This window comes from Globicephala melas, chromosome 6, assembly GCF_963455315.2.
Source record: "Globicephala melas chromosome 6, mGloMel1.2, whole genome shotgun sequence".
NCBI classification, from domain to species: Eukaryota; Metazoa; Chordata; class Mammalia; order Artiodactyla; family Delphinidae; genus Globicephala; species Globicephala melas.
Window position 1 is genome coordinate 35,649,775 of NC_083319.1, and position 70,333 is coordinate 35,720,107.

General features: G+C 47.0%; 2 protein-coding genes, 1 non-coding gene and 1 pseudogene across 15 annotated transcripts; 1 reads left to right on the forward strand and 3 right to left on the reverse strand.

The window, feature by feature from the left end:
* The first annotated feature begins 942 nt into the window (after positions 1 to 942).
* On the forward strand, positions 943 to 27,192 carry ZBTB5 (zinc finger and BTB domain containing 5). 8 transcript variants are annotated; one of them, XM_060300739.1, is made up of 4 exons: positions 1,294 to 1,475; positions 1,615 to 1,781; positions 3,025 to 3,057; positions 22,628 to 27,192. In XM_060300739.1, the coding sequence occupies exons 2-4, from the start codon at positions 1,774 to 1,776 to the stop codon at positions 24,660 to 24,662; spliced, it is 2,076 nt and encodes a 691-aa protein (XP_060156722.1). In that variant the 5' UTR covers positions 1,294 to 1,475; positions 1,615 to 1,773; the 3' UTR covers positions 24,663 to 27,192. The 8 variants fall into 8 exon arrangements, 7 of the variants coding, with proteins under 7 accessions (XP_030740126.1, XP_060156722.1, XP_060156723.1 ...); XR_009564288.1 differs by lacking the exon at positions 1,294 to 1,475 and having other exon boundaries at positions 1,484 to 1,781; positions 22,628 to 25,693; positions 26,357 to 27,192; XM_060300740.1 differs by lacking the exon at positions 1,294 to 1,475 and having other exon boundaries at positions 1,484 to 1,781; positions 22,628 to 24,687; positions 25,575 to 27,192.
* On the reverse strand, positions 9,717 to 9,823 carry LOC115838716 (U6 spliceosomal RNA). The gene has a single exon (XR_004033734.1). It is a non-coding gene; the product is annotated as a U6 spliceosomal RNA (small nuclear RNA).
* GRHPR (glyoxylate and hydroxypyruvate reductase) lies at positions 10,261 to 37,255 on the reverse strand. Of its 6 annotated transcripts, none has more exons than XM_060300744.2 (10): positions 37,118 to 37,255; positions 35,268 to 35,398; positions 34,795 to 34,867; positions 34,126 to 34,242; positions 32,942 to 33,030; positions 31,729 to 31,833; positions 30,820 to 30,955; positions 29,410 to 29,540; positions 27,287 to 27,489; positions 10,261 to 10,405 (listed from the first exon to the last, which is right to left on the reverse strand). In XM_060300744.2, the coding sequence occupies exons 1-10, from the start codon at positions 37,198 to 37,200 to the stop codon at positions 10,385 to 10,387; spliced, it is 1,089 nt and encodes a 362-aa protein (XP_060156727.1). In that variant the 5' UTR covers positions 37,201 to 37,255; the 3' UTR covers positions 10,261 to 10,384. The 6 variants fall into 6 exon arrangements, 5 of the variants coding, with proteins under 5 accessions (XP_060156727.1, XP_060156729.1, XP_060156726.1 ...); XR_009564289.2 differs by lacking the exon at positions 10,261 to 10,405 and adding an exon at positions 27,616 to 27,722 and having other exon boundaries at positions 27,438 to 27,489; XM_060300746.2 differs by lacking the exons at positions 10,261 to 10,405; positions 27,287 to 27,489 and adding an exon at positions 18,523 to 23,828.
* Positions 37,256 to 49,439: 12,184 nt separating this feature from the next.
* Positions 49,440 to 49,935, reverse strand: LOC132597400 (large ribosomal subunit protein uL23-like; annotated as a pseudogene).
* Positions 49,936 to 70,333: the final 20,398 nt, after the last annotated feature.

A 70,333-nucleotide genomic window follows, 5' to 3' on the forward strand; every position in this document is an offset into this window, starting at 1 on the left:
GGGGCCGGTGTACCTAAGGGTTCGGGCTCTCCGTCCGAGCGTGCACCTGCGAGCCCGGGAGCCGCACGGACCTTGCTCTTTTCTGACATTGTCCCACCGAAGTCCGCAACTCTTCCACGTTTCCCATTCTGTTCATTGGGAGACTGGTTCAGGAGACTGCAGGCTTATTTGACCTGCGGCACGGAATGCGGAGCGAAGTGCCAGACTTCTCAGTCCCCAGCCCTTGGAGACGCCGCCACCGGGACTGGACGTGGCGCGGTGTCGGACCCAACTGCCGTCATATGGATGGCATTTTCGGTTCAGCGTCTTTAGCCTGGATTTTGGCTTAATTCAACCTAAACAGCGTCTTGGAATTTTATTTTTTTCCAAAGCCTACGAGGTCCCGCGAAGGGAATTCGCGTTGGAGAGGGAGCCCGGTGTCACCGAAGAGGGAGCCGGGCGCCGTGAGTGTTGGGAAATCCTTCAGGTCCAGCCAGCGGTGGGACACTACCTCGCGGGCTCGCCTCACACCTGGCTCAGACCTCAGGCAGTCGTAGTTGTGACTGGTGGAATGAGGCGGAAAACCCGGGGGCCTCCACCACAGCGGGTCTGGATGGGTTCGGCACACAGTCACTTTTCTGTAGTCCAATCCTAGAGTCGCTTAGTGATAAATCCCGCTTTAAAAGGCGTTTGATAACAGTTTTACGTGTTGTAAGGCATACGGTGATTGGCTGCAGGGCTCACGGATTCGCTCGGTAGTAAACACAGCGAGGCTCCTGGGACCGCGGATTGGTCAGTGTTCCCGGGGCCGAATAAATTCCGCCGGATTCCGCGCGCTGGCTGGCGGCACATCTACCCTGGTCCCGCCGCTTCCGCTTCTGATTGGCTGTAGCGCGGCCGGAGGGGAGGAGAAAAGCCGCGGAGTAGGCGATCTCGTGTTGCGTCACTTCCGTTTACTGTGGGCCGCTGCCGTGGTAGTCTCAGAGTGCGGCGGCGAACGGGCTGAAGCAGCCGGAGGACGAGAGGCGGGGTGGGCGGAAGGGGGAGGAAATCCCATCACTGGGGCGCCAGCCTGGACGTTCCCGCCTCCTCCGACACTGTCGGGTCCGATCGGAGAAGGGTCACCGCCTCCTCCAGCGAGAAGGGGGGCGGAGTCCGGCTCAGGTGAGGCAACCCTGTCAGCGCGAGCCGTGGTGGCGCGCGCGGGCGCGCTCACGTGGAGACAGTTGGGCTCTGGGGGAGCTGGATGGGCGGCGCGAGCAGGGTCTAGTCCAGGCGTCGGGGCGCGCGCAGACGCGTACCGGTTCCCCTCCATCCCCCCACCCCCGCCTACCTTGTCAGTCTTTCTGAGGTGGTATTGTTACCCTCGGAACGGAGGGGCCAGGCGGGTGGAAGGCGTGTTCTTCTGCGCAGGCGTCCCCCGTGTCCTGACGCCAGGCTGTAGGTCCAGCCGGTGGGGCGGGGCTCTTGCCCCCTCGGATCTGCGGGCTTGCGACGTTGGTTACTGGGATCGGGTGGGGAAGGCTTGGGACCAACAGCCTGGCGGGGTGAATAGAGGATCTGCGGGATGGGGTCGGGTGGCTCTCTCGCCCCCATCCTGGGTCTGTTTGAGCGACGAGGTTTCATTTACACCAGAGCAAGGCCGAGGCGGCCTGGAATCGGGAACCGGAGGCTGACCCTTGGAGGGGTGGAGCCAGTGTTTTGGAATGCCCCTACTTATCAGAGGACTACAGTGTTTATAGGCTATTATTGAATGGCCTCTGCTTCCAGGCTTCGTGCTAGGAGCTGTGGGGGATGCAGTGGTAAGAACAGCCTTCTGCCCTCCTCCCCTTGTTTGGAGGACATGCAGATTTATACTTAAATACTAACCTTAGGCAGTGAGTTAAGGGGGGGTCGAAGGTTAGTTTTTCTTCTCTTCCAAAAAAGGTCGTTTGTTATTAAGTCAGTGTGCATTCTGGCATCGTGGAGGGTACTGTGGAAGCTAATTTCTGAATAGGACACAAATCCTAAATATTTAGTTTGGAGGAAAAATTTTAGGTAAAGGCGCAGTGAAATCTTGAGTACTAAGTAGTATGGTTGGGTTCTGGTTAATTTTAATGAATTGAAGTAAGAAACCCTTCACCTTCAAGAACTGAAGCAGAAATATTTCCGAAATATGTTCATACACTTTTCAGTTGTAGTAGGTAGAAGATATTACATACACTAGGATCTTTCTTTAGAGATTGAAGAGAATGCTGTGCCTTAGACATCACTGATGATTTGTTATCCTTGTAGGGGCTGTTGTGCCTTAGATAATTTAAAAAAGGTGGGCTAGGTGCCTCACCGTTTTCTGGAGAAAGTGCATTCAGTGTTGTGATTTTGGTGGTGAGGTTGATAAGCTAAAAGATTAGCGGCGGGGGAAAAAGACCAGGTGGGGAGAGGAGAGAGAATTTTAGAGAAAAGCCCCTAAACCAAGGGAAGGCCTCCTACTATTACTTTAGTCCCCTCTGGAAATCCCAGAAAACTTGGGAAGACTGGCCTCACCACCACTGTCAGGTTGGTGACCTGCCAGGTAAGACTAACTCGTTGAGGACCTGTTCGGGCTCTTGCGTTTTGCTAAGTAAATGAACCAGGACTTTTTAAAGAGTCCTGAAGTCAGCATGTTTTCTTGATTTGCTTTTTCTCTCCTAAAAGTTGTGTCAAAGCATGGTATAGTTAGCTGGGGATACTGGCAAGCTGTATTCTTCCTATTTGAGGTGTCTAGCAAAATTCTGAAAGAGATAAGATTTGGAAGAAAAGCATCTTAGAGTGGGGTGTTTTCCTAAGCTTAGGGGTCAGTGCTCTCAAAAGAGACTTTGTCGTAAGGCTATCACAAGTAGTTGAAGTTATTAAAAAAAAAAATCAGTTGGATACAAAATGCATGTAAATGTTTAGTATTTAAAGTATTGAGCATGAATTATGTTGAATTGGAGTTCTTTAGCGTGGGTAAGACTTAAAAATAGCTTGTGTACAGTGAGAAATGACAAAGTTTGCTGTAGTGCTGACAGAATCTTGAATCTGCCTCAGTTTCTCCTTGGAAAGGGAAAAGAAAAACCCAAGGTATTGATTCCATTTTAGTCTTCAACTTTTATTTTTTTAATATAAATTTGTTGTAAACGAATACTTTTCCTGTTTGTCAGTTTTAAGCATATGAGTTCTCTTTGACTGTACTTAACATTTCTCAAATATGGATGTTGTCTAGTAGAGCCAGATTTTGTTAGTGTAGCAGGTGGGATGGAATGTAACACCACACGGCACCTTTTGTCTAAGTATGAGGTGAACTCATGCTAAAAGGCCAGCTGTTTCTGAGTGAACTATTGTTCTTACAGTTGTTTTCATCATTGTCATTACTGAATAGTGGCTTTTAATCTCCAGATTCCAATTTTGGGAGGTGCTTTTCATTTGATTAATTATACATCTGTTTACTAAAAGCTTTGATTTATCTTTCTGACAGCTCAGATTAGGAATTGTGTTGGAGTACTGACATTTTATTGTAATATAGATAGATTACTGCCTTAGTATCTAAGATTATTTTATCTGTACATAATTTTCCTTGTGATATTCTAACATACTTGAATGATATGTTTAAGGTTCCAGTATTTCCTTGATTCTAAACCACATTTTGTTCACATTTTAATCTTGAGGACAGGATGCCATAAGTAAGCATTATACCATAGCTTAACTGGCATTGTTTTTCCCCCCAATGTTACATGAGATAATGTTGCACTTGATAATCACTGGCATCTTAGATTTAATGAAACTTGGTGCAATTAAAAGACTTTTGTATCCAACTAATTCGTTGTTAATTGTAAGCAATTAATTTTCCAAATCTGCACTCTGAAGAAAGTTTGCTATTGAAAGGAATCCTATTGGAAGTAATATTTTTTCCTTATTCAGAGGGGAATTAACGAACTGTTTTGTTTCTTTGACAAATTTTAAAGGATGATTGACTGCTGGGTCTGCTTTTTGGAAACTGTACTTGGTGTTTTGTGACTTTGTATACTTGATAACAGTTTACAAATGCTTTATTTCCAGCTTAAGTTTAAAATGATTAGGGTTAATTGTTCCCCCCTTTCTTCCATACATGATATTGTTAACTTGGTGTAATTGATTTTTCAGTACATCTAAATTAGTTATAATTTAAAATATACTCAGCTGTCTTCCTCTAAAAATATAAGACCTTCAATTTTAAAGGTCTTTGAAATACAAGTCCTTCTGTTTTAGTCTACAGAGAGGATTTGAGGAAGGAGGACAGGGAGAAGAAAACCCACTGTTCTGGGGTTCAGTTTTGAGAGGAATGTACAGATGGTACAAAAATCTAAACACATGTAGTAACATACACTGTATTTTATTTTGAGTAGAATGTCAAAAGCAACTTAGCAGGTGAAGTATCAGTCACTTAGCAGGTGAAGTATCAGTCACTATTGATTTGATAAATTATTCAGAAGTGAAGGAATATACTACTTTGAAGGTAAACTAGGTATAAGAAATGAATTAAATCCATTTTTCATCTTCTCTCCTGGAAAGGCACCATCAATAATTGTGTCTCCAATGCTTCAGCATGGCTTTCTTCTTGATAGAAGTTTAGTTTTTTTCCGTAAGAAATACGTATCTTGATCTGTCAGGGGTGCAAGGCAATAAAAGCTATTTTTAAAAATTGCTGAAAAGGTTGTGTGTGGTGGAGGCAACTGGGATGTGTGTCAGGCAGCATTTTCTAAATAATAGAGGGAAAATATATTTAGACTTTTAAAACAGATGTTAAAATATAGTCTCAAATATATAAACAGCTAAAAGAAGCCATTGATGGATGGTTTCTATAGATTTTTGGGTACCTTTGTGAAGTTTGTATGCTCTTTAGAGTGTTAAGTGGCTACAGGTGTTCTTTTATCTGGACAATCAGCTGGCTGGCTAGTCATTTTAAGTTTTAGGAAAATGTAGTACCCGAGACAGGGAAATTTCTAGAACAGTTACAGTGCAAGTGTAAAGTTCTAAATAGGATAAAGCAGTGAAGTTTGTCATAAATTATTATTATTATTTTTTTGTGTGTGGTACGCGGGCCTCTCACTGTTGTGGCCTCTCCCGTTGCGGAGCACAGGCTCCAGACGCGCAGGCTCAGCGGCCATGGCTCACGGGCCTAGCCGCTCTGCGGCACGTGGGATCTTCCCGGACCGGGGCACGAACCCGTGTCCCCTGCATCAGCAGGCGGACTCTCAACCACTGCACCACCAGGGAAGCCCCTGTCATAAATTATTTTGAAGTTGAAGTGCAATGCTGTCAGACTCTCATGTAACTGACTGTCTTGAGCATGCCCATCTATCAGACAGCATTCTGCCGGTGGGCCACCACCTTGGCTGACCACCTCCCTGACAGGTTTGGGCAGACCAAGATCTTCCCCTTATTACAGGTGATCCTGCCACCAGGAATGCATTCTGTCACCCAGCCCCTCTTCTCCCCAAGGCTCTGCTCCCTGATTCTTGTTTGGCACCAGCCTCATGGAAGGCAGGGTTGGGAGGAGCCAGTGGTAAGGAGCAGTGGGAGGAGAAGGCAAAGCTTATCTTGCATCCTGCTGACCTTCTAAACTAGGGTCTGTTATCACTGGTGAAGACTTGGCAGTGTGGGCTGTGGTGGTGGAGGCGGTGGCGTGTAGCATTGGTAATAAGGGAGGATTTGAGGAAGAAAAGAGACGAAAAGCCCCTCCTGCCAGCTCTTCCAGAATCCTTGCTCTAATTTTCACTCCCTTAGCTGTTATTTTACACACCTGTCTTTTCACTCAGTTCCAATCCTTGACCCTGACCCTGCTTTTCAGCTTCATCCCCTCACTCCCTCCAATTGCCTGATCCTTATTCCTAGCCTTTGCTCACACTAGTAATTGCTTACTGTCTCTCCTCTGAATATCCTGTCATCAGCCACTGGGCCCATGTCTTCCTGGGGGCTACTCCCATTACTGCAAAGTGAAGTTTTGTGGATGGACCTAGGATCATATCTCTTATCCTTCACTTGCTGTACTAGTTGGGTGATGTTGGCCCTAGGCATGGGGAAGACAGTCACTGCTTGATCATCATCCATAAGAGAGAATATATGTAAAATACCTACAGGACCTCGCTCTTAGTAGGCATTCAACCCTTTCATCCAACTAATCGAAGTATAGTGGTAAGTGTGGTGCAGTGTTACTTATACTGCACAGGTGCTTTGACCTGTTTGCTAACATAGTAACAGGTTAAAGGCATACTTTGTGAGTGGTCTTGGAAGGTAATATTGCTGAGAAAATGCTAAGTGATTTATTTTGCAAACTTGAGTAGCACAGTATATGTATAAATCAAAGGCTGCCTTTACGCTGAAGTCCCATTTATCCTATATTTTTAAAGAATGAGATTGCAGGGAATTCCCTGGCGATCCAGTTTTTAGGACTCCATGCTTTCACTGCCGAGGGCCCACGTTCAGTCCCTGGTTGGGAAACTAAGATCCTGCAAGCCACACAGTGCGGCCAAAAACAAACAAAAAACAACCACCCCCCGAAACCGAAACAAAACAAAAAAAGAGATTCCACATACATGCGCTTTCTATATATGTAAAAATTTAGGGCTAATAGCCCCAGTACGTGCTGCTGGGCCCCTTTTCTCCCTTAGTGCATCAGCTGTCTCTTTTTGCAGCTTAATTAATTAATTAAAAAAATAATTATTAAAAAAAGACTATGTGAGGGCTTGAGGTACTTCCCTATGAGGAAATCTTTCATACATAGGCTTTGACCTTTATTTTGGATATTCTGAGACTTTTTCTTTCTGGCTTTTGGCTGATTGTAGGGATAGTTGTGACTCTCAGAAAAATGACTGTTGGGTAATATGGTGTTACATTTCACCTAAATACAAAATTCATTCAAGATAATTTACGGAGTTGTATATCAGGCACTTTTGAAGAGAGAGAGAAATTATAGTCCCTGGAGTCAACAAGAAGTTTTAGTAGAAGCATTTTGACTTTGCACTAGAATATAAGTAGGTCACTAATAACTTTTCTTATTCAAGCTGAATTATGAAGTTTTAGGTCAGCTAATCCCTAGGAATTTTTTTAAAGAAATTTATGTATTTATTTATTTTTGGCTGTGTTGGGTCTTCATTGCTGTGCACGGGCTTCCTCTAGTTGCGGCAAGCAGGCTTCTCATTGCTGTGGCTTCTCTTGTTGTGGAGCATGGGCTCTAGGCGCATGAGCTTCAGTAGTTGTGGCACACGGGCTCAGCAGTTGTGGCTCGTGGGCTCTAGAGCACAGGCTCAGTAGCTGTGGCACACAGGCTTAGTTGCTCCACGGCATATGGGATCTTCCTGGACCAGGGCTCAAACCTGTGTCCCCTGCATTGACAGGAGGATTCTTAGCCACTGCAACACCAGGGAAGTCCAGCCCTAGGAATTTTGAACTGGGAAACAAGCTGGTAAAGTGGGAGAGCTGGAGGGTAGGGTGAGATGGTAAGGGCTTCTGGCATTAGCTTGACATCCCCAGTCATGCTCACTTTTAGTCATTGATGGATTTCCTTTTTTTTTTAAAGATTTATTATTTATTTATTTTATTTATTTTTGGCTGTGTCGGGTCTTAGTTGCGGCACGCAGGATCTTTTGTTGTGGCACGTGGGCTTCTCTCTAGTTGTGGCGTGCAGGTTTTCTTTCTCTAGTTGGGGCGTGCAGGCTCCAGGGCACCGTGGGCTCTGTAGTTCTGGTGCGCAGGTTCCAGGTCATGTGGCCTCTCTAGTTGAGGTGCTCGAGCTCAGTAGTTGTGGCTCGTGGGCTTAGTTGCCCCGCAGCATGTGGGATCTTAGCTCCCTGACCAGGGATCAAACCCACGTTACCTGCATTGTAAGGCAGATTCTTTACCGCTGGACCACCAGGGAAGTCCTGATTTCCTTTTTAATACACTTAATCTGTCCAATTTCTGAGCTGCCCTGACACAGCAGAACCAGAGAGACTATAAAATTAGTCATGCTGACAGATGTGGTAGCTGGGGTTAACCTTGGGCGCCTGTGTGCCTATGTAGTCCCACTTAGTTGATCAGACCAGAATATGGATGAATGTTCTAGGACTCCAGGACTTGTAACCCCATCAAAAATCCTAGCCTGCTTGACTGGGACCTTGCCTAGTTTTGTTCTCTTACATTTATTTTCACTTACGTCATCTCTACAAGTGGAGGCAAAGTTCTGTTTAGTTATTTTTCTGCTAGGGTTTTATCTAGATTAGGGATATTGAACGTTAAGAGTTCTTAGAATGTTAAGATGCTTCTTGCAGGTGTAGCCTTGCAGGTCCTGCCTGGCAGACCAGCGGCAAATCACTTGATATGTTGTAGATGATGTTTGAGTATGGGTGTACATTTCTTTATGAACTAAGTATATTATTGAAAAGCATGTGGGTAGGTCAATATATAAGTCAAACAGTTTAAAATGTGCTATTAACTGGCTTGTTCCCCTAGAACACAAATGAACTTTTTTATTAGTCTAAGTAAAGCACTATTAGGAAAGTAAGTCTATTGAGAAAAGTCAACTCTTGATTATTCATGTTAATGTAATAAGGAGTGGTATAAGTGTATTTTCTTAATTATATTTAGTTTGCAAATTTCTAAAACTCTGTTCCTGTATAAAAAATATTGTAGTGTACACTTGCTTTGGGTCAAAGTTACAAATTGATAGATTACTTGCTGTATATCCTCCTGCCATATAGGCTCATAGTCACATTTTGAAATCTTTTAAAGAGACCTGGGGCTTCCCTGGTGGCTAAGTGGTTAAGAATCTGCCTGCCAATGCAAGGGACACGGCTTTGAGCCCTGGTCCAGGAAGATCCCACATGCCGCAGAGCAACTAAGCCCATGTGCCACAACTACTGAGCCTGTGCTCTAGAGCCCATGAGCCACAACTGCTGAAGCCCGTGTGCCTAGAGCCCGTGCTCTGCAACAAGAGAAGCCACCACAATGAGAAGCCCGCGCCCCGCAACGAAGAGTAGCCCCCACCCACTGCAACTAGAGAAATCCCGCGTGCAGCAACGAAAACCCAACGCAGCCAAAAATAAATAAATAAAAATTTTTTAAAATTATTAAAAAAAGAAAAAGAGACCTGAAGCTTTTTCCCTTGGTTTGAAGGCTTCAAACAGGCAGCTTTTGGTAAAACACTTACCTTCTCAGCATGAACTCTTTTATAGCTTTTAGACTGGATCTCTGAGTTTGCTAGAGATGCTTGTGAGTTTTGAATAACCATGATCTTGATTCATGATTCCCTTCCATCACAGTGGAGAGTAACACATTTCATACCTCTCAAACTAACTGAATTTTAAAAATACACTTTCTAGATCCAAAACTGTTTCAAGATAGCCATGTTGTTTAGATTTTTTTAAGATTGCGATTTGAACTTCACTGTGTGACAGAGATCCAGCATGAACCAGGTTAAAGTAAAAGGGGAATTTGTTGGCTCATGAAATAGAAAGTCCTAGGGTCATGCTAACTACAGTCATGGCTGGATCCCATGGTCTTGATGTCATCAGGACATTGTCTTTGGTATTGCTTCCTTCTTTGTTGGCTTCATTCTCAGATAGGCAAAAATTGCCACCATCAGCGTTAGACTTACATCTCTCTCACAGCTTGCAATCTGGGTGAAGAGAATATCTATTCTATTCTATTCTCGCTCTCTCTTTTGAAACAGTCAATCCATCATTTCTCTCCTGTAACACTGGCACTGATAAGGATCCCAGTGAGTGAGAAATACGGAACATTTCATGAATTTGCTTGTCATCCTTGCTCAGGGGCCATGCTAATCTTCTCTTTATGGTTCAAATTTTAGCACTTGTGGTGCAGAAGGGAGCAAGAGATTCTTTGTTGATGGTATCAGCAAAAGTCCCCAGGGCAGACTCTAATTGCTGTGGCTTGGCTCACATATCCATCTCTGAAACAATCATTGTAATCAAGGGAAGTGGTTAAGAAATTAGCCAGGCCTCTCTAGATCATTTGGAGGAACCAAAGATCATCGGGAACTCAGAGGTTTGGAGGCAGTCTGATCTTTTCCAGCTGGACTAAGAATGGGTAGAAAGTGATTTACCCCAAGGACATTAGTAGACAGACCAAAAGAAAAAAAAAGGTGTCCCTTGGAGATAGTATTTGAATATTGATTTGTGGGGTGATGTTAACAAGTTTTACATTGTTTCAGTTATTTATTGCTATGTAACAAATCACTCGAAAGCTTAATGGCTTAAAACCACAAAAAGCATTTTATTATTATCTCTAAGAGTTCTAGGGGTTGACTGGGCTCAGCTAGCTGATTCTCTCTTGGGGTCTGTTACGTAGTCAGATTGTGTGTGGGGCTGAAGTTAACTTGAAGTCATGTCTGGAGGCAGGTGTTGACTGTCAACTAGATTTCAGCTGCGCTTCCTCACAGAATGGTTGTTGGGTTCTAAGAGGAAGCCAAAAAGACCAGGTGAAAGCGGTGTCACTTTTTATGACCTAGCTCACAAGTAGTCACATAGTGTAACTTTTGCCATAGTCATAGACTTGCCTGGCTTCAAGGGGAGTCGACGTAGACGCCCACCTCTTCATGAGAGGAGTGTCGATGTCAGACCGTAAGAAAACATGCAGTATGGGAGACCTTCATGTGGCTAGCCAACTTGGAAAATGCAATCTGCTATACACGTTGACTTATTTCAAGTGACCAGTTTTTATAAAGAACATGAAATATAAATTAGGCTATGCCAGTTCTTGGGTTGTCCTTATATTGACCAGTTTCTTTGTTGCCTAATATATCATATAGTATCACCAAAAAATTCTCCAGCATTCTTTCTCTCTTCCTAATAGCACTCTGATTTCTTTGTTGTGAATTATCTCCATCCCCTTCATGTATAATCTTGTTAGGTGGATAAATCAGCAATCAGCCTTCCATCACAGAAGGAAAAATAGATCCTTCCTCTTTCTTCCCCAGCACAATCACAGGTAGGGGTGGGTGGGTCCCTAAGTTCAGCTATATTAGAAGCTCTCCCTGGAACTTTGAATCTTGAGCATGTGATGTCCATAACTGAGGGAACTGTTGGAGCCCATTTATTGCAGGGGCAGTAGCCCAAGGAGACTCTTCCTACTGTACCAGTGTGATTGTGGATTTTGCTTCCTAGCCCTTCCAAGCTCCTGCTGTCTGGTTCTTCAGCCTCCCAAGTCTTTGAGCTCTCAGATGGCTTTCACTCAAGTAAACCAGAGTTGAGTGCTGTTGGTTGTGTACAAGGCCTTAACTGACAGACCATCATAACTACAGTTAGCTGTATTTTAATACCCAAATTAATTAAATTTCTTTAGTTATCCCAGAAAACTCAATTAAGAAATTATGTTATGGTAAATTATTTTGTTAATGACTTGTTAAAACAGTGATTACTAACTTTTACTACAATGGGGCCTCTTAATGCTAAGTGGCCTCTTAGAATCAAAGAAAGGAATTGGGATTTCTCATTGACCTAATAATAGTTTGGGGACAGCAGTGGGAGATTGGGGATAAAACATATTAAGTATATTTACAAAAATATCCTTTACAACAGACAGTGTCATCTGTTTATCCATATGGTTACATAGCACTTTATTCTTTAGTATCACCAAGTATACATAGCAGATACTGTCTGTGCCCTGACCAGATCCCCTTGGTCCTTTTTACTGCTTCTGTGCACCAGTTATGCAACTTTGAGTGAATCTTTGCTTCTAACGGCTTGTGTCTGTGACTCGTTTGAGGACTGTCTTTGAGTGACTGGCTTCACTTTGTGCATAGGCCCAGAGAGCTTGAAGTGCTCCATCTCCCTGGAGAGGTTCTTAGCTGTTGACTGACTAACGCAAGGGCTATGAAAGACCAGTTCCCTTGCCTTGAGACGGCTCAAACTCAGTTACTTATACTCCAGAGTTCCCCTGCTGGACCAGGCTAAAGCTGGGATTTTGCCCCAGATTGCTCCCTTGCTTGGCCGCTGCTGCTTCTCTCTACTGCTTCCCATTCCCAGTTTCTCCTGGGAGCACTTCCTTGATAAGTCAGATGTACTTGAATCCTCTTAGGTAGGGTTTCCCACAAGCAGACCCTAAGACAGTATGACACTAAGCCTTTTTCATATTCATAGTCTTTGGAATCACTTTGAGGCATCACAGTAATGCCCTGCTGTTTCCATTTCATTCTTGGAATACTGACTTGTGGCACTTTGGGATGGCCAGAACATATATTAACAATCACATTAGTGAGTCAGCTGCATTTCTCGTTTCATTTAACTCATGGCTCTATTTTTACTTTAATTGAGTTATGCATGCGTTACTGGATTTTTTTTTTTTTTTTTTTTTTTTTTTTGGCTGTGTTGGGTCTTAGTTGCAGCACGTAGGATCTTTTGTTGCGGCATGCGTGCTTCTCTCTAGTTGTGGCGTGCAGGTTTTGTCTCTCTAGTTGTGGTGCACAGGCTCCAGGGCACGTGGGCTCTGTAGTTAGTGGCACACAGGCTCTCTCGTTGAGGTGCGCGGGCTCAGTAGTGGTGGCGCGAGGGTTTAGTTGCCCCACGCATGTGGGATCTTAATTCCCTGACCAGAGATTGAACCCTCATCGGCTGCATTGTAAGGCGGATTCTTTACCACTGGACCACCAGGGAAGTCACTTGTTACTGTATATTAAATAGCTTCTCTTAAAAGTCAGTCAGTACACTGACAGCAGTAGGTTGCCCTTCACTATATATAACTTATCCTCACCAGTCCATTCAGAAAGATTGGTCAATATTTATTTATTTTCCCTGCCACGCCATGTGGCATGCGTGATCCTAGTTCCCCCACCAGGGATCAAACCCATGCCCCCTGCATTGGGAGCACCGAGTCTTAACCACTGGACCACCAGAGAAGTCCCAATATTTACAGTATTTAATTGCATTGCCTGGCATGTGATATAATAGCTATTTATCAATATTTAAAATTGCATAATAGGAAGCTTTCTATCCTAAAATGGTTTAAATAATATAGGAATTATCTTTTCCATAGCATTCAATAGATATTTCCTGTAAAACTGCTTGGTGCTCGTGCCTCTTCAGGGGAGAAGTAATTCTTTGGCAGCTCTTTCTAATTGTGTGCATGGCGGTGGGGACCAGTTATGGTCTGTTCAGGCTCTCTTTTTAGATTTTTAAAAAGAAATTTTACCAAAGATATATATGTAGTTTGCTAAGTACACATCACTTAAGGAATCAAATAGTTCCACAGATTTTTTTTTTTTTTTTTTAGTTCCACAGATTTTTAAGATGAATACTAGGCCCTGACCTCCCTGCTCCCCATTTCTCTTCCTCAAGACTCCCACTTTCAACTCTTTTTTTTTTTTTTTTTTTTGCGGTACGCGGGCCTCTCACTGTTGTGGCCTCTCCCGTTGTGGAGCACAGGCTCCGGACGCATAGGCTCAGTGGCCATGGCTCACGGGCCCAGCTGCTCCGCGGCATGTGGGACCTTCCCGGACCGGGACACGAACCCGTGTCCCCTGCATCGGCAGGCGGACTCTCAACCACTGCGCCACCAGGGAAGCCCCCACTTTCAACTCTTAACTAATTCCTTTGATATTTATATACATATGTAAAAAGCCATGCTTGGAGCTTCTTAATTTTTCAGTTTAGGCATTATCTATTGACTTCCCCTTGGTTAGAGATAAGAATTTTGTTTTTTATGAGTTTGTTAATTTCTCCTTATGATTCTACTGGTTTTGCTCTGTGCATTTCAATGCACACTCCACATTCCTCCATCCCCCAGTATAGTTAGAATTTTCATTAGATCAGCTATTCTCAAAGTATAGTCCAAGGACCTATAGGGACCTCTGAGAGTTTTTCAAGGAGTCTATGAGGTCAAAGCTATTTTCATATTCATATAAAGACTTATTTGCTTTTTTCACTTAATCCTTTCACGAGTGTACACTCGTGTATGATATTGCAAAATCCTGAATGCAGAAGCAAATATGAGAATCCAGCTATCTTCTGTTAATGCAAAAATGTAAAACAGTGCCACTCTTCTCATTATTTTTTTTCGGGGGAAGTATAGTTATTTTTCATAAAAGTTAACATGTAATTGTTTATTTTTATTTTATTTTATTTTATTTTTGCGCTACACGGGCCTCTCACTATTGGGGCCTCTCCCGTCACGGAGCACAGGCTCCGGACGCGCAGGCTCAGCGGCCATGGCTCATGGGCCCAGCCGCTCCGCGGCATGTGGGACCTTTCCGGACCGGGGCACAAACCTGTGTCCCCTGCATCGGCAGGCGGACTCTCAACCACTGCGCCACCAGGGAAGCCCTGTTTTTATTTTATTTTTTAAAAATTTATTTTTGGCTGCGTTGGGTCTTTTTTAAAAATTAATTGATTGATTATTTATTTTTGGCTGCGTTGGGTCTTTGTTGCTGCACGCAGGCTTTCTCTAGTTGCGTTGAGTGGGGGCTACTCTTGTTGCGGTGTGTGGGCTTCTCATCGTGGTGGCTTCTCTTGTTGCAGAGCACGGGCTCTAGGCGTGCGGGCTCAGCAATGTGGTGCACGGGCTTAGTTGTTCCATGGCATGTTGCATCTTCTCAGACCAGGGCTCAAACCCATGTCACCTGCATTGGCAGGCAGATTCTTAACCACTGCGCCACCAGGGAAGTCCCTGTCATTGTTTATTTTTATTTAAAAATTAATTAACAAGTGTTTTTAAATGTTCTGTTTTAAATTCCCTAGAGCTTTTAAAAATTTACCCTAGTTCCTCATCACAGCCTATGGAAGGGCTCAATAAATGCTAGTTGAAGATGTCTGCACTGCCAGTGCACGTGTACTACAATACTAGATCTTTGGCCTTCTGTTATTTTGGTTCTCTCTTTCACTTTAGGGATGATCACCTCTTGCCCAAAAAAGCTATGCATTTCCAAAGCCATTTATCCATCACATACATGGGGAGGGGCTCTAACTGTCAGAGGAATGTTACAGTGGCTGTTTGTCACTGGCAGCTGTCCAGCCTTTTGAACACCCCCACCTTTCCATTTGGAGAGCCTGCAAATTGTGTGTCCCATTTCCCAAGGTAGAATCATCATTACAGGGCAGATGTGAGAACTAGGTTCCCTTGGTTGTAGGTACCTGAGTGGGGTCTGGATGCAGATGTGAGCAATATGGAACAATACTGAGCATTTAGAACTACTCTGTCCAATCCAGTAGACATTAAATTAATTAAAATTAAATAAAATTAAAAGTTCATTTCCTCAGTCACACTAGCCACATTTCAAGTGCTCAGTAAACACATGTGACTAGTGGACAGCATAGCAACTATGCTGTTGATTTCTGTCATTGTAGGAAGTTGTATTGGACTGTGCTGGTGTAGAAGGTGCAATGGCAGCTCTCTTCTGGGCAGCTAATCCAGAGCAGGATCCATGGAAAGTAGAGGTAGTAGTGGCAGTAATGATTTCCACAATGTGCTTGGGTGCTCTGGGGCATTCCTGTATCACTCTCCCACCCTCCTGGAGGTTTTGTGAGCTTCCTAACATCTTTTTACCATAAATCCCTTTCTCCTTAAATCAGTTGAGCGGACTGATTGTATCCAGTTAAGGGCTCTGACTTACCCTGAAGTGTTTTCTGACACTTTGGATATATTGGAAGGAGCAGTTGAATAATCTAATTGGCCAGTTTTATGGCTAAAATTAGCTTTTATATTAGTGGATTTGATTTCTATTGCTAATCTAAATGATCATAAATTGATTAAATGATATTAAGATGAAAGAATATTGCCGTTAAGGAGAAATTAGTTTGGAGTTATGTCTAAACAGATAATTCAACACAGTTACTAACTTAGAGAATAAGTGTTTCTCCCGGTTTTGATGATCATCTCTAATGTCACCATTTAGTTTCACAACTTCCAGGCCCCCTTAAGAAGAAAGGAATCCTTAGCCTTTGTACTGCCCTGATGAAGGCCTGACAATAAGGCATAGCGGGACATTCCAGGCATCCCTACAGTGTTTGGAGAAGAGCCTGGAGAACTTGAGTTGATCTCAAGGACTGTGTCAGGGCATCTAGTGTAGGGCTGACAATCTCTAGGATGACAGGAAGTTATATGAACTGTTTACCTATTTTGCAACATTATTTAAACCTCTGTTTTCGTTGGGGTCATGTTTAGCTACCTCAGTAGTCTCTTCTCATAGGTTTCTGGGCCCTGGGAATCTCCTCAAAATGGTGCTTTTGAGACCACAATTTCCTTGCTACTTATGCCCTTTCTATAGAAAGGGGGATTGAATATTAGGAGTTTGACATTTTAGTGAATGACCTTTTGTGGAAAAGAGTGGTGGTTTCTCTTATACTCAAGATAACTGACATTACAAAAAATAAGGAGGCTGTTTTTCCTCAGATGATCATATTTCTGCTGCTTGTTGAAGAAGAAGGACATTGGACATTGCCCATTTAATGCTCCATTAAAATACCATTTATTTGGGAAGTTAGTCTTTTATGTTCCCCTCTTCTGTTAAGTCAGAATAGTAAGCCCTACCTGACAAGGTTGTTTTGGAGATTAGAGATAATATAAATAAAAAGTACTTAACACAATGACTAGCACATAGAAGACTCTCTAACAGTAGTCACCATTGTTTTATTATTACTACTACTGTCAGCACTGCAACAGTTCTACAACATTGGTTCCAGTCTCCACAGTAGGAGAGAAAGCAATAAACTCAGTGCCTGGTGCTGCTTGCTTTAACCTAACAAGGCTCCAGTTGACATGGTCTCTTAGTTCTCAGAGTGACTCTGAGGCTGGTACAGCTTCCTGAGACAACTCCTTGTTTTATTTCTTTTGTTTCTTGAACCAGAATGTTTCTTCCCTGTTACTGCTATAAAATAATTGCCTCCTTGGAACTTGACATTTACTACTATACGTGTTTACTTTCCAAGTCAGGAGCTATAGACTTGTGAGCAATTGCAAAATGCAAAATGCAATAATTGCATTTTGTCTAATCTCCCCAAAGCCTTGAGCTCTGTGGTCCCTGGTTGATTGGGTGGGGTCAGGGGCGCATGTGCTGCTGCTTGCCATTGTTGGCCCTTCACTCCTAGCAGGGAATCTTGATAAAGCAAGAAGGGGGCAGCAGGAAAGTACGTGTTTTAGTGATGTATTTTGTTGTTGGAAACTCTTCAAAAGCTGAAAAAACACAGGAGGTAAAAGAATAGGCCAACACGTGGCCCCTGCTTTGAGGCATTTTACCATCCATTTGTAACTTTCCAGGTACAGCAAAGGCCTGTGCTTAATACTCTCAGTTGGCACTGTAGACCTTTGGTTTTTATGGATTTAGAGTTTGTCATTTTTGTTATTTCCCAGGGATCTTGAAGGAGTGTGTTCTGTGGTCACTTGTCATTTCACTCAGTCATGACTTGGCCTGCTCTGTAGGGCTGGGCCACTAAAGCAAGTGGGCAAGCCTGGTGTGCAGCTTGGCATCCATGTGGCCTTCTGCTTGCAGTAATCCTTGTGAAGTGCCATAATGGTACTTGTGAATTTGGAGATGTGCAAAGATCTCAGGGTGTATGCCTTTAGAATGTCAAGGATCTACCATGTTTTGTTTTGTTTTTTTGCGGTACACAGGCCTCTCACTGTTGTGGCCTCTCCCGTTGCGGACCACAGGCTCCAGACGCACAGGCTTAGCGGCCATGGCTCACGGGCCCAGCTGCTCCGCGGCATGTGGGATCTTCCCAGACCGGGACACGAACCCGTGTCCCCTGCATCGGCAGGCGGACTCTCAACCACTGCGCCACCAGGGAAGCCCTACCATGTTTTTTAAAATTTCATTTAATATTGGGAATTCCCTGGCGGTCCAGTGGTTAGGACTTTGTGCTTTTACTGCTGAGGGCGTGGGTTGAATCCCTGGTCAGGGAACTAAGATCCCACAAGCCATGTGGTGTGGCCAAAAAAAAAAAAAAAAACCCAAAAAAAATTATTTTTATAAAAGTTAAATATATGTATGTATTTATATTTTAGAAGCCACATAGTTCCATTAGGTTTAGAGCTAAAAAATAGCAGTCTTCTGTCCCCCGTTTTTCCCCTCCAAATTCCCCCTCCTTAGAGGCAGCCACTTTCACTTGTTTTAGTTGTTTCGTCTGCTACTGCTTTCTGTATTTCCAAACAGCGTTCTTATATTACTATTTCTTGGGGTAGTATTTCAGACAGCATTTCTTGACTAATAGGGAAGGTGAGAATTTAACCTTCTTACACCACTTCTCCTCTGCCTCCCCCACACACATGTATTGGCCTTCCCTTACCCTTCCAGTATCTCAAATTTGGCTCTGTGTTCACATTATTAGGACTCTGTAAACAAAACACATAGGGTACGGCAACTAAACAACCATGTATTCTTCCTGGAGTTAATAACTGTCCCATTTAAAATTCTTCTTGGGCTTCCCTGGTGGCACAGTGGTTGAGAGTCTGCCTGCCAATGCAGGGGACATGGGTTCGTGCCCCGGTCCGGGAAGATCCCACATGCCGCGGAGCGGCTAGGCCCGTGAGCCATGGCCACTGAGCCTGCGCGTCCGGAGCCTATGTGCTGCAACGGGAGAGGCCAAAACAGTGAGAGGCCCGCGTACCGCAAAAAAATAAAATAAAATAAAATAAAATTCTTGTTTTTTTATGACCTATCTTCACATTTTCATGGAACTGTTAACTTCTTAGCACTCTCAACTGTGTCATGTGATCTCTCCATTCCTTTTTTCCCTTGGGGAACTCCTTGGAGTCCCTCATATTCCTGCTCCAGTCTGCTCCCCAGTCCTGCTGCCTAGCTCTCACTTCGGGCTTCAGCATCATCTTTCAAATTCTCTTTGCCTGTTTTCTAGGATGCATCTGCAATTCCTATATTCTTCATCTTCCTTTTCTTGGTTTATTCCCAGCTTCCTGAAGCACAAGGTTTAATAGCTTCCTGAGAAGGGATATGTGGGAGGTAGACTTTTGGGTTCTTGCTTGTCTGGAAAATGCCGTAGTCTCCCCTTACAATTGATGTTTGGCTGGGTATGGTCTAAGTTGGAAGTAATTTTCTCGGAGAATTTTAAAGAACCTTTTACCTTCCAGTATTGCTTTCGAGAAGTCTAATGCCAGTTTTATTCCTGATTCTTTGTTAACTCTTCTTTGTTAACTCCCCCCACTTAAAACTTTCCAGATCTTTATCCCAGGTGTTTTAAAATGTCACTGTAATGAGCCAGGTGTGGGATTTGTTCATTCATATTGCTGAGCACTTGGTGGACCTTTTTAGTGTGAATAAGTAACTTCTTCAGTTCTGAGAATTATTCTTTGTTGTTTATCATTCTCCCCATTTTCTGTCTTTTCTCTTTTTGTATTCAGACTTTGGGCTTCATTAGTTAATTCTTTTTTTCTCTTGTTCATTCACTTTTATTTCTCCTTTGCCTTGTCTGTGACATTTCCTCAGCCATATTATTATCTTCCAACCCTTCTAGTAACTTAAAATTTTTTTTGCAATTTTAAACTTCAATACTTTTTTTTGTTTCTGGAATATTTCTTTTCAAAAAAAATTAAAAACATTCTCTTCCTGTTTCATGGATATCGTATCTTAGCTGTCTGAGGATGTTAATTATAGGTGTTTTTCGCCCTTAGTTCTGTTTCTTCCAGATGCCTTTTTGTTTGTTTGTTTAGGGCTCTTTCATGTTGCCAAAATCTTGGCTGTCTGTGCACCGATGCTGTACAGAAATACTGAGACAGTTATGGAGGAGAAAGAAAGAGTGCCTTTATTTCTTTGCCAGGCGAAGAGGGAACACAGTAGGCTAGCACCTCAAGAACTGTGCTCCCCTCCCTGGGGAATAGGGAGAGGTCTTATAGTCGGGGCTCATAGTCAGGGGTATGCAATAAGGACGAAGGCAGTAACAGTCTTGCATTCTTCTTCTGCAGAGTTTCAAAAGGATGAGATTGCTGACAAGATTAGGATGTGTGCAGGGTCTCAGATGGTCTCCTAATCTTCTCCGGTCCCTTTAATCTTGCCTCAGGTGGTTTCTTACCTGCTCCTCCCTTGATTAGCAACTGTTCCGAATCTGCCCTTTGGAACTCAGGGAAGGTCATGGAGGCTGGAGTTTTGCCTACAAGAAGTGGGGGACAAAAAAGCCTCCGTGCCTGGGATCCCCATAGGGCCGCACTCGGTTTCAATGTTAGGGATTTTTCCCCTCCAGTTTGTGGTGCTTCTTCCTGACTGATTGGAAGCTGAGTGAATGGGCCTTGAGGACTGGTGGGCTTCACTGTAGGGAAGTTTGATGGGGACCCAAGTGGTCTGTTGGAGGGATTCCCTGGGTATTTGAACCCTGGGCTGCTAGTCTTCTATTGGTGGGTGGGGTGGGTGGAATGTCTTACCTTCTAGTGCGGACTTTAACTTCATGCTCCAGCTGTGGGTTGTAGCAGCTCGTCCCAGCCTCGTGTCCTGAGTACAGAGTTTCTCTGGTTCAGCCACCAGAGCCCAGCAGGAGACTGCTGGCTTCTTTCCCGAAGAGGCTTTCCACACCCCCTCCACCAGCCCGTCAGAGGCAGGCGCCCTTTCTTTGTCTCCTGTAGCACCTTGTACTTCCTACCACAGCACTTGCAATACTTTATTGTATTTGAATGTTGATTAGTCTGTCACCCCTGAGGGCAGAGATGGATCTGTCTTGTTGATCATTTTATCTCTAGTGCCAGGCACGACTGTCTATCTGCATGTGTTTGTATCCTGGGGTGTAACCATTAGATTCTGCCTCCCTCCCTCCCAGAGGACCAGAGGTTCCTTCGCTGGAGAGGATAAAACAGGGTTTTAAACTTTGTGGCTCCTTCAGCTTCTACAGTCTGTGGGCAGAAGGCACAGAGCAGCGCCACTTTGGGGGTTATTGACCCTGTTTTCTAACCATACAATGAGAGTGTGTCATGAGCACTAGTCAAGGAGTTAGACTTTGAATCAGCAGTCCTGTAGTTCCTAGGAAGTGTAGCAGTTTCTTAGGAGAGGACAAGCAAGTTCTTGTTTCTGATGAGTCCAAGAGATGAAAATGTAGATATGTAATGATTCCAAACTCAGCTTTGGAAAGTGATCCACCCATAGTCCATGCGGTCTCTTCTTTATTCCCTTTTTTAATTTTAACATTTATAAAAAATTTCAAATGTACAAAAAATAAGCTTTTGAAGCAAATGCTAGACATCATGTCATTTCATCTGTAAGTATTTCAGTATGTTATCTCTTTAAAAACTACTCTTGAAAAAAAAATCAGAATGCCGTTATCACACCTAAGGGGGAGAAAAACCTAGTAATTCTGTAGTATCATCAAAGATACATGTGATGTTCTAAGCAGTCGGTTGGGTTGGCTGTATAGAAGCCCTACAGGTGAAAATGGAGTCTGAGCAGATGGTTTTGGAGCTTGTTCATCTCGTTTTTCTTCTTTTTTTTTTTGAAGTTTAATTTATTGAGCTTTATTGCGGTCTATGTACATACCATAAAATTCCTTGTTTTAAGTGTACAGTTCAAATATTTTTAGAGAATTTGGTGTGTAATCATCATACCCCAATTTTAGAACATTTCCATCATGCCCCCAGAAGTCCCTCTTCCCACTTGCAGTCCTGCCCCAAGCCCAACCCCGGTCCCAGAAAACCACTAATCTACTCTCTGTCTCTACAGCTTTACCTTTTCTGTGCCACAGGTGTGGAACGTCCATTAGATTATTTTTTTATCGAATAGACTTCCAGCCAGTCCCCTTGTCTTGACATCATCTTCACTCCACTTCCCCTGGCACCTTGGCAGCCAGTTCTGAGCCTCTGGGTGGGTGGGGGTTTATATATGTCAGGTTGTTTTAGCCACTGCCAGTTTAGGATTCAGCTTTCTGGGCATGCTAAGTCAGTCAGCATGTATTCGTTAACCTGCTCACCAGCTTCCAAAATGCTATTGATATTTCTTTCCCATTCTTTTTTCCCTTGTGGGTTTTTACCTTTAAAACAATAACAAAACCAAAAAACTTTAAGGGTGGAGAGGGTAAATGCATGAGTGCAATCTACTACCATCTATAACTGGAAATCTTCCCCACTAATATTGATATGCCCTTTTTATTTATTTAAGGTTGCTAAAAGACTGTTTATAATTTCTCGGAGTTTATTTATTGTCCTCAGGGAGTGCAGAACTCTGACTTCTCAGGTATAGATAGATGTTGCATCACCCACACACTGGTCTTTTCTAACATGGACCCTAAGTGTTAAAAGTGGGTCATGTAAGGGTGAAGGGGAGGCTGTAAACAGCCCGTAGCTGATCTGTGTGTGTGTGCAGGCTTCCAGGGCTGTTGGCCGAATCAGCATTTGCTCCTTATTGGACAGGTGTTTAGTCTGCGTGCCCACCATCAGAAACATCACGAGCTTTGAAAGGTCCAAGCTTGGTCATTCATGCCTCCCTCTTTTTTTTTAAGATTTTTTTTTTTTTGATGTGGACCATTTTTTGTGTTTATGGAATTAGTTACATTGCTTCTGTTTTTTGTTTTGGTTTTTTGGATGCGAGGCATGTGGGATCTTAGCTCCCCAACCAGGGATCGAACCCGCACCCGCTGCATTGGAAGGCGAAGTCTTAACCACTGGACCGCCAGGGAAGTCCCCATGCCTCTCTTGTCGTCACACCCTCTGTGCCCTTTGACTTAAGCTCTTCTGCGTCTTAACACTTTCTTTTTTTTAATAGGATCATGGATTTTCCTGGCCACTTTGAACAGATCTTCCAGCAGCTGAACTACCAGAGACTTCACGGCCAGCTCTGTGATTGTGTCATTGTAGTGGGGAACAGACATTTCAAAGCCCACCGCTCGGTACTAGCAGCATGCAGTACACATTTCCGAGCCCTGTTCTCTGTGGCAGAGGGAGATCAGACCATGAACATGATCCAGTTGGATAGCGAGGTAGTGACAGCGGAGGCCTTTGCCGCACTGATTGACATGATGTATACCTCCACCCTCATGCTGGGGGAGAGCAATGTTATGGATGTCTTATTGGCAGCCTCTCACCTGCACTTGAACTCTGTTGTTAAGGCATGTAAACATTACCTAACGACAAGGACGCTGCCCATGTCTCCCCCCACCGAGCGCGTTCAGGAGCAGAGTGCCCGCATGCAGCGCTCCTTTATGCTGCAGCAGCTGGGACTGAGCATCGTGAGCTCAGCCCTCAATTCCAGCCAGAGTGGTGAGGAGCAGCCGGCCCCCATGAGCTCCTCGATGCGCAGTAACCTGGACCAGCGGACACCCTTCCCCATGAGACGCCTGCATAAGCGCAAGCAGTCTGCAGAGGAGCGGGCCAGACAGCGGCTCCGACCCACCCTGGATGAGTCTGCCATCTCCGACGTTACGCCAGAGAATGGGCCGGGGGTTCATTCTCGGGAGGAGTTCTTTTCACCAGATTCTCTGAAGATCGTGGATAACCCTAAAGCTGACGGGATGACCGACACCCAGGATGACAGCGCCATCATATTTGACCGGCCCTTTGGTGCTCAAGAAGATGCCCAGGTGCCCAGCCAGTCCGACAACAGCACCGGCAACGTGACCCAGCTCTCCATGGCCTCCCGCGCCACTCAGGTCGAGGCTAGTTTTGAGCAGGAAGCCACACCTGAGAAAAGTGGTTTTCAGTGCGAAAACCCTGAGGCTGGCCTTGGTGAGAAGGAGCACATGAGAGTGGTGGTTAAATCTGAGCCCTTGAGCTCTCCTGAGCCTCAGGATGAAGTGAGCGACGTGACCTCCCAAGCGGAAGGCAGCGAATCGGTGGAGGTGGAGGGAGTGGTGGTCAGTGCCGAGAAGATAGACCTCAGCCCCGAGAGCAGCGACCGGAGTTTTTCAGATCCCCAGTCTAGCACTGACCGGGTAGGAGACATCCATATTTTGGAAGTCACAAATAACCTAGAACATAAATCCACTTTTAGCATTTCAAATTTTCTTAACAAGAGCAGAGGAAGTAACTTTAGTGCAAATCAGAACAATGACGATAATATCCCAAACACCACTAGTGACTGCAGGCTGGAGGGGGAGGCCCCTTATTTGTTGAGTCCAGAGGCTGGGCCTGCAGGCGGGCCCTCCTCAGCCCCTGGCTCTCACATGGAGAACCCGTTCAGCGAACCCACAGATGCTCACTTCGTCAGGCCTATGCAGGAAGTGATGGGCCTGCCATGTGTGCAGACCTCAGGCTACCAAGGAGGAGAACAGTTTGGGATGGATTTTTCCAGGTCTGGTCTGGGGTTGCATTCCTCCTTCTCCAGGGTAATGATGAGCTCCCCTAGAGGTGGAGCCAGTAACTTTCCATACTACCGCCGCATAGCTCCCAAAATGCCAGTGGTAACGTCAGTCAGGAGCTCACAGATCCCAGAGAACTCTGCCAGTTCCCAGCTAATGATGAACGCGGCCACATCCTCATTTGAAAATGGCCACCCTTCGCAGCCCGGCCCCCCGCAGTTGACGAGGGCATCTGCTGACGTCCTGTCAAAGTGCAAGAAGGCCTTATCGGAGCACAACGTCTTAGTCGTAGAGGGGGCTCGCAAGTATGCCTGCAAAATCTGCTGCAAGACTTTCCTGACCTTGACAGATTGCAAGAAGCACATCCGTGTTCACACAGGTGAAAAACCCTACGCCTGCCTCAAGTGCGGCAAGAGGTTCAGTCAGTCCAGCCACCTGTACAAACACTCGAAGACCACCTGCCTGCGCTGGCAGAGCAGCAACCTTCCCAGCACTTTGCTCTAACCCGACCTCTTGAGATAATGCTGAGGCCAGTATCAGGACCTAAACTACAGTCTCTTTTGTTTGGTGGTTAATGCCGTTGGGTTTGAGGCTTCAGGCTGCGAATGGCTCATGCAAATTTCGATGACTAATAAATGGAGAATTAATAGGTGTAGTGCTTGTACTGCTACATTTCTGAGTGAAATGTACGCTTTCAGAGAAGGGATCCAATCCCTGAAACCAAGTTCTTCCTTAGGGTTGAGTAATGCAGTCAGAAAGTAGTTTGGAATCGATGTCATTAAAAGTGGCACATTTGACAATTAAAAATTGAAGTGCAAAAGTTTTTTTTAGCAATTTTTGTAAAACTCTGAAGCATTTAAATTTCCTATATACCTTCTGATGAGATTATATACCTGTACAGTGATGCAAGATAAACTTAAGTGTAACCAGTGGCAACTTTGTGCCTGTCTGAAAGGAAGGCCCTTGAGGACATACCTGTCTGCCAAAAATGCTTTAAAGTTTATCATGAGCTAGTCCTAGGCTTCAGAAAATACTGTACTTTTTATTTTTGTCTGATTTGCAGTCACAGACACTGCACTTTCATGGTGCTGACACTGGGTCCAGAGCGAGCATTCTCTGGACTATTAGGTGTATATATACTTTTGAAAACATCACTGTTTGTTACATAGATGGTTTAACAATTTTTCCTGGCTTTAAAAACAAAGTTGTAAAAGGAGTATGTACTTATAGGGAGCAACAAGTAAGGTATTGTTTCTGTATGTGCTGTTTTAGCAGTATTTTAACCAACTTGTATTACATATGTTACAGTTCCATGTTTGGAAGTCAGAAAAGAGTTAGTGTTTGTCTTTGTTCTGATGGTGTGGAGTCCTGTTTAGTGAGATCTTTTATGGCGCATTTACCCTTTGTTCCGTGCAGATTTCGGGGGCTGGTGCAGCCTGACACATCTCACCCAACGACAAACCCGTTGTCTGCTTCACTTCTTCACATTCATGCCACATATGGCATCTTTCCCGGGCCTAGATTACTGTTTTCAGGTAAAAACTAACCAAAAGTGAAATCAACCCCCCTCCATCGTGGGTTTTATTACTGTTCTATACTATTGTTTTAAAGTACAGACCCTGAACTTTTGTTGTTGCCCCAACCCAATACTGAATGTTTGAAATCCAAATGCAGCAGTATTCATGGGTAAATATAAATGGGTTGGGCAGCCCAGAGCATAGAAGTCACCAAGCAGCATCTGAGACAGTTTGAGGAGACATCTGGGTGACTGCCCTGGGCCTCCCTGGACCCCACTGCTTCTCTTCCCCAGCCCCACCTGTGGTCTTCTGACCCTGTGCCATCGGGGCTCTTGGTAGCAGCTGTCAGGCTGAGCCCTGGCTCATGAGCTTCCAGGGGAAAAGCACAGGTTAATGTGTCTCTATAGAGCTCATGAAGTCAGTTTAATTCATGCATGAACATGAGTTTTTATACAGCTTTTTTAGACACAAGCCATTGTGCATAATTGAGTGAAATCCTTCAGTTCTTACCTTTGTTTAGAAAGAAAGGTAATCAGCGAGTGTTTTCTCCTCTTAATCTAGTGTACGCAGTTACACATCTGTCTGTGGATAAACTTACAATGTTCATTGCTTAGCATCTCCTATGAACTGATTCCCAGGGAGGAAAACCAAAAGGGAAACCTCTGATTCCTCTCCTTTCAGATGTGGGGGAGACGGCTGGAGGCTGTGGGATCACCTGTGAGGTTCAGCTGTGTGTGGCGAATTGTTAGCAGTCATGCTCTGACTTGATGTGAGGAGGCTCCACATCCACCCCTCTGTGGGGACCAGTGACTCGTGAGATTAACCCTGGGAGGCAGGTGGGTCAGCATGGAGAACGAGAGAGACCCTGCCTGGCTTGGGAAGAGGAATCGGTGGCACCCGGAGAGCAGTGGCAGCCCTCCTCCCCTTCCACCTTGAGGAGGAGGTGCCAGGAAGCCGCCCCCTCACCTGAGCTCCAGCTTAAGTGGACTTGCTTCGGGGCCTATCTCTGACACAGTGGCTGGAGCCCCGCCTCTCCACTGCTAAGTGGAATCTGGAATCTCTCATCTACCTCTTAGTCAATCAGTTCCTACATGTGAGAAGCAAGCCTGTGAGCCAGGTCCTCGTACATGCTGTAGCACTTAAAAAATAATTCAGAGGTTCCCTGGAAAACCAGTCCCAGGGTTCCCACAAATTGGTAGTTTCTACCTGAATTTTAACTGGTATTGGGTACCTGGATTTGATTGGTTAGCCTTAATTACAGCTTGGCATAATCATTTCTGGTGACCAAATCATAAGGTTCTATCAGGGCACCTGTGTCAGTGGTGCTATGCTGGTCAAAATTTGAGACTTTGAAATAAAAAATTTGTCGTATTCATGCCTCTAACTAATTGTGTTCTTTTTCTTCGCCTTAGGTTTTTAAGGTTGAAATAAAAAAATGAAGTAGTATTGCTTTCTCTGCTAACCCTGCTGTGACCAGTACTTTTTTTAAAACCAAACTTCCTAGAAGATTCTCTCATGCTGTGGTTAATAACAGTTACTGGTCATCAGTCCCTCGTGCTTTCCCTGAGCTTTGTCTCTGAGCTGTGGACAAGGGTGATGTGTTGTTCTCACCGCAGTTTTACTCCTAGTGGGCCTGCCAAATCTTGCGCTTTCTGCCGCTCCCTTACGTGCCTCCCAGGCTGAAGACTCCACTCTCCAGTATGGCTCAGCTGCGGGGAAGAACTGGAGCCCAGGTCCCTCAGCAGGAGCAGGGCTTTGGCAGTGCTGGTGGCCTGGCCTTAGGAGGACTGAGGTGATTAGAAAAGGGCATTCACCTGGGGAGTGAGGAGATGGACACGAGGGACAAAATATGAAGGTGCTGAAACTAATTTTAAAATAAAAATTAAGAAACCCACCTACCTTGATTAGTCTTGACCAAAAAATAAGTATTGTGACCATACCTAGTTCTTTTTGCCATGTGTGTGTAATTTGTCTGATGGTCTAGGGAGCAGGTCCAGTTGCCACGGTCACCACTGGGCTGTGGTTGTTCTGTCCTCAGTGAGGGACCCTTGAAGGCATTTTAGCAGAGGATGAGGGGTAAGGTGGTTTGGACAGGGTCTAATAATTAAAATGCGTGGGGATGGGGGTGGGAAGCAGAACCTGCGGTCACTAGAGGCCCTGATTTAGAAAATGTAAGCAGATGCTCTTGTCCTCAGTGTCTCCCAGTTACACGCCCAGGCGGTCTCTCAGAGAATTATTTAATAGAATTATACACTTTGGGCTCAGATGCTTCCAACCACAAAAGTGGGAGCACATTCATGAGCACCAGTCTTCCCTCCATAGAATCAGTACACATCAGACTTTTTTCTTTGGCTCCCATCCTGTGGGTCCAATCAAGCCTGGGCGCATCTGACAGAATCCCGGGGCCGTTTGCCTCTTAGCCTCAGTGTCTCCCGTGTGGCTACAGCTTGAGTTCACTGGGCATCGGCTCCCCTCTCAGGCCAGCCAGCAAGTTGTTAGCTGCCAACAAGGACATGGTGTTTCGGGTTCTATGGGTGGCACTGCCAATGTGGGGCAGGATCACTGGAAAGGAGAGGAAGAAAGGGAAATGAGGAGGGTGATTCAGGAGCCTTAACTCGGGCCCTTTTTTCATGGCTAGGATGTGCCAATAAAAAGATTTGCCTTCCCTCCTCTCACTAAGCACTCTATTTCCCCAGGGCTACCGAAACCCAGACGCAAGGGTGACAAGAATTACATATCCTGAACACAAGAATGTCAGGGCTAGAAGGAGTCTTGGAGCCTGTCTAGACGCAGCCCTTCAAATATCAGATGGTGAAACTAGGTGACGCCCTGGGCTTCTGATCTCCCGAAATAACTAGATGAAAGGCTGGACAGCGCAGCTGCTTCTGGCCCCACTGCAGAACAAGTGAGGTCACTCGTCCCTAAAGCACACCTTTCAAAAGCAGTACCCAGGGCACCGAGCTGAAGGCCCAGGGCTTGGGGGGATGGGAGATTTCCCAGCTCCGGGCAACAGCCTGGCCATCACAGCCAATGTTCCTCTCAGATGGGCACGGGGGCGGGGATGGTAGAGCTTCCAAGGGCTCCAATAATGGGAGCATTCACTGTGGGGAAGGCAGCTACGGCCCTTCTCTTTGGTTTTCCCTTCCAGAATGTAAGTAAAGGACAGGGACTGGCCCAGACAACCTGGGGCCCCTTCCACTCGGTTATATATTAGTCTGGAGGCAGAAACCACGTCAGCTAGCTGAACAGAGAGACCGTAATATAAAGAACTGTTAACGGTAACTGAGGAGTCTAAAGAGGAATGCTAAGTAAGTGGTTCTCACAGTGCTCCCCGGCCAAGGGGCAGCAGCAGCGTGCCAGACATTAGGAGCATATTCTCAGGCCTCATCCCTGAGGCAGAAGCATGGGGCGAGGGCACCGTGTGTTTGATCAGTCCCTCCAGGTGACCGATGAACAAAAAAGTTTGAGAACCACTGCACTAAGGTGTCACGGGATGAGATGCCAGACGCATCTACCTCCCTGGGGGCTAGGGGACAGGGAAAAGGGTATGACTTAAAACTTAGCCTGAGAAAGGGCGTTTGGAGCTGCAACTCCCACCCCTACAGCTGTGGCTTGTGTCTCTGGGGGCACAGTGCTTAACCCGAGTGTTGGGAGAACTGCAAGCCGGCTTCACAAGCCGTGGCGGGAAGGAACCGGGGCCGGGTGAAGTGTTGCTGGTAAAGCGCAGTTCTTACCGCAGTTTTTCAGGGTCAGGAGAGGGTGGTTTGTAGGCAGTGGTTCTGGGGTTGTCACGTCCAGTCCAGCAGCTGCAATCTGACCACTGGCCAGGGCCTGGTACAGGTCGTCCTGGTCCACCACTTCTCCCCTGAGAATGACAGTGATGTGGGTGCCCCAAAGCTCCCTCTACCCAGGTCGCCTTTAGGGCAGAACCACCCAGAGAATGAATTTTCCCATCAACCTGGCACTTGGCACTAACTTTCAAAGCAGTAAGCCTTATAGTATACTTATTTATAGTTTGTACAGTAATACAGAGAACCCCAGCCTGCCACTTTCGAGCTGTGTGACCTTGGGCAAGTGTCTCAAATTCTCTGTGCCTCAGGGTCCTCCTCTGTATGATAGGGAGAATACTACCTAACTCCCAGGAGTGCTAGGAGGATCAAAGCTTACTTACACGCACCACTACATGAACGGGACCCAGAGCCTGCATGTGTGTTGGGATCCCGACCACCGGCTGACAAGCACTGCAGCAAGTGTCAGGCACCTGCCCAACTGCAGGCAGAGACCTGAGGATACACCCAACTACATCCATCCAAGTGAGCAGACATCCTTCCCATCAATGAACCATTGGAGTAGAGATCTGGTTTGCTAAAGACTTCACATTGTGCACTCAACGATACTCGTGCAGCAATAACCCAGTGCCCTGAAGTACTGGGTACGTGACGGAAGCAACGACACTGTTGGCATCAGTGCGAGCCCTGTGTTCCTGCATGTTCACTCCACCCCAAAGGCACCCCCTTTGCAGCTAAACGTCAGTAACTACAGGCACCTCTGGGGTGGATGAGCCCTTGGGAGTCCCCTCCCATTGCCCATCTTTGCCTCCAAATTGATTTAAGTGGGTTCAAAGGGCACTAGCTAAGAAGGGGTTGGAGTGGCAGAGAGGGAAGGTCTGCCCCCATAACATGCTCAGTGGCCTAAAGGCACCCTGGGGACATTTTGAGGACCCAAGACAACCTGGGTTTTGGGTCTGTCTGCCCAGAAGCATGAGGGTTCAAGCTGTCATTGACTCACACAGACAGACCCAGGCTCAGCACCATGAAGGTCGGCCTCCAAAGGGCTGTAAAGAACATTAAGGCCACCCCTTTGTGGTTAGAGGTACAGGGTTACCTGGTAACTTGCTGCCACGGTGCCTTCACTTCCTGAGCAAGGCCAAGGGTACTGCTGGGAACCAGACAGGCCAGGCCCTGCTCTGAGCACCTGGGACATGCTCTGGGGCCTTTACTGTATTTCTGAGTTGTCTGGTTGATTGGTTTATCAAGGGCAGTAAGCTCAGCCTGAGTCTCACTGACAGCCCATGGGGAAGAAAAACCTCAGGTCACAGCAACAGGGACAGCCCCTCTCTAGGCTTGCCTGGTGACCCAGGATACCTGCTGATGTTGACAAACACGGCCGTTTTCTTCATCTGCTGGAAGAAGTCCTTGTTGCAGAGCCCCCTGGTTGCAGGTGTTAAGGAGCAGGCCACGACGATGAAATCAGACTCAGCGGCCAGCTGCTGGGTGGACACTGGGGGAGGGCAGGGCTCCATCAGATGCTGTGTCCCAGGTTAGGGACAGCAAGAGGGTGGGAACCTTGACCATTCCTCCCTCCGCCCATAATGGAAACTCCCAAGATGCTTCCTGAAGGTCTTGTCTCTACCTGGAGAACTCTAATAACCACACAAAGTCAACAGACACTCGTGGGATCCTGGTGTGTTACATCATTCAGCCAGCCCCCTGCTCTAAAGGTGGGGAAACTGAGGCCAGAGAGGGACAGGCGCTTATTCAAGGTCACACAATGGGATCTGGACCACTCTGGCTTTCACCACCTTCAAGGCCCAATGTGCCAAGGGGGTGGAGTGGCTGAAATCCAGCCTGCCCTCTGCTCAACACGCTGTGCGCCTGCCAGGGAGCTGGATCCACCCGGACACAAGGCTGGCGGGTAAGCGCTCACCAGTTTATTAAGGCAACTGCGTGAAAGTTCCCAGCAATTCCTTATATGTGTCACCATCCCTGCTGCTCTGTTTGTACATGGACAATGGTGATAAAAGACCCTGCAAGACAGGAGACCTGGAGTCCCTCTGGCATTGAGGGTACTCACTGTGTGGCCTGGGTGAGGCCCTTTGCTCCCTGAATGGGCCTCTGCGTGCAGGGGCAGGGAGGTCAGACAACACCTAAGGCACACCGCAGACACCATGGAGCTCCTGCAGCCTGCCCCAAAGTGCTGCCGTTACAGCAAACACGGAGAACCATCCAGCCCAGCACAGGTGGGGTTCCTGTGGAAATCGAGGTTTTACTTACCAAACTCTGCCTGGAATTCCTCTGCTTCCTGAGGCCTGGGCTGGCGCCCTGTGTAAAGCAATCTCTGGACACCGAATGGTTTCAGACACCGAGCAATGGCCTGGCCTGGAGGCAAGGAGTCAGAGTCAGCGCTTGTTCCCAGTCCCTCAGAGGGCAGGGCAGCGCCCAGCAGCTCCAGAGAGCGGGAGCCCCTGGGGGAAGGGTGGGCGTGGGGAGGCCCTTCCCAACATCAACCACTCCTGCCACACTGTACCCAGCCCCCTGCCAGCCCACACTGCCCTCAGGGGTCCGTCTGATAGTCCTTCAGGGATCTGAAGGCAGCACCACAGCTCCTGTGTGGCTGTGACTGACTTGTGCCGTCCTCACACGGTGCTGGCCATCTTGAGGGCCATCTGCTAGCCTTCCCTGAGCACTGGATCTGGCAGCCCAGCAGAGGTCTGAGCACACGGTCCCCTTCCTCCTTCTGGACCCTCTGCTTCTGGTGGTGCACCCACAGACCCCACCCGACTTTCTGGTGGCGCTGCCCAACTGCCAACTCACCCCGACCCTGACCCTTTGCACACACACTGCTGCCGGGACAGGCTTGGGCAGCTGGATTTTCAGACGCAGAGCACGTCCCAAAGCTGCTGGCTTCTTCCAAGCAGCCCTCTAGTGTGGGAGGCAGGGCTGCTAGCTGGTCGGACAATTTATGCAGCCCTCCCGTCCTCACCCTCACCTCTGCACCAGGCAGGGTGCCAGAGAGCCACCGGCCTATGCCAGGCTTCTCCAGCGCTGGGGGCCACTGGAAGAAAAGTAGCTCTGCCCCGCCTCAGAATCACAGGTAAGCTCTGTCCGCTGGGAATTAAGGCTTTAGGAGTCAGATGCCTTCCAGAACCCAGGCCTGGGGCAGCATGGGCTCTCCCACAGTAAACCCCTCCTAAAAGTCCCGACCCTGCAGCCGTCATCGCTTTCATCTGTCCTGTATGCAGCTATAATCATAAAGAACCCTGGCTCTTACAACTTGCTTCTATCACCTAATGAGTTCTTACGGAACTCCTTATTTTATTTTTTGGCCTGTGTTTTACGATGCTGTGTCTTCTCGCTAGAGGTGTCCCTACTGCACCCAGGTACGGTGACTCTTTCCAAAGGATTGTCAGCATCTGGACACGGGTGCCAGAGACTCAAACCAAGACGTGAGAGCCAGGGTGCCAATCTGGGTAGATGGGAGCCTCACCTATGCGCCCCAGCCCGATGATGCCAACGGTGCTCTGTGTGAGGCCGTAGCCACACATCCACAGGGGCTTCCACGAGGTCCAGCCGCCGCTGCAGGGAGAGAGAGGGACGGGTTAGAGGCTCTGGTCTCAGGCAAAGACGAGGGCCGCTACGCAGACCCCGTGGTGCAAGGGACAGGCCCAGCCCTCCAGTCAAGGATTGAGAGGAGCATGCGTTACCCCTACAGCCACTGGGTGTTGCCGATAAGCAGCGTGACTGACTCTTCCTTTAAACCCACTGGGGACACAGAGTCCGAAGGCTGGAAGGGGCCTTACAGGTTCTCCCCCCATTTTGCAGATGGGAAAACTGAGACAAGAAAGGGCAATCTATGTGAGGTCACACAGCCAGGGAAGAGCAGCAGGTTGCAAACCCAGGATGTAGGATTCCAAAAACAGTATTCTCAGTGCTCCAGGGAAGCCACAGGCCCACCCCTGTTGCCTTGGGTGGACAGGGGAATAGAGCCTGTCTTGAGTCACCTCCAATGAAGGGACCAACTCCCTCGACAGAAGGGTGAGAGTGTCTAGTCAGCCCCATGCAGCCTCTGTCCCTGCCACATCCCCACCTCAAATCCCCTCTCCCAGTACACATTCTCTGAGAGCCTGCATCTGCACACCTCCTGGCCTTTGCTCAAGCCAGTCCCCGCATCTGGAGTACCTTTCCCAACTCTGGATGTACAGACCCACATCTCTGATCTGAAACCCTCAGGCCAGAATTTTTAAATTTTCAGATTTTAGGAAGGTGTTAAGGTACATATGCTGTATTCTACCTAACACCCTCAACAGCATCTGGGGTGGCACCCGTATCAAGCACATTGGTGTATCTGCAGCGAAATGAAACAACCTTCAGTTTCCAGAGCCTTTTGGATTCCCACATGATGGTGCACAGGGCCCTCTAAGGGCTCAGGAGGACGCCCACCGGCTACCACTTCCACACAGCCTTCCCTGATCCACAGTCCTCCCCCACAATTTCCCTTCACACCCTGTTTATTTCAGCTCTGCTGTGCATTTTAGTATTGTGCCTGAGTCTGTCCCCCCTCATTAGTTGGGGCACAGCCGGGGACAGGATCACCTCTGGTCCAGGGTGACACTGGGTGCTCAAGTACTAGCTGCTGAGCAGAGTCGACTTCCCTGCCAAGTGTTCACTCACTTCTTCACCTCCTCGATGGCCTCAGGCAACCGGCGACAGGTGGTGAGCAGCAGGGAGACGGCGAGTTCGGCCGTGGCATCTGTCAGGACATCTGGGGTGTAGCCCACACGGATCCCACTACGAATCAAAGATTTGGCGGTAACGCTGGCCTCAAGCACCTTCACCAATTTCTACTGCTGGGACATTGCCGTGATACAGCTTTGTTCCCTCTTTGCGCTGCCTGTCAGGAAGCTCAGAGCTGTAAGTGAGCACTCAGGAATGGCCAGCCCTCATTCCCATCTTGATTATCTCCCATTTTGAGAAGGATATAAGATGGAAGATCGGGGTCCAAAGTCTGGAGCCAGTAACTACTTAACTTTTCTGAACTTCCTCATCTAAAGAGGGAAATAATAATACTTGCCTTTTCTACTTGAAGGGGTTGTTGTGGGGGTCAAAAAAAAGAATGAATGTGAAAGGGTGTCACCTGGACATTGTTACCCACTGCTTCTGACTGCTCGGCCTTACCTTAACTGATGTGTGCACACATGAGCAGATTTTATCATCAGGTACCTTATGTTTTCACTGAATGGTCAAAGAATATGAAGAAATAAATACTCAGCTCCTCTTTTTCCCTCTCTGGTAGTCACCCCTCACTCCAGGCCCTGCTTCCAGAGCCCAAGCCGCATTTACCGCTTCTTGATTTCATCCAAAGCCAAGTGGTCGACACCCACGGACATTGTGCTGATGACTTTGAGATTGGCTCCTGTTGGGCAGAAAAAGCATTGTTTGTATCTTTTCTCGTGGGATTCAAGGCCCTCCTACATACTACAGACAGGTCCAGAAAAGGCAGGGCCCTGCTCAAGGTCATAAAGCAAGGCTGAGCAGAGCTGGACGAGGGCCCCAGGCCCTGGCTCTCCTCCACACCATGGTCTTTGCCCTCCTAAGGCCTCCCTCTGGGGACTCACCACCAGGAGAGAGGGGCAAAGTGTGTGCCATATGGAACTGCACACAACTGCTCCCTCTGGCCCAGGTCTGCAGTGAATGCCCTCAGAGCTCAGAGAGGTCACTGAAGACCTGCTCGGGAACCAGCAGCAGTAGGCTGATATGTCCACCAGGGCCAAGACACCCTTGGAACCCTCCCCGGGCCTGCCCAGTGCACACACCTGCGGCATCCAGGAGCTTCTTGTCTATGCGGTCAGAGAGGAGGCAGAGCAGGCCATGGGCCCCGGCCACGCCCCGTTCCAGGTCCTTGCTGGGGATGGGCTCATCGGAATCCCACTGCTCCACCTCACAGCTGAAGGCAAAGGAAAGACCGCTCAGAAGTGCGGGAGCCCCGCAGGTGTCCCCAGGCCCCCAAAGCCCCTCCAGCCCCCTGCAGACCCCTCTCAGAGTGGGAAACATTGTCTTCTGCTTGCTCTGGCCTCAAGCTGCCTGGGGCTGGCTGAGGCGAGTCAAGGTGAGGCGTGGGTGGCCTCAGAACTGTCCTGAGGGTGAAGGGCTGTCACAGACCACAGCTCTCTGACAAGGACTGAAAGGGGCCTAAAGTGAAAGGAGAAAGTCACGGGGACGGCTCTCAGCTCAACACAAGGAAGCGCTTTCTTACCCCTACAGGAGGCCTCACAGGTAGTGAGCTCCCGGGCCTGGGCTGCCTATTGTTGGGGAGGCCAGTGGGGGGAAGTCAGATGGGGCTTGATTTTCCTGTCCAGTTGCACATCCTCTCCTATGAGTCCATGAAATGAAAAACTCTTGTTCTTGACTTTGTACTTGGACAAGATCAAAGCAGTTCAACATGGAGGAGTTTCAGGGGGCACTTCCATGGTGGCTGGTGGGCACGGGGCATGTTTCCCCGTGGTGCTGCCCAACCTCCCAGCCCTTGACATTTAATTCTGTGCAGCCAACACGTACGGAGCATCTACATGCGCAAGACACAGAGCTGCGGGCACTTCCCAGAATTCCCCGCTGCGGCACCTCCACGCCTAAGCCCCAGGCACAGGCTTCCTTTCACCCTCCTTTGATGGTGGCACAGCGCTATAGCAGTGTGAGCTGCTGCCACTAGTGCCCTTGTTGTTTTTGCCCTCCCCTCTTCCCCCCTCAATGCTTGGTACATGGCAAGTCCTCAGCAAAGGTTTTATTGCATTGAATGAAATGAACAAATCTCATTTTCCCCTTGCACTGGTCTCGGAGGCTGGGTTCCACCTTCTCCCTGCCTGATATGGGCAGTGCAAACCTGCATAATGCAGGGCTCAGACTGCAGCTGACAGAGCAAAAGTTCACATCCCAGCTGTGCCACACACAGTCATTGGGGAAGGCACTTAACCTGACCCAGTTTTCTCTGTAAAGTGGGAATTACTGTACCGACTTCACAGTACTGAAGGATTAAGAGTTTACGTATATGAAGCACCTGGCAAGGCTGACCTGCAGGGTTCAATTTAAGAAATGCTACCCGAGGCCCCCTGCCAACTGTCCAAAAGGACCAGGTAATCCAGTGACTGCTAAGGTCCCTGACCTGGCCAAGTGACCACAGAGGGTAAAAGATTAACAGCCTGTCCCTTGTGTCATGGGCCGTCTTCCCTCTCCCCAGGGCCATGGCTGGGGAGGGCTCCAGCCCTTTCCCCCACCCACACTGCAAGGGCCAGGGGAGCTGCGGGTCCCAGCGTCACTGCAACGGGCCTGGAGAAAGCTGGGCCCCAGACAACTTTCTCTAAGCTTCCCCAAACTCCAAGACCGTCCTGGCCAGGCACAGGTTGGAAAGTTCGGCCAAGGCCCAAGCGCAGGATCCCGGATCTGACGCCACGGACCGCGCCGTCCGCCCCACCAAAAATAACTAACTGGGCCTCGGGAGGCCTACCCCGACCCGCCCGGAGACGCTGAGTCAGCCAGCGTACTGGGTGCCCGAGGTCCCGGAGCGGCGCCTGGGGCTCTGCAGCCCCTTCCCGCGACGCCACCCGCAGAACTCGCGCCCGGAGGGCGGGGACTCGGCGCGCGGAGCGGTGCCGGGACGCGGGGCTCTTACTCTGCGGCCCGGGCGAGCGCGGCGCTGCCCTCGGTGGGGATCCTGCGCGTCACAAACACCTTCATAAGTCGCACAGGCCTCATTCACCTTCCAGACGCCGGATACTGAGCCGGACCCCGCGGGCGGAAGCAGTCTGGGAAGGGGGCGTGTCCTCGGGAAGGCCGGGCCCGGAGCAGGAGGGGCGGGGGGGCGGGGGCAGAGTGGGGGCGTGTGGGGTTGCAGCTGTGCAGTGAGCGAGTGGCACTGACGGTGTGTCTGTGTGGGGGTAACTGGGGCTCCGCGTGTACGCCTTGTGCCTGTGTGTGTGTGTGTGTGTGTGATATCAAGCCTTAATGAAACTGAGACTGGTTCTGGGGCTGGTGCCAGGCTCGTATCCTTGGCCTGCTACCTCTGAGTACACACTGCCCCAGAGCATCAGGACCGGCAGGCGTGACTTGGGGGTTGCATTGGGTAAAAGGGCATCCAGGAGAGAGTCCTGTGTGAATGTGTGTGGATGCCTATAAAGGTGCCTACTGCGCTGGGGGAGGGGGCTGCAGTCAAGGACCATCCCCATTCCCAGGGCCTGAGTGCATTGACCATCTTCTCTAGGTCTGTCTCTTCATGGTCACACTGTTCCAGGCAGGGGTCTTTGGTCACACAGACTGAGGTCTGAGCCTGGCCTATTGTGCATACAGAGGAGCCTGGATGAGGGCGGTATGAATCCCAGAATGACCTCTTTAATACTTGGTGCAGTTCCCCATAGGAAGCCCACAGTTGTGAGAGGGAGTTTGATTGGTTGTGGGCCACCCAGTTTGCTGAACACTTGCTGACCGGCTGGAGGCAGGTCATGCATAGGGCCAGGGCCAAGATGCTGGAGACATGTGGGGTCATGGTCAGACCCCGGGTTTGCAGTCAGGTGGACTGGGTCTGAATCCCAGCTCTGCCACTTAACAAGCTGTGTGATCTTGGTCAGTTCACATCCTCTTCCTAAGCCTCAGTTTCTTCAGCTACAAGATGGGGTTATTAGAACTTACGTTTAAGGGTTGTTGTGATTATTAAGCAAGCAACATTTGCATGGGCCCTGGGCCATGTTAGGTATTTACCAAGCACCAAGGCCATGAAGGAAAGAGTTGAGGAGTTCAGGCTCAGGAGCCAGACTGCCTGGGTTTAAATCACAGCTCTGCCACCCACTAAGGACAAGTTGTTAAACTTCTGCATGCCTCAGTTTCCTCATCTGTAAAATGGGGACAATAGTGATACCTCCCTCACAGCTTGTTGAGAGGATGACTATATATAGTACTTACAACAGCAGGTATGTTGGGCTGCACTGCAGGCTTGCAAGCCTTGTAGTTGTCCAGCCTCGAGACCCAAGAAAGAGCCTGGAGACAGTGACAAAGACATCAGTGGCTTATTGGACAGGGATCGTACACAAAGGGTCCTGGAGCAACACCCCACCATGCAGATGGCGGGCAGGATATGGCAGCAGTCTTTACTGCCCGAGGGAGAAGGAGGCTACCATTTATAGGGGGAATTGATGTCAGGTGGGCTCATCAGTTACCAGGGACTAATTAAGCCCTGTAATTAAGAGGATTGGATAGTCATGTGAGTGAAGCAGGGACTAGTAGAGCAGGGGATATACAGAGAGCAACAGAACAGCCATCTTGAATGGACTAACCATACAAGGTAACACACATCGTAGGTGCTTGATAAATAGTAACACATCCAAGGAAGCACATACCCCAGGGATAGCAGCTGGTCAGAGATGCAGATGCTGAAGCAAGACTCAGTACAAGTGGGAGGGGCCCAGACCTGTCCCTGAGCTCTGCCGGCTTCATCTCTGCCAGAGCCTGTTCAGGTACTTGCTCCCAGGCTTGGGAGCACCTAGAAGGCAAAAGCCCTACCTGGTGGTCTCTTCTCTGAGGATTTTATCTGAATCCATTCAGCCCCATCAAAGCCCAGCTAGGAAAGAGAGACAGGCACAGAGACGTGACATCTCCAGCCTGGGGTCACACAGCAAGTCGCTGGAGGGGCCAGAGCTGGCTCTTTGGGCCACCTGGGTCCCTGGCCAGTGCTCTGTCCTACCTTCTCTCCCTGTAACACATTAATAAATGTCTTACCCACAGACCGCTATCTGCACTGCTAGGACACCTTAGGGACGATTTCTGAAATACCTCAACTATTGACGCAACAAGGTGTTTTTCTGTCCCCAGACCGGGGCTTCTGGGGACAGCACAGCCCAGTGGCTCCATCCTGTTAATCAGTGGTGACACCTGGGCCCAGCTCCTCCCCCACATAAGGACAGGCAAGGACACTGGGCAAGCCTGTCCACCAGGGGCAGGAGGGGGTGTGACACATCAATGGGCCCCCTCCCCCAAGGCAAAGCACCCAGATGGTGCTCAGTAGTGCTACTAGATGGTGGCCATGGAGCCAGAGGATGGAGCCAGCTGAGAGCCCTTGAGGAGGATCAGGTGAAGTGGTTGGGAGAGGAAGGATCCAAACTGGAGAGGGATCAGAGGCCTGACCTGGGCTTCACTGGTAAAACAAATTAATAAGCAGCTGAGATTTATGGAGCTCTTAGTAAGTTCCAGGCAATGGCAGCCTGGGAGACCCCTGGGTGACTGACTGAGGGTCAGGGCCACAGCTCCAGCAGGGGGATGGAAATTTGGAACATGCAAAAATTCAAAATGACAGTAAGAAAGGAAGTTTCTGTAGAACTGTTATAAATTCTCTTTTGCATTTAAATCTTGAATCTATTTGGAACATTTTGTGTATACAGTTTGAGGCGGGGGGTTCTCCTTAATGTTTTTCCAAATGGTTAACCAGTTATTCAAGTACTATTTTTAAATCAGTATCTTTTTTAGTTTTGGAATAGATAATAAATGCACAAGATACAAATTCCCAAAGGTACACAAGGGTATAAGGTGAAAATCGCCACTCCTACCCTGCCCCCCACCACTCAGATCCTCTCCCCAGAAGCAGTCACATCTTTCCAGAGATGTTTAATATATATAATAATGTGCATATAGTTTTCACATAAATGGTAGCACATACACTCCGCATCACCCCATTTTTTTTCACTCAGCAGTGTATCCTGGAGATCACGGCACATCCTTGCACACAGAGGTACCTCATTCTTTTTATGGATGCAGAGTATTTCACTGTAGGAGTGAACCACAAATGATGAACAGTCCCCTACTAATGGACATTTAGGATGTTTCCCATCTTTACTATTACAATGCCACAACAAAGAGCCTTTCACAAATGTCATTTTGTGCGTGGGTAAATACATCTGTAAGATAAATTCCTAGAAGCAGAAGTGTTGGGTCAAAAAATATGTGCACTGTAAAATTTTGATAGATACTGATAAAATGCTTTTCAGAGAAGTTGTTCAATTTACGCTCCTATCAGTAATGTATGAAAGCATCTATTTCTCCTGTGTATTTTTGTTTTTAATGATATCTTATTGTAATTTTAATTTACAGTTCTCTTTTGAGCCAAGTTGAGCACTTTTCATACGTTTCAGAACCATTTCCTTCTATAACCTATGGATATCCTTTGCCTATTCAGATGATCTTTGTCTTAATGATTTGTAGGTACTATTCATACAATAAGTATGAATACAATACATACATACAATTCATACAATATTCATACAATATTAGCCCTTTGTAATATGGGTTGCAAATATGGTCTTTCCCTGAGTTTGCTGTCATATTTTTTTTTAAATAAATTTATTTATTTATTTAGGCTGCGTTGGGTCTTCGTTGCTGCACGCGGGCTTTCTCTAGTTGCGGCAAGCGGGGGCTACTCTTCATTGCAGTGTGTGGGCTTCTCATTGCGGTGGCTTCTCTTGTTGTGGAGCACAGGCTCTGGCACGCGGGCTGCAGTAGTTGTGGCACGTGGGCTGCAGTAGTTGTGGCTCGTGGGCTCCAGAGCGCAGGCTCAGTAGTTGTGGTGCACGGGCTTAGTTGCTCTGTGGCATGTGGGATCTTCCCGGACCAGGGATCGAACCCATGTCCCCTGCATTGGCAGGCGGATTCTTAACCACTGCGCCACCAGGGAAGCCCTTGTCTTATGGTTTTGTTAATTATTTTTAATGCAGACATTTTTTATTCTTATGGCTTCTAGGTTTTGTCATACAGAGTGTATCCTAGTGCATCTACTGCTGCATAATAAATTATCCCAAAACATAGTGGCTTAAAGCAACAGCAATCCTTCCACTATTCTCTCTGAAGTTGGCTGGGCTCAGCAAGAGGGTCTCATTCAGGCTCCTTCATGCCGTGTAGTCGGATGGTGGTTGGGTTCCAGGCAGCTGAAGGCTTCCTCACTCAAGTGTCTGGTTGTCAAGGCTGGCCGTCAGCTGGGCCCTCTGCTGGGCTGCTGGCCTGGACACCTACACAGGCCCCCTGCCTGTGGCCTGGACTGCCTCACAGCCTGGAGCCTGGGCCATTCCAAGAGACAGAACAGGAAGCTCTCAGGCTCTTAAGGCCTCAGCCTGGAAATGGTGTGCATCACTTCTGCCATATTCTATTGGTTCCACAGTCACTAAGCCCAGATTCCAGGAGAGGACAGAGACCCCACCTCTTGATGGAAAGAGTATGGAAGAGTTCGGGGGGAGGGAGAATGTTTTAACATCGCTTTTTCATGTAAAAAGCCTTTCTCACATTGGGTTTCGTTTTTAAAATATCATTCTTTCTAGGCCTGGTACCTTTATGGTTTAATTATTTACTGAAATTTTGATCCCTATATTTTTAAAGATAGCAAGTTGTTCAACACCTTTTATGAAACAATCCACCTTTTTCTCACTGTCGTATACTAAATGTGGGTCTTTTAGGGTCTATTTCTTTTTTTTTTTTTTTTTTCGGTACACGGGCCTCTCACTGTTGTGGCCTCTCCCGTTGCGGAGCACAGGCTCCGGACGCGCAGGCTTAGCGGCCATGGCTCACGGGCGCAGCCGCTCCGCGGCACGTGGGATCCTCCCGGACCGGGGCACGAACCCGTGTCCCCTGCATCGGCAGGCGGACTCTCAACCACTGCGCCACCAGGGAAGTCCTAGGGTCTATTTCTAAACCTGATCTCCTGTTCTGTCAAGTCACATATGACTGGTCATCTGTGAGATAGTAAAGGGGTGCTGTTGGAAGCCGCTAGGTTCATGGTCATTTGTTATGTGGCCTCGTACAAGAGGGTAGGTGAGGACACACCTGAGGGCCTCTTTAGAAGCATAAAGTTAGGTACTTGTGGCTTATGTCATTTCCAAGGCTCTGTGAGAACAAGGCTGGCTCAGAAGATCTGCCTTGGCCACAAACTGGTGGCATCAGGCAAAGCACTTCTGTTTGATCCTTGGTTTCCAAACCATAGAACGGGGACAATTATTCCCTGTCATGGTGGTTGGTATGCGCTGAGCCCAGGGCCGGGGCCTTGGGGGTGCTCAGGAAATGTGGACAGAATGGACTTGCACCCTCACTCTTTTGGGGAGAAAATGGCCCAGCCATGTCCATGCTGGGCACTGCCTGTCTCCCTGTCCCCTCTGGCTTCACTCCCCACAGCGTGGCACTTGCCCCTGCAGCCCCTGCCCTGCTCCAGGCCCTGGACCCCTCCCGTCCTTGATCAGGGGGTTCAGAGAGCTCAGGGATCTTGGATTAGGTCTGCTTGGCCCTTGGGCCTCTGTTCTGGTCATCTGGCTTCTGCCCGATCTCTGAGACTTCTGGAGTCTGGAACCTTAAGGGTTGGGCCAACCCCATAGTCTTCCTGAGCCCTGACCAGCTGACCTGGGGGCCTGCCGCCCTCTCTTCTCCACTGTTCCCCTCAGCCCTGGTTAAAGCCCAGCCTTGCTCCTCTGGGCTGGGGTCCCACCGTAGCACCCTGGGTCTGACCTTGTAACCTAGCCCTCCCCACAGCCATAGGCATAGAATGACTCAGCTCGGCATGCATCCCAGAGACACCTGAAGATCAAACAGGCCGGGGACAGCTGCAGGCTGGGAGGCAGGGAGAGCATGGCTGCCTCGTGGGCCGTAGTGAAGGGCTGCAAGAGGCAGCATATAGAAGAGTGCCCACCCGTACTGGGCACTGTGCAGTGTCCACAAATGCTGGTCAGTCTCTCAGAATTATGTGCCACCCGGCTGTTCATTCAACAAATGATTAGTAATAACATTATTCCAACATGCTATGAGAGCTAACATTTACTGAGCACCAGCTGTGTGTCCATGGCTATCCTTTACATGTATTGTCTCATTTAATTTTCACAGCAACCCTCTCTGGTGGGTGCTGTCATTATTCCCATTTTGCAGATGAGGAAACAGGCTCAGAATTGTTAAGAAACTTGCCCAAGTTCTCACAGCTAATAAGTGGCTGAGCTGATATTTAAATCTAAGTATGAATGACTGTGGGTTGTGCTCTTATCTCCTCTGTTCCCCATTCAGCAGGTGAGAAAAGATAGAGAAATGGAGTTCCTGATCTTGAGAAAAGTTCAAGTTTCAAGGTGCTGCAAGGAGGCAGAGTAACTAACTTCGTAGAAGCCAAAGAAAGCTTCTCTTAGGAGCAGACTTTGCACTGGGCCCTGAATCGTGGGGAGGATTTGGGGAGGCAGTCGGGAGACAAAGGGAGGGCACCACAGTCACTGGCTGGCTATAGCAGGAGCAAAGGTCCTGAGGTGGGAAGCATGGGCCCAAAAGGGGAGCTGCAAGCTGTTCTGGGCAGCTGGCGCATGCAGGGAGGGGCTGGGGCAGGCTAAGCTTGGCCCTCAAGCATGAGGACGGTGGGAATCGTGGATGGGGCTGAGCAGGGGAGAGCTGCTCTGAGCTGCATCCCCAGCCAGAGTCCAGGCCTTGACCACTGTCTTCTCTGCTGCCCCCTATTGGTACCCACACCCCCACCAGCACCAAGCCCCCTAAACTCCTACTGGAGACACAGCAGGGAAGTATTGATACTTGGTGACTTGAGATTGGTTTCAACTGCCGGCCTGGCCCAAAGCCTCAGAGCACCTGACAGGTCAGGACCCCTCACTCTGCAGGTGGGTTAGGAGCAGGAAAAACTCCTTCCCGCTCCCTACACTGACCCCTCTGAAGCCCTCTCCTTTCTTCAGGAGCCTAGGGTCCCCTCCCTTCTCAGGAAAAGGCTAATATCAGTCATGCACGCTCTAGTAAAAGGAACCCAGTTTCTGTGGGTACCCACATCTCATTCTGGGCTCCAAACTAGCTTCATCTGAAATGGAAATTTCATTGCAATGTCTTGATTACATCATAAATCAGTTACAAACCTTTTCCAATGAGGCTATCACTCCAAACCCAGAAAAGGCAAAGGCGATTTAACTGCCCAAACCAGAGGCTGTGCAAACAGGACCTTGAGTGGGACATGGAAATAAAAGCAGGGCTCCTATGAGCCTTGACAAGATACTGCCCCTCTCTGGGCTCTGATTCCTCATTCAATGAGGTTGAACTAGAGCAGGGATCAGCAAACTTTTTCTGCAAAGGGCCCGACAGTAAATATTTTAGTCTTCATGGGCCATATAGTCGCTGTTGCACTACTCAGCTCTGCCATTATAGCCCGAAAGCAGCCACAGACAATACATAAGTGAACGGGCATGGCTGTTTCGGTACAACTTTATGTATGGACATTGAAATTTGAAGAACATGTCATTTTCATGTGTCATAAAATTCCTAGATTTCTTTTTTTGAGCAAGAGCCAGTCTTGCATGGGCATCACGCAAAAAAATAAGTGGTCAGATTGGGCCAACGGCTATGGGTCACCCCCAGGCGCCTGGCTGGAGCAGAGCTTCTCACTTTAACGTGCATACAAATTACTTGGGGATCTTGTTAAAATGCAGATTCTGATTCAGTAGACTTGGGGCAGACCTGAGAATCTGCATTTCCTGTAAGCTCCCAAGTGATGCTGATGCTGTTTGTCCACAGAGCGCACTGTGAACAAGGGGCCAGGGAATGTTCCAGCTCAGCCACTCTGAGATCCTAAGTGATGCTTTGATTACAGATCCTGCTGTTCACTGACGAAATGCTAACTCAGAGGTCTGGACACAAGCAGGCCCCGGTGTTTTCTGTACAGCCTTCACCTCTGTCCTGGTTTTTCTTGCTTTATTTCCTTATTTTTTGTGTTTCTTCTCTCTCACCTTCTGCCACTAGAACATAAGCTTCTTGAGAGCAGGGACTTTGTTGCTTTGTTTGCCACTGTCGTCCTACATCTTGCACATGGCAGGTGTTCAGAAAATATTTGTTGAAGAAATGAATGAATAACGCAGGCGGTGCCTGGTTGGCCTCTCTTATTGCTCATCCCCGCTGGGACTTTGTCGTTCTATCACCACCTAGTGGGCACTTTTGTGTACTGCAGGGCAGGGGAGAAAAATGCTCCTCTACGTGTATGACTGACCCAGGCAGGAGGTAGAGGAGGCCGCTGTGGGCAGAGAACTGCCCCCTTCGGATGCCCCTGTTATCTGTGTTCTTGTCTGCTGGCACAGAACTCCTTGTAGGAGAGTCTTCCTGGAGGAGGTGGCATTTGAGCTGAACAATGAAAGCAATAAGATTGGGAATGGTGGGAATGAGACGGAGGAATGGCATTCCTGGTAGAAGGAGCAGCATGAGCAGAGGCCTGGGTGCTGGAAAGCGTGGGCGTGTGCCAAAGGGAAGAGAAGTACAAGCAGCTGAGATGGGCAGTGGAAGGTGAGGCCAGATAATGACATAGGAGGAGGGGAAGAGGCCCCAAGGAAAAGGAACTTCCACTTAGTGTTTGATCGGTGCCAGGCACTTCACACGCACAAGGTCATTTAACCCCTGCAAAGGCCAGTGAGGCAGATTTTAGGACCCCCATTTTACAGATAAGGAAACTGAGGCACAGATTGGTGAAGTGACTTGTCCAAGGTCACACAGCTGACAAAGGGCAAAACTGGATTTGAATTGAGCTCATCTGATTCTCTCCTCCCTGATGGGAGTACTTGCCCCTGGTTTGTGCGTGAAGGGGGTGCATGTTGGTGGGGCATATGCAGGAAACTAGGAGCTGGGGTCCAAGACACCCAGAGGCCTGAGTGTCTTCCTCCACACTGTCTCAGGGCCTGACAGCTTCGTGACCTGGGAGCCTCCCTCTGCTCACCGTCATGGTCCTAGAGCCCTGGCCTGAGGGGCAGGATGGCTGGGTTCTAGTCTGGGCTCCCTTCACCTCTCTGGGCCACAGAGTACAATGGCTATAATGATTTGTAAAGGGACCTCAGAGATCTCTTACTTGCCCTTTATATAGATATGGAAACTGAGGTCCAGAGAGGGAAAAGAACACCCTTGATGATGCACAACAAGCTAGGCTTAGTGCGGCCTTCATCTTGGCCTATGCCTGGATTTGCATCTGATGGCTGGACGCTGATGCTGCCATACAGAGGGCCTGAGCCCCGGACGCAGAGGGTAGCAGAGGGCCCAGCTGGGCCCCCTTGGACAGCCCAGGCCCTTGGATAATGTGTTCAAGTTTCAGTTCCCAGTGAGGTGTGTCCCAGGGATGGGGTGAGTGTGTGGAACTGCAGGCTGGGGGGAAGGGAGGGAGGCTTAGCAGGACCTGCCCCACAGGCTTTCTGGAGGCTGGACTCACCAGAGCAGAGGGGTCTGCAGGCTCCAAGCAGAGCAGTGACCTGTCCAAGCCTCTTGCTAGACTGTCTAGACTCAGGTTCCCCCCATGGGCCAATTTGGCCTCGAAGCTCCCCCAGCAGCTGTGGAAAGTCCTACACGTGGATCCGAAAGCAGGCACCATTGCCCAGATGCTGCGACCCCACCGACATGCAAACACCTGAATGTGCTTGGGCGGAGACGAGCAGAAGGTTACCACATTCCGATCTGCAGGGCTCCCTGCAGCAGGAGCGTGTTATTTCTGCTGGGGATTTTTACCAGAACCCTTTCTGTAATCCTCAGGCCATGGCTGGGGTTTAGTAATGAGCTGTAACAGCCGGAGAACTTGGTTCTGTGAGCTGAGAACAGCTGCTCATTCTCAAACGAGTCCTCTTTTCCTGATGACTGAGTTCAGCTGTAGCAAAGGGGTCGGGGTAGGGAGCAGGGATCCAGGACAAGAACAGCAGCAGTGCTCACACAGGGCCAGAGCCCAGCACTGCCTTTATATAGATGGAGCCTCGGAGGCCCAGTGCGGCTGTGAGGTTGGGGGCAGCACAATGCCATATGCAGACTAGACTGTGGGTACGGCAGAGCTGAACGAGAGGTTCCCCAGAAGCAGGCTCTTACCTGAGGATTCATGTGCAAGTGATTTATCCAGGAAGTGCTCCCAGAATGAGCCAGGAAAGGAGTGGGGCACAGGAGGGATGGGGGTGGGGAGTGGGGAGGGGAGAAGATAAATGGCGCCCTCTCTGGCCTGGTCCTGCAGAGGGTAGCTTCAGTCTGATCCTGAGGGGGGCTCTGGAGTGTAAGTTACATCTCAGGGTTGTCAAAACCCCGGGCAAGGGAGCTGGGCTTCCATATTCCCTGCCCCCATCAGTCAGCACCACCCAAGGTGCTGAGTACAAGGAGATCTGAGTACAGCTTCCCAGAGGAGTGGCCTTGCGCTGTGATGCAGAGCAGGATATGCAGTTTCTGCCGAGGAGAAGGGTCTGAGCAGGACCCAAGGGAGGAGCTCAGGCACCCGGCCGGAAGGCCAAGGTGGCCATGTTTAGGACAGGCCAAGGAGGAGCATGGAGCTCGGAGGGATGGCTCAGCTCCCTGCAGGTTGCAGGTGAAGTGCACTCAACTATTTCAGCAAAGGTCCCAGAAACCACCTCCGGAAACCCCTCTCTCATTTGCCGCTGTTTGTGGCCAAAACCCTGAACTGTGACGAGGAGGGTCAAAGAGCTCAGGTGAGAGGTAGAACAGTCTTATTCAGACAAAACCGTCCAGAAATGAGTCACTGGCCTGACCTGGGCCCCAAGAGGCTCTGCCAACAAGAGCTCGGGGGCCCCAGGTGAGATGGGCATCAGGCTTGGGCCCAAAGGGTAGAGCCACTAGTTGGCAGCCCAGGGAGATGGATCTGTGTTAGTGGGAACTCCTGTCCCTTTACTTGACCCCACTTCCCTTCTCTCCATCCCTCCCTCCAGAGAGGCCCCACCTGACCTCCTGGTCTCTAGCCTCCTCTCCTCCAATCCAGTCTCCTGGAGTTGCCAGAAGGTCCCCTCTAAGAAGCAAATCTGGTCCTGTCCCTTCCCTGCCTGCCACCTTCCCTGGCTCCCCACTGCGCTCAGGAGAAAGACCAGAGCCCCGGTGCTCTCCCAAGTCCTCTCCTGTGGTGACAAGGCTTAGCCCGCTGGGACTGAGATCAGCAAACTTGCGGCAGAAATCAGGAGTCTCAGCAGCTTCCCAGAGCCCGCAGGCCAGGGCGGCACTGGCTTCAGCCCAGCTATCCGGGAAGAGGGAAGGGCAGCCCCGGACCCGCCCCAGGGCCTCGCTCTCCGCTTTGCCTCTGTAATTAATTTATGGAAAGCATCTAAACTGGGAGCCAACACAGTCCTGCAAACCTCGTCTAACCCCTGCCTCCACTGGAGGGAGCAGCGCCCTTGGGGTGGAGCTTTTCTTACAGTGATTACGTTTGGTTTTATTTCTGGAAAAAAACAAAACAAAACAAAAACAAAGCATTTAAGGTCTAATTTCCCCAATCACCTGCGTAATGAGGCGGCTTTCAAGGGGTGTTTGGTGAGGCCACAGGGAGCCTTGCGGTCCTGCAGCCCCAGGAGGGCTTTGGGGGCTCAGAGTCCAGCTCATCAGAAGCTCCTCTTGGCTCCACCTTTGAGCACAGCCAGAATCCGACCTCCTCTCTCCCGCTGCTGCGTCCACCCTGCTGAGCCACGGTCACCTCTGCAATGGCCCCCTGGCCATCTCCCTGTCTCTGCCTTGCCGTGCTCCAGTCTCTGCTCCCAGGCAGCCACAGCCAAGCCCATCGCTCCTCTGAGAAGCTCTCCCAGGGCTCCCCGCTCCCTGGGGTGACGCAGGAGTCCTGCCAGGCTCTTTACGGCCACACAATGCCCTCCGACCTCACTGCCTCCCTGGAATCCCTTGATGTTGCACACTCTGCCTCCCAGCACCCCTGCACTAGGTATTCCCCCTGCCTGGAACGTCCTTCCCGAGATCCGGTATCTGCAAAGTCTGCACCCTCGTTTCCTACAGGTCTCACTCAAAAGTTTGCCCTTCACAGCTTCCCTGATTGTACTCATGCCCCGTTCATTCTCTATTCTCACTCTGCTGTATTTACCCTCTTACCACTCATCACCTGAAATATCCTTATTTTCTGACTTATTGTCTTGTTTCCCTCTATTCTCCACCAGAATGTCAGCTCTGAGAGCAAGGGATTTGTTTTTGTTTCAACAGTGAAAAATTTATGTTTAGAATTAGCCAGCTGGACTCAGTTTTGACGATCTCAATTTTGTTGGCAACATCCAAAGCATCATAGTCAGGAACCAGTCGAACATATGCCTTCTTCTCTCCACCGGGCCTGGTCAGGGTGTTGACCTTAGTTACGTCAGTGTCCTAGAGCTTCTTCACAGCCTGTTTAATCTGGTGCTTGTTGGCCTTGACGTCCACAATGAACACCAGTGTGCTGTTGTCTTCTATGTTCTTCATGGCTGACTCGGTGGTGAGGGGGAATGTGCTCTGATGGCATAGTGGTCAAGCTCTTTTCTCCCAGGGGACGCCCTTCCAAGGCTATCTGGGCTGCCTCCTGAGCCACAGTGTTTTGGGCCGTTGGAAGGTGGGTGACGTCCGGATCTTTTTTGTGTGTGGCTGTGGACAGACGCCTTTCAACGCTGCTTTGTTGGCCTTCAAAGCCTTGGCTTTGGCTTCCACTTTGGGAGGGGCAGGGGCTTCCTTCTTCGCCTTCGGCACCATCTTCATGAGAAGGCGCAAGAGATTTATTTTGTTCGCTGACACATCTCCAGTACTGAGACAAGTGCCTGGCACATAGCCGATGCTCAATAAACATTAATCAAATGAATGAATGAAATGCATCTGTCATGTGACAGAGGGGGTGGGCAGAGATCCCTGAGATGTTCTGGGGGCATCCTCTCTGGGTGCGTGGAGTCAGCCTGACCTTACCTCTTGCAGGAAGTCTTCTGTCCTGGTTCTAAGTGGAAGTTCTGGCTGCAGGTGGCAGCTCTGATCACTCAATAGGACTGATTTTCCTTTGGTGCACACATCACCTCTTCCAGGGAGCCCTCCCAGAACCCTTTCCAACCCTCAGGGAAAGTTTGTCCTGCCCACCCCTGGCCTGACACTTTCTCCCTTGTGGTCTGTTTTGGGTGTTGGTGTCAGGCTGAGGTCCCTGGCAAGCACCTGACTCATATCCAGAGAACACCTGGAGGGCCACTTCAGCTCACGCTTTACAGGGTCTCTCGTGGGGCCTAAGTCACACCTTCTCCTCACTCAAGCCTCAGAATAACCCTCTGAGGTAGTTATTATTATCCCCATTTTACAGATGAGGAAACTGCGGTCAGAGGCCACAGAAGTGACTTACCCAAGTCCCACAGCTGTGTCACAAGGTGGAGTGCAGCCGTGCTCCATGGCCTCAAGGCCAGCCCCACTGCCTACAGCATGGTGCTCAAAAAGGGTCTGGGGAAAGAAGGGAAGGACAGACCTGAGTTCTGAGTCTCCTGAGTGAGCGATGAAGATGCTGTAAACACAGCATGTGTCAACCCACTGCTGGGCTGGTCTGTGTGGCCCATCCTTGCTCAGCCAAGCCCTCCTGGTGTTCTGTGCAGGGAAAGAAAAGGTAGTAACTCTCTCTTCCAGAGGGCCCCACGGTGGGTGTGGGGATGTACAGAAGTTGTATAACCCTACCCAGTGCCCATCCCTCATCCTCAGCCTCTCCCTGGGGCGAAGACAAGGCCCAGAAGAGTTGACTGATGAGCCAAAAATTAGGGACAGAGCCGGGACCAGTGACTCTTGACATCAGTCCTGTCTTTTTCTCTGATTCTACCTGCTGTGTCTGCAATGCCTATATCCCTAGGACCCAGACCTCAGTTTCCTCATTTGTAAAGTGGGAAAATTGTACCTATCTAATAGGATCAAAGATTAAATGAGGTAACACAGGAAAGTGCCCGGCACAGTGCCCAGCAGAAAGTAAATTCTTAACAATCAGTGCATATAGTTATTAGCTGGTTCCAAGAGAAGCGCCTATGTTGCATTGTCTCCTCCTTCCCTGCCTTACGAATGGTCCTCACAGGCCTACAGCTGCAAACTTGGTTGTTAGAAGAAGACCTATTTCTTTAGGAAAAATAAAATAAAATAAAATAGTAGTGCCCCATTGTGGAGATGGTATGACAAAACTAGCACAGCGTGGCAGCATTTTGTGAACATTTTAAATATGCAAGGTAAATATTTTATGAATGTTAAATATTAATAAAGTCTCATTTTGTCTGAATTCTCCCACCTTTTAAAATGTATGTCAAGAAACAAATAACTTCAAAGCTGTCCAGTTAAGCGAGCTGTCAACTGGATTTACAATATTGCCACGTAGGGCATTTTTTAAACTGGTAAACAAATGTAAGTGTCTCCTCTCGTCTTTTGTCAAGATTAGTCTCAAATTTGGTGAATTTTGAATTATGCCCCGGCAGGACTAGACCCTTCCTGGAATAAGGTGCAGTGGTCCTACACACACCTGTATGTCACCGGGGCCAACCATCTGGAAATGGCACTTTGACAAAACCCATCAAGAACCATAAGAACCATTTATATACTTTGACCAGTTATTTACTGAGGAATTTATCCTAGTGAAATAATTTCAAAAAAGCAAAGCAAAATGTAAGCACATGAAGATGTTAACTGCAGTGTTGTTTACAGTTGAGGAAAATGGTAAACACACTCAATCTACAACAAGAGTGGAATGATTTAGTAAATTATGCTTGAGCCCCTGATGGTTCTTCAGCCAATAAAAATGATCATTTTGAAGACTATGTAACAACATAGATAATGTTTATGTTCAAAGGTTTCATATCAAAGGAGAAAATGCAAAACTGCATTGAGACTCTGGTCCCTACTGTCAGGGCAACTTTCTTTCCTTGTTGTCTGGTCCTCACAACAGCCCTCTCAGGTAGACAAAACAGGGTCATTATTTATACTCCTATTATCCAAGGGAGGAGAGACCACAGGGACTCAGATTCTGAACCGGGACAGCTCCTAACACAGAACCTAGTGCTGCCTCAGAGGAGCGTGTCCCTGACTGCGGGCCCAGCAGCAAGCCCCCAGCTCCTGAGTGAGGACAGTGTAAGACAAAGCCCAATTCTCACATACCCTCCCATCTCATCCAGGAGGGGTGTCCCCTGGGGCTGCCTCTTCTTCCTTCTCAGGCTGGGATTTCCCCTCTTGGGCAATTTGGAAGAACCCCAGGCCCGGGTCCCACCTTGCTCTGAGCTGAGCTTATAGGAAGCCCCTTGTGCACAGCTGACCCATGAGGTCATGTGGGAAAACCCTTAGAAACTCTAGTACGTGCTGCAGGTGCTGCTGTTCCGATTATTAAAAACAAGTGTTAATGTGAAATTTTTCCATCATGCAGACACTGTTGGTAATAATATAATCAGCGCTCCCCTCTCCATTGCCACCTTAGGAAATAAAACCTTACGGGGACACTTGAAGCTTCCTGGGTGCGCCTTCCTGATCCCACCCTCCACCTCTGTCACAAAGGTAACCCAAAACATAAAGGGATGTTTATCTATAAATATTAAGTAGTATTGTTTTGCATGCTTTTAAACTTTCAATATGTGGCTTCATATTGTCTTCTATTCATTCAACAAATTCACTTGGCAAATATTTATTGAGCGCCTACTGTATATGAGGCACCCTGGGAATATCAGTGAACAAAACAGACAAGATCAGTACTTTTGTGGTGTGTACATTCCCATGGGGTGAGCCAAATGATACGCAAAATTTATGAATTAGAGATAAACTGTATGTTAGAATGTGAGAGGTGCAAAGGGGGAAAGCAAGCCAGAGAGGCGGGGGTGGAATGTTGCAATTTTAAGTAGGATCATATCCTTCTATATCTTGCTTATTTACTCCATATTATCTTTTTCTTTTTTATGAATGTACCATCTTTATTCGTTGTCTTGTCAATGAACATTTAAGATTTCTTTTTTGGTCATTATAAACAATATTACCATAAGCATTTTTGTAAAAGTCTCTTTGAGTACACTCAGAAGAGGTTTTGGGGGTATAGATTTGCTGGGTCTAGGGCATCTTCGACTTAACTGAGATAGATGGTACAAATGGCTCTAACTAAGGTGGTTGTGCCAAAGATTCCCACAAGCAGCGTATGAAGGGTCTAGTAGAGGAACTAGTTCCTCTACCTCTTCTCTAACACTTGGTGGTGTCAGATTTTTTTAAATACCTGCTAATCTGACAAGTATAAAATACTATATCTTTGTTTAAAACTGAATTTCCCAGATAACTACAAAGGTTGAGCATATTTTCATAAGTTTATTCATCACCTGTGTTTTTTCTTTAATGACTAGGAATTTCATTGACTTTTGCCTATTGGTTTTACACCCAGTAATCTTGCTAACTAATAACTGGTCTGTAGATTCCTTTGGGTTTTCTAAATAGACAATCGTATCATCTGCAAACAATGACAGTTTATCTCTTTCTTTTCAAATGTATGCCATTGATTTATTTTCTTTATTAATTTATTTAAAAACTTCTACCACTAAATGTATTAATTTATTTAAGAAAAATAAGTTCAAAAGTACAATGCTGAACAAAAAATGTTACAGTGGGCATCCTTATCTTTTTTTTTTTTTTTTTGCGGTACGCGGGCCTCTCACTGTTGTGGCCTCTCCCGTTGCGGAGCACAGGCTCCGGACGCGCAGGCTCAGCGATCATGGCCCACAGGCCCAGCCGCTCCGCGGCATGTGGGATCTTCCCAGACCGGGGCACGAACCCGCGTCCCCTGCATCGGCAGGCGGACTCTCAACCACTGCGCCACCAGGGAAGCCCTATCCTTATCTTTTCCTGATTTTAAAGGAAATGTTACTATTGTTCGCACAAGTAATATTTCCTTTAGAAGTTTTTATAGATATCCTTTATCAGTTTAAGGAAATTCCCCTTTATTTCCAATCTGCTTAGAAGGTTATCATCAATCATTATATACTTTTATCAAATACCTTTTCTGTGTCTGCTTAGATGATCATACATTTTTCTTCTTTAATCTATTAATGTGATAAATTAGCTCTATAGATTTTCTAATATTAAGCCATCTTTGTATTCTTGGAATAAACTCAACTTGGTTATGGTACATTATCTTTTTTTTTTTAAAGAAGATGTTGGAGGTAGGAGTTTATTAATTAATAAATTAATTTTTGCTGTGTTGGGTCTTCGTTTCTGTGCGAGGGCTTTCTCTAGTTGTGGCAAGCGGGGGCCACTCTTCATGGCGGTGCTCGGGCCTGTCACTATTGCGGCCTCGCTTGTTGCGGAGCACGGGATCCAGACACGCAGGCTCAGTAGTTGTGGCTCACGGGCCTAGTTGCTCCACGGCATGTGGGACCTTCCCGGATCGGGGCTCGAACCCGTGTCCCCTGCATCGGCAGGCAGATTCTCAACCACTGCGCCACCAGGGAAGCCCGGTACATTATCTTTTTTATATACAGTTGAATTATTTTAATAATATTTTACTTAGGATTATTACATCTAAATGTATGAGTGAAATGGGCCTGCAATTTTCCTTTCCTATGCTATATTTGTTTACATTTTTAATTTAGTTAATTCACTAATTTATTTTTGGCTGCCTTGGGGTCTCCGTTGCTGCACACGGGCTTTCTCTAGCTGCGGCGAGCAGGAGCTACTCTTCGTTGTGGTGTGCGGGCTTCTCATTGCAGTAGCTTCTCTTGTTGCGGAGCACAGGCTCTAGGCGTGCAGGTGGGCTCAGTAGTTGTGGCTCGAGGGCTCTAGAGCGCAGGCTCAGTAGTTGTGGCGCATGGGCTTAGTTGCTCCATGGCATGTGTGATCCTCCCGGACCAGGGCTTGAACCCGTGTCCCCTGCACTGGCAGGCGGATTCTCAACCACTGCGCCACCAGGGAAGCCCTGTTTAATTTTTACATTAAGATTATACTGTCCTCGGGCTTCCCTGGTGGCACAGTGGTTAAGTGTCCGCTTGCCAATGCAGGGGACACGGGTTCGTGCCCTGGTCCGGGAGGATCCCGCATGCCACGGAGGGGCTGGGCCCATGAGCCATGGCCGCTGAGCCTGCGCGTCTGGAGCCTGTGCTCCGCAACGGGAGAGGCCACAGCAGTGACAGGCCCGCGTACCGCAAAAAAATATATATATATATACTGTCCTCAAAGAATGAATTTGGGAATATTCCTTATTTTTCTATTCCCTGGAAGAATTCATATAAGATTGGCTTATCTATTCTTGAAATGTTGGTATAATTCACCTAAAGCCATCTGGGCCTTGAATTTTCTTTGTGGGAATGTTTTCAATTATTGCTTCAGATTCTTTGATTGTTTTAGGACTATTCAGAATATCTTTTTTTTTTCAGTTTTGATAGGAATTTATGTATTTCTATAATAGAAATATATATAAAAATATATAAAAGACTTCAAATTTGTTGGCATAATGTTGTCGACAGCATTCCCTTATCATGTTTTTTCTCAGTAATCTTTTATTTGCAAATACAGCCACATGAAGATAAAACCTCCAGATGGTTGTGTTTTTATCATATTATCTTTTAAACCTGTTTTAACTATAGTTATGTTACTCTTTTCATGTATAATGTCATTTATTTGTATATTTTCTTTTTTTTCCCCTGATCCATCTTCCCAGAGATTTTTCTATTCTGTCTTTTCAAAGAATCAATTCTTAGTTTTATTGGTCTTCATTGCGTTTTTATTTTCTATTTTGTTGGTTTCCATTTTGTTTTTTGTCTCTTTACTTATATTGTTTTGGGGTTTATTGTGTTTTTTTAAACTTCTTAGATTTGACACTAAGGTCATTAATTTGCCCTGAGGGCATTTGTCTGCCAGCTGAACTGAGCTGAGCAACAGCTGTTTTGAGAGGACTCTGGGATGAGGGGGACAGATGTGGAGGCCCAGGACCCAGTGTGGGGAGGAAGAGTCTATCAAGACCCTCCACAGGGAAGCAGGACTCTACACCTAACTTTGGTGCAATGCTGCTTTCTCTCCAAACTATAGCAAACTGTTTAAAAAAGAAAAAACCCACAAGGAGGAGGATAATAGAGGAGTCATCAGCAACAGCATTTTGGTAGTTGGAAAGTAGATGGACCTAACAGGCCCAAGAAAGCCATATCCCAAAGATGAAAAAGAAGCCTGATTTATACTGCAGAACCATAAAGAGGTCTCAAACCAGGCTCACCAAGCATCTCAGGACTGGGGTTAGTATGGGGTGCGTGGACAGAGAAAAGATCCTACATGTTTGCAGAGAAAAAGTAGGTATATAGAGAGAATTATGGCTGAGAATGGTGTTGGATTTTAAAAACAGCATCAGTGGAAGCCAGAACACAGTGGAGTAACAAGTTCAAAATTCTGAAAGAGAGTTTGTGGTTCAATTGATGATAAAAATGAGCAAATTAAGCCGATGATTAAAACAAGTCAGTTATTTACTCCAGGGAAAACAACATGTTGTGCAGGAAAAGAAAATGATAGTGTTCTGCACAGCTCATTTGACAATAGATTTACAGCCAGAATAAGGCAAATAATGAATATTGATCCAATCAGAATGACAAATAACAATATTGGGAGGCTGATGACCAGGGGATAAATGTGGGGGTGTGTGGGTGGAGTATGTGCATGTGTTTTATAGGGGTTGTGTTTGGGGGAGAGGGTTGGTAAGAGAGCTAAATCCTCTCTTCATGATGAGAAATTATTAGATGATGCCCAAACCTGAAAATTCAAGAAGTAGCAATATAAGCATGTTATTTAAAGAAAATACGGTAAATATCAGAAAGATTGAAACCTGTATCTCTGGGACTGAGAAAGAGGGGTAGGGTGGTGATAGGGTTGGGGGTTAAGGGGAAGGGGCTTCAGGGAATTGCTGATTTTCATAAGAAACCATGTAAATTTTTCAACTTTTAAAATTATGTGCATGTTTAACTTTGATAAAAATAAAACTGAAATTTAAAAAATTCCAGAAGTGGGATGGCTGGGTCAACAGGCATGCATGTTTTTAAGATCTTACCCACAGCGCTGAACAGTGAGCCCATTTCACCCTCTTCCAGAAGTGAAAGAGTCTCTAATTCCCAGTCCTTGTCAGCACCATTGTCAATTTTCAGACCTCTGCCAGTTTTATGATTAAAAAATATATATCCTATTGTGGTTTTAATCTGCATTTCTTTGACTACCAAAGAGTTTTACATAGTTAACATATTTAACCATTTTTAGTTCTTTTTTGATTCATTTCCTGTTATAGTTCCTTGTCCATTTTTATCTTGGAATCTTCACCTTTTTCACCGTTGGTGTATAAAGGCTTTTAAAAATAGTAAGCCTACTAATTCTTGATCTATCACACGTTACAAATATTTCCACATCCCCCTCCCATGGGTCCTTCTGCTTTCAATTTTTTTTTTCTTTTTTTGCCACACAGCATGTGGGATCTTAGTGCCCCGACCAGGGATATCGAACCCTTGCCCCCTGCTGTGGAAGCGTGGAGTCTTAACCACTGGACTGCCAGGGAAGTCCCTAATTTCCTTTTTTTGATGTGAGGGATTTTTTATTTTTATGTGGTTCGGTCTATTTTTTATGCTTTTTGCCTTGGGATCATGCCTGGAAAAGCCTTGCTCGTTCGTCCATGGGCTTTTACAAATACAGCATTTCTTATTTCGTCTGGTATTCATAAGCAGTATTTCATGGAGTCTAAGTTTTCACATTTTAAATCTCTGAAACTGGGATGTGTTTATAATCACTGGTGCTCAGGTGGCCGTCACTGCCTGCATGCCCCACATCAAAGTGTGCAGAAAGTAAGATAGTAGTGAAGCACTCTTTAAGGAATGCTGCATGATCACCTGTCTCCTTTTCCTCCGGGCACAAAGCTAGAACGCTCTTCCCAGCCCCCCTGCAGTCCTGTGTGGCCCTGTGACTGGGTTCTAGCCTTTGGATGGTGGGTGGAAATGACATAAGTGGCTTTCCTGCTTGGCCTGTGAAACTCCCATACCATCCTCTCCTCTCTCTGTCTGCTGTCTGAGGATCTAGCAGCAGTTCTAGGTGATGGCAGGACCAGAGGCAGAGGAGTTTAGGTCCATGAAAAGCCTAATGAGAGGTGCTTGTTGACCAGGGATCCTCATTGTTATTTGGGTGAATAAGGAATAAACTGTTACTGTGTTAAGCTATTGAGATTTGGGGTTTTGTTTGTTAGAGCCGCTAGCATTGCTGATACCTAACTGACATCCTTGTCTTAATTCTGACTCAAATGTGAATCCCTCTAGACTAGAGTTGAGTGTTTTATCATTGAGTATGATGTTGGCTTCTGATTTTAGGTAAACGTACTTTATCTGATGCTTTTTAAAAAAAAGAAAATTAAGTCTTGGTATTGGAGTTATTCTAAGTGTATAAAATTAATTGGAAAATTTTAAACTTTTTTAAGCTCTGGAAAAGGTTAAATAGCATAGGAATTAATTGTTATGTGAAACCTTGACAAGATTCATCCTGAGAACGGCCTGTATCCTTTTGCAAGAGTAGTGCTTGAACAAGCTTTACTTTCTTTTTCTTTTTCAAATTAACTTTTTAAAGTTATTTTTTTTAGAGCAGTTTTAGATTTACAACAAAATTGAGAGGAAGGTACAGGGATTTCTCACATATCCCCTGCCATCACACATGCATAGCCTCCCCCATTATCAACATCCCCACTAGTATGGTACATTTTTAACCAAGGATGAACCTACATTAACATATTGTTATCACCCAAAGTACATAGTTAACCTTAGGGTTCATCTTGGTGTTATACATTGTATGGGTTTGGACAAATGTATGATGACATTTATCCATCATTATAATAACATACATCTTAAAAATCCTAAGTGCCCCACCTATTTATCTTTCTATCACTCCCACCAACCCTTGTCAACCACTGATCTTTTTACTGTCTCCATAGTTTTTCCTTTTCTAGAATGTCTTATAGTTGGAATCATACAGTATATAGCCTTTTCAGATTGGCTTCTTTCCCCTACTAATATGTATTTAAGATTCTTTCAGGTCCTTGACACCATAAAACTCTTAGTAGAGGACACAGGCAAAACATCTTCTGACACAAATTGTACCAATGTTTTCTTAGGTCAGCCTCTCCAGGCAATAGAAATAAAAGCAAAAATAAACAAATGGGACCTAATCAAACTTACAAGCTTTTGACCAGCAAAGGAAACCATAAAGAAAATGAAAAGACAACCTACAAACTGGGAGAAAATATTTGCAAATGATGCAACTGACAAGTTTTCAAAATATACAAACAGCTCATACAACTGATTAACAAAAAAATAAACAACCCAATCGAAAAATGGGCAGAAGACCTAAATAGGCATTTCTCTAAAGAAGACATACAGACGATCAACAGGCACATGAAAGATGCTCAGCATCGCTAATTATCAGAGAAATGCAAATCAAAACTACAGTGAAGTACCACCTCACACTGGTCAGCATGGCCATCATTAAAAAGTCTACAAATAACAAATGCTGGAGAGGGTGTGGAGAAAAAGGAACCCTTCTACACTGTTGGTGGGAATGTAAATTGATACAGCCACTATGAAGAACAGTAAGGAGGTTCCTTAAAAAACTAAAAATAGAGTTGCCATATGATCCTGCAATCCCACTCCTGGGCATACATCTGGAGAAAACTATAATTTGAAAAGATACAGGTACCCCAGTGTCCACTGCAGAACTATTTACAATAGCCAAGACATGGAAACAATCTAAATGTCCACTGACAGATGAATGGATAAAGATGTGGTGTATATATATGTGTGTGTATGTATATATACATATATATATATATATATATATACACATACACACACAATGGAATACTACTCAGCATAAAAAAGAATGAAATAATGCCATCTGCAACACTATGGATGGACCTAGAGATTATCATACTAAGTACATCAGTCAGAAAGAGAAAGACAAATACCATGTGATATCATTTATGTATGGAATCTAAAATACGACACAAATGAACTTATCTACAAAACAGACTCACAGACACAGAGAACAAATTTGTGGTTGCCAGTGGGGAGGCGGGTGGGGGAGGGATGGAGTGGGAGTCTGGGATTAGTAGATGCAAACTATTATATATAGAATGGATAAACAACAAGGTCCTACTATATATCACGGGGAACTATATTCAATATCCTATGATAAACCATAGTGGAAAAGAATATGAAAAAGAATGTATATATGTATAACTGAGTCATTTTGCTGTACAGCAGAAATTAAACACAACATTGTAAATCAACTATACTTCAATAAAGTAAATTTTAAAAAAGATTCCTTCATGTCTTTTCATGGCTTGACAGCTCTGTTTCTGTTTGTTTGGTTTTGTTTATTCATTCATTCATTTATTTATTTATTTATAGTGCTGAATGAATGATATTCCATTGTGTTGGATGTACCACAGTTCAGACATTCGCCTACTGAAGGACATCTTGGTTGCTTTCAAGTTTTGGCAATTATGAATAAAGCTGCTATACATTATCTGTGTGCAGGTTTTTGTGTGGACTAAGTTTTCAACTCCTTTGGGTAAATACCAAGGCATACGACTGCTAGATCCTATTGTAAGAGTATGTTTACTTTTCTAAGAAACTGCCAAACTGATGAAACTTCCAAAGTATCTGTACCATTTGCATTCCCACCAGAAACGTATGAGAGTCCTGTTACTCCACGTCACCAGCAGCATTTGACGTTGTCAGTGTTCCAAATTTTGGCCATTCTAATATGTGTGTAGTGGTATCTCATTGTTTCTTTAATCCGCATTTTTCCCGATGACATATGATGTGGAGCATCTTTTCATATGCTTATTTGCCAACTGTTTATCACCTTTGGTGAGGTGTCTGTTAAGATCTTTGGCCCATTTTTTAACCAGGTAGTTTTTTTATCATTGAATTTCAAGAGTTCTTTGTATATTTTGGATACAAGTCCTTCATCAGGTGTGTCTTTTGCACATATTCTTTTTCAGTCTATGGCTTGTTTTCTGACTCTTTTGATATTGTGTTTTGCAGAGCAGAAGTCTTTAATTTTAATGAAGTCCAGCTTATCGATTACTTCTTTCCTGGATTGTGTCTTTGGTGTTGTATCTGAAAAGGCATCACATCACCATACCCAAGCTCATCTAGGTTTCTCTTCAAATTAATTTTTTTTCTTAGTGTAAAATACAAATAATAGAAAAGAGAAAGTCACCCATAGTTCTACTTCCCAGGGATAAACATTGAGAGAATTTTGGTGTATATCCTTTCAAATACACACTCACATTCGCACATTTACTTACATAAATGGGGTCATTCTCTACATATACTGATTTGCAATCTGTTTTTTTACACCTAACAATATATTGTACATATTTTCCACAATAATATATCTATTTAATTTTTATATATTTATTTTTCAGATTCCAAAAGTAACATATGTTCATTTATAGTTCAAGTATTACAGAAATATACAATGTAGAAAGTGAAAGTTTTCCAATTTCTTATATGGCCTCTTTTTGAGTTGACCTTGTAAATGTTTATTTTCATATAAAATTGTTCATTTCGTAAACCTTTCAAACTTAATAGTTTAGAGCTACAGTCTTAAAAGAAAATCTCTACCGCATTTAAGATCTATCACCTCTCACCAGACAGAACCATTCAAGGAGCTTTTCACCCAGTTCCCCCCATCTCCTCCAACTTCCAACATCTACCTGTTTTTCAAAGTTCTGCTATAATGTGGCTCCTCCAAGGAAACTTCCAGCTTCCTAAGTCAGAATCAGTCTCCCCCATCCCTGCCCCTAGACACTTCTTCCTGCAGCACGAGGTTTTTACATCTCCACACGCATTTAAATGCCAGTAGAGGCAGCATGAGGTAGTGGAAGCAACGTGGACAGAGCTGGGCTTTAGTCTGAGCCTCACCACTTTCTAGCTGGGACCTTGGGCCCCTCATTTAACCTCTCTGAGCATCAAGACTCTCATCTGTAAAATGGGATAATGATCATACCTACCTCCCAGGTCCCAGGTGCTTATTATCCTATTTGATATGTGAATGCTTCCCCTGCTGGCTCCCAAGGGCAGGGTCCAGAGCAAGGGTCTTGGAAATCCCAGGAAACATTGACTTGAAATCCCCAGAGGAAGCCCTGAGAGGCCGTGTACAGAACCTGGTGGGTGGGTGCAAATCACCCCACAGTCAGTTTTCCCTTTCTCTGGAGAAGCCCTAAACTGCTTTCTCATGCTCTCATTTGCTGCCTGGCTTGGCCTCCAGCCTGAGGAGTGGAAGAAGCCCAGAGGAGTAATAAGTAAAAGCTGCTTCTGCTCAAAAAATTAAAAATAGAATTACCATCTGATCCAGCAATCCCACTTCTTGAGTATATATCCAAAAGAGTTGAAAGCAGGGACTTGAAGAGGCACTTCTGTTCACAGCAGCAGTATTCACAATAGCCAAAATATGGAAGCAACCCAAGTATCCCTCAGTGGATGAATGGATAAACAACATGTGGTGTATACATACAATAAAATATTATTCAACCTTAAAAAGGAAGGAAATTCTGGGGGAATTCCCTGGTGGCCTAGTGGTTAGGATTCCGGCCTTTCACTGCCATGGCCAGGGTTCAATCCCTGGTCAAGGAACTGAGATTCTCGCCCCCCCGCCCCCCCAAAAGGAAGGAAATTCTGACATATGCTAACATACTATAACATGGATGAACCTTGAGGACATTACACTAAGTGAAATAAGCCAGGCACAATAAGCCAGGGATTTCCAAGCCCCCATCTAGAGAACAGTGTCCCGTGGGTGGCACAGAGCCCTCACCTCTGAATCCCCAGCAGACTTTGCCCACTGTCTTCTCCACACAGCAGATGCCAAGCAGGAGGTGGGAGTGCATAATGTCCCAGCTCTCTCCCAGCTCTGATGAGCTGAGAATTAGAGAGGATGGAAACGTGGGATTTTAAAAAGTAGATAGAGAATTAAAAATACAATTGAAAATAATGCTCACTATTCCAAGATTAAAAGCATTCTTTAGAAACTGGGCTTTATTAGAGGACATGCTTCCTGCCTTGTGCAGGAGGGAGGGAACTGGGTCACCCGTGCTCTCCGTAGGGGGCAATCAGGTGAAATGATTATGAAGTATGTCAAATAAATGGTCCTTTTTTCTCCCAAGGAGATAAGGAAAGGTAATTTGGTCTGTCAGTCGCGCACACAGAAGACGTCATGGTCAACTGCATTAATACTGAATACTTTGTCCAGAGTCACAGAGCTAAAAGAAATTACAGAATCTTTCTCCTGTGAATTCTGGCATGACTCTCAGCAGACCCTTCCCCACCTGAATTCAGAAGAGAGAGGAATAATAAAAGGCAGGGTCTACAGTGGGACCCAGAGCTTGCCGTGCTGCTCCAGGCGTGGTGGCCAGAGCCGGTGCTTTCCTCACACACCTGTGACCCATTGTCCCAGCCCTTCCTGGGTCCTGTTTCAGCCAGATAAAATTCTAGCTGTTTCCTGTGGATCCCTGTGCCTCCCTGCCTGGGGCCACTGTTCCTGTTCCTCCCTCATCTGCACTGTCAAAGCCCACCCACCCATCCTCGCTGGATCCCGGTTGCCTTCCCCTCCTCTGACTGCACTCCGGGCACCCTCGCCTTTTTCTCCAGTTGTTATGGGGATTTTGTGTCTGTATCTTCCTTCCCTAACCTCCCAGACCTCCCAGAGGAGAGACTCAGTCAGGCAGAATAGTGGATTTTTTTCTTTTCTTTCTTTCCTTTTTGGAATTGGTGGTGGTGAAGGGGTGCTGTCAAGGCTGGGGTGGGCATTGGGATGCTCTCTAAATTCATCGTCAAGTTGTTGCATTGCAAAAGGCAGTCTTTACCTCCACCCCCTCTAGCAGGGGGGTCAGGGAGCCCCGTACCCAGAGCCCTTACCCAGTGGCTGGACAAAGCCTCTTCCCTTCTCTGTTTTTGGGGACTTTTTCGGTCTCTGGAACAATTAAACCTCTTTTCAATGCAGTTATATTCATTATTTTTAGGCTGTTTTACCCAATTAATTTTTATTTTCAGTTAATTATGTATTAACAGTTTAAGAAAATGAATATTTTCTCAGTTCCTTAAAGTAAGCCATTAAATATGTATTTATTCCTTTTTTAAAATGCACGTCCGTTATCTCCTGCAGATGGAGAAGACCGGTTTGGAGCCATCTGGGCCTCTGAAACAGACCCTTATACAAAGGTGCCTTCTTGGCTGTATGGGCTGGGCTCACGGGGGCTGGGAAGGACCTGGCACGTGAGGGCCACGGCATGTGGTGGAGATCTGGGCCTCATAGGTGAGAGGGGAAGGTCATTGTCAGACTGTCACAGCTTGGCGGCATTTGGGGTTAGGGGAGGTGGGTGCAACTGAGAGTCAAGTGTGTGAGGATGTGTGAAGGTGAAACCAGCACCTGGAGGATTGTGGCTAAAGGAATAAACCTCCTCTGGGTGGTTTGGTGAAAGCCTCCCGGATGACAGCACAGCGGGTCCCATGGGACCCAGACTCGCCAAGGTGTGTGACCTTGGGCCAGTCAGCAAGCTTAAGCGGCCTCAGCTCCCTGGGTCTGTGGTAAGTACAGCTGTGCTGTGTCCTTCTTGCTCTGACATGCTGCGAGCCTGTGGATCACCGGAGGTTGCCCCAAATCTCCTATTCACATAGTGAGGGCAGGTGAAGGCCAAGGCTGCTCTACCAGGTGACAGCCCTTCCAGCTCCGAGACCCAAAGTCAGGGGAGAGATGCAACTTTGTCCCACTGCTCCCTGTGGATGGAGGCGCCCAGTGACCGTCTATACCAGGAATCAGCAAACTGAGGCCTGTTGGCCAGATCCTGCCAGGTGTATATTTCTGCATGACTTGAGAGCTAAGAATGATTTTTCCATTGTGAAATAGTTGGAAAAAAATCAAAAGGAGAATACTATTGTGTGACACATGGAAATTATATGAAATTACAGTGTTTGTAAATAAAGTTTTATAGGAATGCAGCCAGGTTCATTTGTTTACTCATTGTGGTGCTTTTGTGCTACAACAGGAGAAATGAAAGTCATGACAGAGACAATGTGGCCTGCTAAACCTGAAATATTTACTATCTGGCTCTTTACAGAAAAAAGTGTGTCAGCTCCTGATCTACAGTACTTTTCTGTGGCAATTACAAGGAGAATTTTCTTTACAGCAAACTAGATGGGATATTCCAGTTGTTTTTTGTCATGAGATTTGATAATTCACTTGATAAAAATGTAAGCACATTCTCGGTTGGGTCACTGAGGAAAAAGAGATAAATCAGATCTAGTCCCTACAAGGGAGCTCCCAGTCTGACGGGGAGACAGGCAGGTGTGTATGTATGTAAATTGCAATATAGAGGGATTGGCTCCACAGTGTATATTTTTCACAAGATTCTTGGAAGCATAGAGGAGGGAATGACTAACTGCTGGGGAAATCAAAGAGGGCTTCTGAGAGGAGGTGATGATTGAGCACCCTACTACTTTCAGCTGAACAGAATGTGTATTATATAAGTCTAGGATGCCCCCTATGGTTACATAGTGCATATCGGCACAACTGAAGAGGGAAGCCCTGCTGAACGGATCTTGAAGGACTCTTGGTTGCAAGTGAGAAGTACCTAACTCACTTGAATCATTGGCTCCTGAAAGGTAGAAGTCTGGGTGCAACCAGGCATGGCTTATGTGGGGGCTCAGGCAGTCAGGGCCTTTTCTCTCCCCATCTTTTGGCTCTCCTTGGCTTTCTTCTTTCCATGAGTTAGGAAACATGGTGCTGGGTAGCCCAGATATACAACCTCCCAGCAAGACAAGGCTATCCAGAGGAAGCCCTCTTTCTCCCAGGGACTATGCAACAATCCCAGGAAAGAATTCTGATTGGCTGCTTGAGTCACATGCTCACTCCCGAACCAACCACTGTGCTGAGGGGTGGGGCGGAGTGGTCCTTGAGATCACCTGCCTCAGAAAGCCTGGGATGGAGGGTGGAGCCATCATAACTGATAGCCTCCTGGAGTCGAGGAGGCATGGTTCTCCCAAGGAAACTTGCAAACAAAACCACATATCCAGCACAAAGTGTCAGAAAGACCTCTTCCAGCAGACTAGGCAGGAAAAGTCTGCAGTCAGGACACTGCCAGTTCTATCCCCAGGGTCTCTACAATGCATGAGGCCACCATGAGCAGCGGCCCTTGAGAAGTACCGCTGGGCAGCCCTGCCCATTCCAGTCTGGGAGGACTGTTGACCTCTGAACCCAGCTGGGGAAGAAAAAGAAAGCATCCCCCTCCCCACCTCTTCCCTAGGCTGTTAGAACTCAAAGCATGGTTGGAGTTCACTTATTTGATCCATGGAGCTCTTTAAAATAATAACAAGACCATCCACTGACTGGGAGATACTATTTACCAAAGACATATCTGATAAAGGACTGCTATTCAAAATATACAAAGAACTCTTAAAACTCAACAAGAAAACAAATTACTGGTTAAAAAATGGGCCAAGGACCTTAACAGACACCTCATCAAAGAAGATAAACAGATGACAAATAAGCATATCAAATGATGCTCCTAGGGCTTCCCTGGCGGCGCAGTGGTTGAGAGTCCGCCTGCCGATGCAGGAGACACGGGTTCGTGCCCCGGTCTGGGAAGATCCCACATGTGGCAAAGTGGCTAGGCCCGTGAGCCATGGCCGCTGAGCCTGCGTGTCCGGAGCCTGTGCTCCGCAATGGGAGAGGCCACAACAGTGAGAGGCCCATGTACCGCAAAAAAAAAAAAAAAAACATATATATATATATATATAAAATAAAAATATTGTCTTAAAAAAAAGGATAACAAGAGCTCATGAGTTAAAATACACCACCTTTCTTTTAAAAGCTCTTTTGCTCAGCCACAAACCATGGGAATTAAATTTTGTAGTGCATTTAACAGACAATGAACATCGAGCAAGGTCACAAATACATGTTGAGGTTACAAGACAAGACACTGAACAGAAACCAGCAATCATCGGCAGTCTTGTGATGGCTGCCTGGCCTGGAGACACACATCTAACATCACCCTTGCATGTGCCAGCCGGCACCTCTCTCACTGTCCCCTCTGCTCTTTACATGGCACCATTTCTTAAAGGGGGTCACTGCAGGGCAGGAAGAATGATACACGTGTGCCCTGTGTGTTTCTTATGTATTTAAAAATACAGGTAAGAAGGATGTCACTGGCATCTTTCTGGCTTTTAGATCTGAGTGACATCATTTGAGAAACACTGTTCTTGTCCAATCCCCCAACCATTTAGTCCGACCCTCTAGTTTTATAGATGGTGAAACTGAGGCCCAGAGATCCACAGGGACTCTTGAAAGTGATTTCAACAGCCAGGACTGGCTCTGAGAATCCTGGTCTGGCATATTTGAATTCAGTCAGATGAGGAATGTAGGAAGGCGTGCAGGCGGTGCTGCTTCGAAGGGGCCTTGGGAACACTCTGGCTCAATCCTCTTGGTTAAGGGTGGGAAACACTGCTTTCCTTGACCTCAAAGATTCAGGCTCTACCAAGTTGCTCACTTAAGTGTTATTTGAGAAAACTTTTAAACAAATTAAATATGGCATGTCCCCATTTAATGGTATGTCTATGAAAAGTGGTACATCTATGAAAAACTCTACTGCCATTAAAAATGAAAATTAGGAGCATGGTAGATTGATGACAGTAATTGCTGCTACGATTACTGACCTCCCTGTATCGACACCCTTTACCCTGAAATTTGCAGTCCTTCCCACTCTGACTCTGGGCTGTTTTTGTGATTTGCTTTGACACACAGAATGTGATGGAGGGTAAGACACATGGCACAGTCCCCCCTGTTGCCCAGGCAATAGCTGGCCAGTCACAAGACATGTGAATGAGGCCATCTTAGACCCACCAGCTGACCCACCAGCTGACCACAGATGCGTTAACAACCCCAATCAAGACCAGCTGGGCCTGCCCAGATCAGTAGAACTGCCCACGTGACCCACAGACTCATGAGCAATAATAAACCTTGTTTTAAGCCATGAATTTTGAGTTGGATTGTTATAGCAACAGCTGATGGATACAGAGGTATTATTGAGAGGGGAGATGGAAGCATGTGGAAGAAGATAAAAAACGTGCCCAAACAGTATGAGCCATACCATGTGATATGGAGATAAGCCACACAGCAGTAGTCCATGCCCACCCACGCTAATGGAAAATACTGGATAGAAACACACCCAATATCTCAGGATGATATTAAGGGATGGCTGGGGGTAATTTTATTTTTCTTCTTTACTCTTTTCCAAATTTCCTCTGATGGTTTTATGTAACTTTTATAAAATTCCTTTTTATAAAATTAAGTGCAGGCTGGTCCCACTCAGGACTCTCATGCTAGAAGTGGCAACGGGCCCAAGAACTTCTTTGGAGAAGTCCACTCAATCATCCATGCCACCACCAGAACAAGCCCCTACTGTGGCCAAAGACCAGCTACTGTCACAGGCAAAAAAAAAAAAAATCCATTGTTCAGACTTTGACCCCACATATGAGCAAACCCCGAATCTCTTTCTTCCCTGTCCCACAGTACTGGGATACTAAGAGATTCACTTTGTGTTCTCACTTGCAGTTCCTTCTGGACCACCGTGCTGGCCTGGCCGGGTCTCCCACCCGTCCTCCTCTGTAATGATTCTCCCCGTCAGCATATGCACATCCCCCAACACTGCAGGTTCAGCTCTAGTCCCGCTCCTCCGGGAAGCAGCTCTGGTCTCCCCGCTGGACACTCCATTCTGAGGTTCCAGAACACTTCCCTGGACCACACTCAAGTCTCCTTCCCACCGAGTGGCATTCATGCCCATATTTCATCTCTTTGTCCAAACTGAGCGCAGTGAGGACAGAGTCACCACATGACCCTGTTCATCTTGGTATCCCCCAGCCCCACCTCAGGGGCTGCAACAAGGCCAGGAATAAAGGAGACATCAGAGAGAGAAATTTGGAAACAATCCATTCTAACCCTCTTGGTTTATCAATGGGGAGAGTCGAGGTGTGCCTGGTCCACATGTGGTGCCAGAGACAGAACTTGGACTCGCATCTCTTGAGCTGCATCCTGTATTCCTCCCACCAGGCGCCCAGCCCCCAGCAAGGTTGGGGACCAGGGTGAGGCCAGCCCATGTGAAGGGTGCGGTTGAAGGAAACAGTCCCTGCCGGGGCTGAGCCTGCAGTTCCACAACCAGGAGAGTGAGGGCCTCCGATTCCTCACTTGCCCCCGTGGGCCCGGCCTGCTATGGGCTGAGCACCTGCGTGAGTGTCCTGTGACAGCTGCGCTGCCCTGAGTCTGGACTGGCTTCACCGCTCTGCAGCAGAAGTGCCATCACGACACCCTTCCCACGGACGCGGAAAGGGCGCTGAGTGAGAACACACGCGGGTTCAACGTCTGGGGCAGCTGCCTTGGGAGGTACAATCGGAGGAGCTGTGGTCACCACCCATTCCCCACTGAAGTGCGATTCGGTTTTATTTGCTGTTGTTGATGACATGACTCCTCTCTGCGCACACACACACACACACACACACACACAAACACACACACACACACACACTATCCCACTGGGTGGACTTAATAAAGGACAGGGAAATTAGGAGTCTTCAGGAATGGATGGTGAAGAGGCAGTCTTCATCCCTTCAGAAACTGAGGTTAGATATTTTAAAGATTTATGAATATCAAAGGAACTTTCAGTCTCATTTGGAAACAGAGCAGAGTAAAATTTCAATTTTAAATCTATGTTACCTCTTTATATGTATAAAATGCCTTCAGAATTTCCCAGGAGGATATATTTATACTTCTGTTTAGAGATTTTTGTTTTGTTTTGTTAGTGGGGGTAATGAACTTAGGAGACTCAGAAAAGCAGGAAGAGGCGTTAGGGACAGTCGAGTCCAGGCTACAGCTGAGAGAGTGAGACCCTCAGGAGAGGGTCCTTGCCCCAGGGCCCCGACTCCCCAGCCAGGAGGGGAGAGCAGGGGAGACACCGGTTCTCGGCCTTCATACGTTCATTCCACAGCTGCCATCGAGTGTCTCCTCTGTGCCAGGCACCTTCTGGGCACCGGGACAGAGCCGGGGACCAGCAGAGGTCCAGCCCTGTGGGCTT

Bases quoted from the DNA above. Each gene is read 5' to 3' on its own strand.
- ZBTB5 (XM_060300739.1), top strand. The intron at 3,058-22,627 runs GTATTGATTCCA...TTTTTTTAATAG, and splicing joins AGGGAAAAGAAAAACCCAAG to GATCATGGATTTTCCTGGCC.
- GRHPR (XM_060300743.1), bottom strand. From the start codon at position 37,200: ATGAGGCCTGTGCGACTTATGAAGGTGTTTGTGACGCGCAGGATCCCC. The intron at 34,868-35,267 runs GTGTGTGCACTG...TCTGCCCAACAG, and splicing joins GAAGCTCCTGGATGCCGCAG to GAGCCAATCTCAAAGTCATC. The intron at 34,243-34,794 runs GTAAATGCGGCT...TTTGATTCGTAG, and splicing joins TTGGATGAAATCAAGAAGCG to TGGGATCCGTGTGGGCTACA.